The sequence below is a fragment of the Ciconia boyciana genome, chromosome 4 (genome assembly GCF_034638445.1).
Source record: "Ciconia boyciana chromosome 4, ASM3463844v1, whole genome shotgun sequence".
NCBI classification, from domain to species: Eukaryota; Metazoa; Chordata; class Aves; order Ciconiiformes; family Ciconiidae; genus Ciconia; species Ciconia boyciana.
In genome coordinates this window covers 92,298,059-92,370,147 of record NC_132937.1, presented here as the reverse complement: position 1 = coordinate 92,370,147, position 72,089 = coordinate 92,298,059, and the positions used below count along the sequence as shown (strand labels likewise).

The following is a 72,089-nucleotide window of genomic DNA, read 5'->3' as shown; positions in this document are numbered from 1 at the left end:
TGCCTTCAACCGAAAAAACCCAGAGTAGCGATCGCTCTGAGGTACACAGCTTGGATGTCATCCTGACCATGTTTGTGTCTCATACAAAATTCGTTGGTTTATTTATCTGTTTTAGATCTGATGAACAAGGTGGAGATAGGTCACAGAGCACAAAAAAATCCTCACTGAGGTCAGCTGGGGCACGGAAAAACAGTCCCTGTCCGCTTCTTGAACTCTGTGGTTCTTCCTGTCCTCAGGGATGAGTATTTCTCTCGTGGGTGGGTTGATGGAGCTGGAAGCCACCCATCCAGGCAGGGAAGCCCTGCAGAGCCCGGCTGCGTTTCCCTCTAAGACCCGTACAGGTTTCCTCTAGCTGCTGTCTGCAGAGCTGCTGTAGATGTGGTGTAAAGCCGAGCTGGTAATCCCTGCTGATGGATGGAGCCGCAGAAAATTCAGTGCTTTTTCAGGCTGTCTGAATGCATCTGGCACAAGTGGAGCCAGGCGAGCTCTATGCACTTGCTTTGGCTTTCCTTTCCCAAAAGCAGGGCAAGACGACCTCTTATCTTGGTCCAGGTGGGTGGGTGATCATTGTTTCGACAGGACACATGGGCCATGGTGAGCAGGTAATCCAGGCAGACCTTGGGGTGCAGGAAGCATTTTCAATCTCTTAATGTCACAACAAATCCCCGTTAAAGTGCTGTGGGTTATGTGACCTGTGCAGGTGGAGAGCCCAGATGGTGTCAGAGCAGCAAACTTGAGGTGCCAGTCCGTAGTCAGAGCAGGACGTTACAAAGTCTGCAGACTTCTGAGTGGGGGGGCAAAGGTCTCTGTGAAGCTGTGAAGCCTTCTCCATCCACTTGTCACAGACAGCTTCCGCTTTTCACGTCAAGGTAGAACAACCAGTCCCCAGCACTGAGGAACTGGCACAAGAGGGCCAGAGATGGCTGATGGCAGCCACCACAGAAAATTAAAATTCTGGTTAAAAATAGCAGCTTTGGTTGAGTTTCCAGCTGAAGAACTGGAAGTCATGCCTGATAGCAGCAGAGCCTCTCTGGAATTAAATGCAGAAAATAGGAACGGCTTTCATGACACCAGAGAAAAAATAAACCATACTAGGGTTTGCTAGTAACATCTCTGGTGAGGGTGATAGGGTCAGCTGGAGTCCTCTGGCCATTGCCATTGTCCCGTGGTGCTTGACACCAGCTGTCACATTTGGCCAAACCATGACCTGATGCAAGTCGGTGTTCATCCCTTCAGTGGAGATAAATGGCCTTGATCAGCAGATGGTCAGGGTCAGAGACGAAGAGCTTGTGCTTTTCCTGTAAATCAGAGGTTTGCCATGTGGTGTTGGACCAACTCCCAGAAAACAGGTGAGAAAGCCAAACCTGAACGCAACTTCCTTAAGGCCCTTTTCATGTTTCAGCCCTTGCACTGCTAGCTCTCTGGTCAGTACACTGCACGCACCGGTGCACGACGTGAACGCAGTGTGGACTTTGCCTGGCATGTTCCAGTGCACAGGTTTCTTTGGAAGAGGCAGATGACAGGATCACAGGGCAATTTAGGTTGGGAGATCCTTATAACACAGCTATACTGTTCCTCCTCTCCTAGCTGTCTGAGCATAAACAAATTTCAGTGTGGGCCTGGTGGGCTCTCGTTCCCAGAAGGACTGTAACCCCGCATCACACAAACACTTTTTGTGTAGTCTGGGCTAAAACAGAGCTGGATTGTGCACGGCCCTTGTTCACCGCAGGGAATTCCCTGCTCTGATGAATGCGCTTGTGCTCCAGAGACCTGCAAACAACAGCTCTTGTTCATGCTGTCTGAGTGGAGCTGAGTCTTCCACAGCCCTGTCCGCCCTCAGACGTCACTGGATGAGTTTCATGCCATGCTTACAATAGTGACACAGCAAAGGGGTGGCAGGAACCGGGTCCATGCCAGGCCTGTGCTCTGTGAGCAGCAGTCACCAGCCATCAGGACAGTGAGGTTAATTGTAGCTGTTTGCTCGCTTTCTCCGTGCTGGAAATTTTAGGAGCAGATGGACGATCTGGGCGGGCTTCCAGAGCTGTCCATGCTCTGACCCTCAGGCTCTCGCAAGTGCTACTGGAAACACGGGAAGTACAATGTGCATCTCAAAACCATCCAAAAGAAAAGAGGAGCCTCTCCAAGGCAGCTCACATCTGCCTGCAGAGCCCTACATGCCTATTGACCCAGCTCTTTGCACTTGTTTGTCTTACAGATTTCACCAGGAGGATGCTGCACAGAGCTGAGCAGTTTGGGTGCCAATGCAATACTGGGAGTGCTGGGTCTGTTCTCCCCAGGAAAACTGAGCTTGCTGCCTCCTTGGGTGACCTGCAATCGCTGCCCCATTGCAGCTACCTGTGTCTGTAGCCACATCCAGCAATGGTTTTCCCAGCCCAGTGGAGAGGACCTCAGGTGGAGCCCTGGCTTGCTCTGGGCTGGATGAGAAGCACTGATCTGGGGCTGACAGGGCCATTCCCAGTTCTCTGAGCTGTTCATTCCCCTCCCATCCTGTAATCACCCAGCTACAAACCTCCTCCTTGCAGTACAGCCCTGTGGGAGTAACAGGCATATGCTTTTGCCTTCCTCCCTTGCTATTTTTCAGCAATCAGCCCGCTGCAGATACGCTGGGAAAAAAAGACTTTTTGCCCACAGCACATTTGGTTTTATTTCTAAATTTTTTAATGCCAGCTTAAATTCAAGAGGATCACTAAGTTAATAGCATGTTAATGCAGCTGTCGTAAACACTTTTGTCCTTTGTAGGCTTCAAAACCTGAAACTTTGAAGTATTATGAGAAAAAGAAAATTAACTGCAACTATAATGTCTGAGGGCAGGAGTGTCCTCTGCTTGTTTATACTGTTCAGGCTTGCCAGTCAGTAAGATGAACTGAACCCATTGGTTGCATTCCTGACACTTCCACAAACACTCGCTGTATTTGGCAGGTCACTGTCGTTACCCTTCATCCCAAGGTGGCGCGGGAGAGAGCAGGCAGGATGCCTCCCCATTGTGCTCACTGTGCAGAAAGTCTGCGGAGAAACAGGAAAGTAGTAACAAAGCAATTAAAAGAAGCAGCCAAGTGAGCAAAGTCATTAGGGAGAAAACAAACGAGAGAAGCAAATCAGCAATCAGAAAACTGCAGCAAGCATGTGTTGGTCTTCACAGCGTCCCAGGCCAGGGTGCGTCTGTTGCAAATGTTGGCTTTCAGCCCCCAAAAAAGCAACGTTATTGGCAGATCTAGCAAAGTAACTGAGAGTTAAAGTCCCAAGACAATGAAACCTTGTTTACTGGCATGTTTAAATAAAAGACAGCTCATGGTAACGGCAGCTGGCTTAGCAGAGCAATTTATGGACTCAATGTTGAGCGTGTGGTCAGATGTTTTGCTGAACTGAGACCAGTGCTAACTTCTCTCCCTAAAAAGAGATGGCTGTTCCTCCTAATGAGGTCTCAGCCACAGCGGTGTAGGCAGTTTGGAGATGACTGTTTTGTCCCTTCCTGTGATATATTAGTTCTGTGGCTGAAGTCGGGACTTCCCTCTGCAGGACCAGCAGCTGCAATGCGTGGTAATACACAGATGTAACATGCATTAGCTGCTGTAAGCATGAAAGAGCACTTCAAAATAAATCGACATGACTGCCCATGAGGACCACAGATACTCCCAGTCCCTGCTCTGTTTCGCTCAGCTCAACATAATTTGGCATAAAGTATTTCAAAAGCCATGTAAGGTGACCTGCTTAGATAGGCAAGTTAAGGAAGGGCAGGATCTGGAGTTCCCATGGATTTGCATGCGGCAGACGAAAGCAGAAGTGAGTCCTGCTGAATTCCCATTGATTAAAATGGTTCAGCCAGAGAGGAAAGATTGAACTTTTTTTGTTGCTCAGCACTGATGATGGAAATTGATCTCTACTGTTTGCAGGGACTGGGTTTATTCAGCTGTTGCTAAAGCTGTTCAGAAAATGGTACCCTTTACATACAAAATGCCCTACCGCCCCAGGCAAAAGATGGGCTATGTGGAAGCCCATGGGGCATTTTTCACAGAGGTGGGATCCACCTGAAGTCAACAGCAGGTCTAACCAAATGTAAAGTCATTGCCCTTGACAGACCTTGGTCCCGGCCTGACCCCTGCATTGTAGGGCCATGCCCCGGCGTCTTGCCGGGGATGGGGAAAGGGTTTGCTCAGTGAGAAAGGTGGGTGCAGAGAAGGCAGAGGGGGGCTGCTGCTTTGCTGCAAGTAGGCATGGGCACGAAGGGTGTGTGCCAGGCAGGGGAAGGGGCTGTTTGGAAGAGCAAGCCTGTCCAGGGGCTGCACTGGGTGGGCACATGTTCCCCCACCCACGGGTACCTGTGCTTGATGGGCACCTCCTCGAGGGAGCAGCCGTGGGAGGGGGTTTCCAGCTGTATTTGTGCTCTTGGCTCACTGCAGGTCTTTCCTTACAGTCAAGAATGAGCAATGAGGATCCGTACCACATCGCTACCTGAGAGAGGGAAAGGTTTGCCAGAAAGCAGCCATGCCAGACAAGTGTCCGAGCTGAACAGGTGCTGGAGAGACGGAGAAACCCACTCCGGCCCTCCGCCCCAAAGGCAGCTATTCGTGGCTGTGCTGCGACTTACCGTTCCTGTCAGCCCCACGGGCTCTGGCTGTGTGCTGCAAAGAGCCTCTGGGGCCATCCTGGCAGTTCTGCCTGTGTCCAGCTTGCTCACCCGGTACTGCTGTCCTGTGCTAGTAGCCACCAAACGCTTGATGGAGATAACAGTGTTGGGCTCTGCATCCTTACTATCACTGTTTCACGCAGCAGAGCCTGGACTGGTATCCTCACAAGGAAAATAAAACTTTGCAGGCTAGTCCATCCATGCTCTGTGGCAGGGAGGGGATCCCGCCTCGCTGAGGACGGGGAGACATGTGTGCCCTGAGACGCTGCGTTCCTTCTTCCACCTCATTCACCTGCAAAACCATCCTCTCCATCGCCTTGGCCCCATGAGCGTCGGTGAGGGCATCGCTCGGGGCGGGGGTGCCGGGGGCCTGCTGTCTGCAGGTGGTGGCACAAGGGGACTCCAGGGAGCCGGCGTTGCTCCTGCCACCCCTTCCACCTTCCTCCTCCCCCCCAGTTTAGCAGTCCCTGCCACCCTCCCCAGGCCCCGCTCCATGCCCTGTCCATCAGGGAGAAGGTGCCACGGAGAGAAGAGCAGCAACAGGGAAGGGAGCCAGGGAGCTCCAAAAAGCACAGAAATACATACATGAAATAGCTCAAGTGAATCCAGAAATCCTGAAGATTTATTTCCCAGTTTCTCACAAGCCTTTTTGTTCTTTCAACCTCCCACCCTCATGGGGGTAAATCAGGTGCTTTATGTTTGTATTTATGAAGAAAAAGCCTGATCTTTCCCTCCTAACCGAGTTTTCCAACACAACATAATGAAAAAAAAAAAAATCTTGTGCTGATCCTGAGACACATGTTTGTGAAGGACATGTGTGTGTGAGACAAGAAAAGCAAATAAATACAAAAGGAGAAAGAAGAGGAGGCGGGGAAATGTGTCATAAACTGTTTCCTCTCGGTCCCCTCACAGCCCCTTTCTTTTGTCTTTTTCTGTCCCTTATAATTTGAAAAATCTCATCACAATAATGGATTGGGGCTTAGTCAAGAAAAGAGGCCTTGGAAAAAACAATAAGCAGTTTTAGAAATATCAGGTCTTTCCTGTTAACACAATAATTCACATTTCTTAGGCTAATAAACTCTCAACCTTTTGCCCTTAAAATGTGTTTTGTACTGCATGCCTTATGAAAAGGAAGTTAAAATTTGGCACATAACAATGCTGAAAAAAACCATATAGGTAAGAAAATCAGAAATATTACAGGCAGAAAGTTTTGCTTGTGAATCCAGGGTATAACTCAGCATAGTCTTCTAAATATTTAGCACTGTCTAGACTGGTTGTGATAGAAGTTGTGTGCTTTAAAGAATGAGAGGACATTCACTACCCCAAAAGTTTTCTGGTGAAATCAGAAACCTGGTGCAATCTAACCCCTGACCGAATAGCTATGGAAAATGGCACTGTTGCTAAGCTTGTAAGCCTCTCCCTCTTTTTGTCAGCGTTTATGTTTCCTTTGAGTCATACCCACAACTCTCAGTGAAGCATCTACCTGCTTGTGAATCACAGCAATAAAAATAAATAACCAGGAAGAAAAATTACCGATGCAGCACGGCCACCAGCACTGGCATGGAAAATGGTCTGTTCTCCTAAGGGTAAGCTAGCAGGGTGCTTTAAAATCCCTATAGAGGTATCAGAGCTGTTTGACCCCACCGCAAGAAATCCCTGTTCATTTGCTCGTGCCTGCCAAGCACTGTGCACGAAGGCGGTGTGGGGACAGGGTGGGCAGCAGGCAGGCACACACTGGTGGAGCAGAGTGAGTACACCCTGCCCAGCTCACCCAACACTCGCTGCTTGCCAGCTCCGAACCCCAAAATATTATCCTTCTGGGGTCTTCTTTTCCGTGGGCTTTCAAAACTCCAGTCACGGTCCCTCTGCAGCTCAAATGCTTAACTGGCAGACTGTGTTAGGTCAAAAAACTCGTGGGGACATGTTGTTGCCCCTTTGCATGTGTGAAACTGCTACTTTGCTGTTCGGCGTTGGCAAAGGCTGCCTGATAACCTCCCTGCAGATGTCCAGCCTCTTGGGATCTCCACGCATGGGAACACAGCTAATTTCCTCAAGCTGCCCAGGGCGGTGTTTACATATCCCATCAGAATGGTTTAAGCAAGCCTCCTTGTGTGTTTGAAAGTCAAGTAGCTTCATTTCATAACATCTGCCATTTTATATAAATAGAATTGATTACCAACTATTAATGTCTATTTTTTTCTCCCCCTCTTTGGATGCTTTTCAGCAAAGGCATGGACAACTTGGTGCCCACCCAGACAACTTAGCTGGCTGACGGACAGTGCTAGAAACAATTTTTCAGCAGCAATCTGGCAGATAAGGCCCATACTTAACTTTGGAAAGCTGACGTACACTGGACGTACACTGGACCCTAGGAAGCCAGTGCCTGGAAATGGTGAATGACAGGGATGTGCCCAGCACACATTGCAAATCTGGGGTGCCGGGGCCCAAGGCTGTGCTCCTTGGTGTGGAGTATGAAGTCCCCAGGTTTCTGGCAGCAGCAGGGGTGGAGCAGGTGCAGCAGACCATGTTGCAGAGCCATGCATACACATCTGTGTAAATAACCCCATGCAACCCCTTGCTGATACCATCAAGCCGGGCTGATGGTTTCGCCGTGCTCCTCCATGCTCCCCCTGGACCAGTCGTGCTCTCCATGTCAGGCAGCTTTGCCCCAGCTGGGGAAGCTCATCCTTCCTCTCTCCCCCTGAAAGGTTTCATCCTCTCAGGACACTGTCCTGGGGCACTTCTGCCCTGGTGCATGATCAAGCTTTCACTCCGGAGATCTGCCCATGCATCTCAGGCATGCTACCCCGAGCCAGGCAGCCAACAGCAGAGCTGGTCCGGTGGGAAGGTGTTCACTCTCTATATATCAGCTGCTCTGGTTTGCATTTCTTTTCCACAATTCTGAATACACATTGACTGAAATCCTTGCTGAAAACACCGTTTGCCAGTGGAAGACGTGCATGCCCATTTTGGTATCTTTTCTGATAAAACTCCTGATAAATGTGGGCAGGGAGAGGCTCAATTTTTCATACATGTGAATTGATTATGTTTCAGCCCACTCCTAAAAATGCTACAGGTGGCAGAGGGGGAAGAGGGGTAACTGAGCCCCCATGCCCACCTTTGCCAGCACCAGTGAACATGTGAGAACAAATGTAGTGGGCCTCAAGCTCAACACAGCTTATGCCGTGAAATTGCCAGGCGTGCAAGTGCTGCACGCTGTCATGGCATGCCAGCAAGCCTTGCCATTTCAGATCATCTGGGCAGTCATTTTCATTTTAACTGCTTCTTTAAGGTAAGTTTTAAACATCCTCATGTCTATTGTGTTCATACAGGAAGCAGCTCTGCAAAATCCTGGTGCTTCATAGAAGCAGCTAAAAGCTGGTGTTTCTGTGAAATGCCACAGAAGATAAACACGGGGCAGGCCCTAAGTTGTTTATTATTGTGATATTAATGAACTAAAACCACACTCAGAGACAGGGACTTTGGCCAACAGGAACTTCAGTGTTGGCTTTATGCATAAAGCAGTGCCAAGAACATAGTAAGTCTCAGCAGTTACCATTTAGAAAAATAAGTACTAGACTGTGCAATCTTGTTGTGGGAACACTTTGTGTTACTGTTGCTTCAAACCCGGGAACTTGAAATAAAACAGAAAGACAAACTTCTCCAGAGGAGTCAAGCCCATCTTTGATTCAGAAGGCCTGATGGTTCTCCTAAACTTTAGTTATCCTTTTGACATCTCCTATGTATGTGGCATTTGTGTATTTTTAAAAAATCAAGAGCAATGGGAAAAAAAAAGCTTTGCAAGTAATTGTTTTCTGAACACACTGCATAAGGATTCTCTAAATAACCATATTTGCAGTGAGCTGTCAGGGAGCACCCCCTCCCTGAATCTAAAAATCAGCTTACTACTGACATCAGAGAAGGAGGAGGGTGCAATGCTATAGTTCATAGGTTTTTAGGAATGACAAAGATTATTGAGCTTTTTTTCTTCCTCTGCCTCTCCCTCCTTCAATCTTCTCAACTTGCAGGAACCTACTAGGTGAAAACAACTAAAAATCTGAACCACTGCTGACAGGAACTTCTCCCAGTCTCCCTCACTGCCACTGTAGGCACCGAAGAGGTGGAAAGTATCCTTAGTGACTAATCAAAGGATTGACAGTACAAGCAATCACAAGTGGGAAGACCAGAAGCCAGGCTGGGATGGGTCCCTCCAGCTCAACAAATCTCCACCAAAACAAGAGAGTGCCCTGCTTGTTTTTTTTCTTTTTTTCTTTCTTTGTTTCTTTTTCCCCCCCCCAGCACTCTGAATCAAAGATGGGCTTGACTCCTCTGGAGAAGTTTGTCTTTCTGTTTTATTTCAAGTTCCCGGGTTTGAAGCAACAGTAACACAAAGTGTTCCCACAACAAGATTGCACAGTCTAGTACTTATTTTTCTAAATGGTAACTGCTGAGACTTACTATGTTCTTGGCACTGCTTTATGCATAAAGCCAACACTGAAGTTCCTGTTGGCCAAAGTCCCTGTCTCTGAGTGTGGTTTTAGTTCATTAATATCACAATGCTGAGCAAGGAGCCCAGCAGTCGGATTCTGTCATACATTCAAAAGACGCTTTGGGTTAAAAAAAGTTTCCAAAAAGTTTTTGAAGGAAGACAAGTGGAGGCCACCAGGACAACCCTTGGTGCCCTGGTGCTAGCAAAGAAGCAGTGGTGTGAGAGGAGGCACAGGGGTGCGGGGAGTACCTCCTTTTCTAGGATTTGCTGTATCAGAGCAAGCCCTGCCCACCCACCCAAAACTCCCCGTATCTCTCTTGGGAAAGAAGGGCAACACCTGGGAGCTGACTAATGGGAGCCAGGGCCAAAACCACCTGGTTTGCCAGAGCCTGGTCTGTTATACTACTCTCCTGTAATGTACAGAGACTGACCGAGCCCCGAGCCCCGACTTCCCAGCCTGATCACCAGCTGAGCACATGTTTGAAGGCTGGACTTCACAGTACTGAGGGGGCAGGCCAAGGGTTTTCTTACTAACACAGAAATATCGATGTAAGTGATGAAATCAGTGCTCACCTGATGCCATTCATGTGTAGTGGTTATTGCACAGCTCTGGCATGATGCTATCTGCCTGCAAAGATGCTGATTTTTCAGGATTACTTGGAAAGAGGCACCTTCGCTGTGGTACATCTTTGCTCTAGGAAACTGCTTCAAAACACCTGCCAATAGGGAAGATGACTTGGGATGAAGGGCCCACAAGGTAAGCACACCGTACTGTTGCTTGTGGCTTTGCTGGAAAATCAGTTAAGCCCACTTTAGGGAAGGGACAAAAGAGCAACATTTGTTCAGCCAGTGCAACAGGAAACATGGGCAAAGACTGTGACAGAAACAGTGAGGAAAACTCCCTTGCTTGGGCAAGAGTGTCAGTGCAATTACTCTTTCTTATTCCATCTACAAAATTATCCCTTTTTCTTATAATGTGCTTTTTTTCCTCTCTCTCCCCCTCCCTCTGACATATGATCTTCCTGCTTCAGCAGAATTGCTGTGATTTCAGCTGCTGTCTCTGAGCTGATTTGAATCATGAGGCCTTTAGCTGGTAGCCTGCCACAACCATTCTGCATCCTTCATCCTTTTGCGGACCACAAGGGGAACACCAGCTCAAAGCACAAGCTGGAGCAGCTCCGTGGTTGCTCCAGCTTGCAGTGGTGAAGGCATCCCACCGAAAAGCCACTGCACTGCTGGAGCACACAGCCCTGCCTGGCCCCAGAACACAAATAGCAGGACGGTCAGGGAGATGTGTCAGGAAGACAACCCACAGTGGTATCTCTGGAGCCATTGGGAATGCTGCAACACCAGCAAATTCCTGCCTTGCTACTTAAAACCACTTCCAGAGACTTTCCTCCTGCACCACACTTTCCTTAAGCCTCCAGTGCATAAATCCACAAAAGGGAAAGTCTAACCAAAAAAATCCCCCAAACCTGTAAAAAATCCACCACATTAACTTCAACATTTCCCAATAGATATTAAGAAATATTTGCCTGATGAAAGGAGTAAACAAAAGCATGGTGAGGCCTTCAGGACTGATTTAGGGAGCCTTTTTAATTAAGTGATTTTACTGACATCCCTGCACAGGCCTCCAGACCTGGGTCTGCATGCTTTTTCATAAGAACTGGCTGCAAGCCACAAGCCCAGGATGCTGCACTTGTGCAAGCAAGAGGTTTCTGTGCTGGCACGGCACCGAAGCCAGAGCTTACGGTTTGCCTGAGGCAGGGATCCATCCATTGAGCAGACCCAAAGCAAACGGGTGGGTGAGACTCCCAGGAGATTTAGAGCCGAAGGACAGGCACCGAGGCATCATGTTTTCATGGGGAAGCTTGCTCTTGTTACTGCTTCTCAAATGGTTGGTGTATTGGTAAGGATGGGAAAGGATGCATGGGTGTTGTTCCCCCAGCAGCAATGCTGGAGCACAGGTCGGGCACGCTGTGGGTTCAGTCCCTGCTGCAGAGGGGCTGCAGGGATGGGCACAGGAGGCTGCTGAGAGCCAGCAGACACCCACCTCCGCCACAGTCAGCTACCCCCCTGCAAACAGCCAAACCCCCCCTGTACCCTGTTGCTTTTCTCCCTTACCATCCTGCTTCCCTGCCTCCACATCACTGCAGTGACATGAGCTTCCTACGTGTGGCAAGGAGGTCGCTGGGCAAACCTATTCATGCACAAGGCCTAAAACCCAGACACGGTAAAAACGGTTGCTGACATCCCGGGTCAGGGAGGAAAGCACTGATGCATCGTAGAGCCAGGTGCCATATGCCTTCAAAGCGTGGGGCAGATGTTTCTTGATGCTTAGCCTCCTGCAGTCCAAAAACCAAAGGAAATCGTCTGAGCGCTAGTGGTCTTCCACAAGAGTTGAAACAAAAGCAACCTGGGACCTCAGCGTTACTGTTGGCTGATGAAGATTGGCAATGCTATATGAGCTGTGCTGCCAGTAACAGTCCTCTTTTCTTGGTGCTAAGAGAGACTCTGCTGACCTCCCGTCTCCCCCATCTATCTGATACACCAGGGCCCACCTGGAAATGTGCATAACATCATGGCTATCTCAGGAGATCTCAAAAGGTTCATTTTTGCTGCTGTTCCTGGAGAGATCTTCAAGCTGTCAGTCTTTCTTTGGCAGCCCAGTACTTGCAGCAAACTAGAGTATTTCTTGGGCTGCAGACACACCAATGACTGAAAATGGGTGGGAATACCTTTATTGCTCCTGCCAAGGCTGCATCGTGCCACCCCCGTGGTATCGAGCCATGGCATTGAGCCATGCTGGGGAGGTGTTAGGCCAGTACGGAAGTTGTGCCACCCATAATCTGTTCTTGTGAGAGAGGTGTCCAGAGACACATGCAAAATGCTGATGCTGACAAAAAATAAAGTGAGGAGGAAGGGATATTGTCAAAGTGCAGCAACTCTAATTTCCATTAAGTCAACTAGTCTGAGTCAGGTAAGTCCTTTTTCCAGGTAGGGCTTTCCTGCAGTGTGCCAAGAAGTAATTGCACATCTGCTGGGTTGCATCAGTTCAAGCAATGAGGACACAGGTGTCCATAAAGGATGCTACCAAAGTAATGGAAAAAAAGGCATTGTTGTTGTAATGAGTTGTAGGCAAACTCATTATTCATGGTGGGAAGTTAAGCGATGTTGTCCAGAGAGCAGAAATATGGGCTTTGTAAATCTTTTCAGACTGTTTTAAAACGTTTTGCCTGCTTAAAGTGATACTGAATTTCCTGTTTTCACCACTCTGGTGTGTGCTGACTGTCACAGGTTCCTCTATGTGGACTTGGCATTATCTGTTTCCACATTAAAGAAAGATATTTTTCTCACAGCCAGGTAAGATGCTGAGAGCCGTTGTTGTGGGAAAACTAAAGAGCAAAGCACTGTTTTGCCAGATTTCCTATTTCATGGCGTGTTGGAGTGATAGTTACAGAGAGGCAGCCTAGCCAAAAAACAAAACCCAAACACCTGTTTTTCACCTCACTGCCCATCTTCTACAACACACTTCCTAGGCACCCTGGGGTGGCACCTCACGTTGGATCTCATGTGGCATCACCTCGGGGTGGCATCTCATGTGGCATCTCACGTGGGGTGGCATCTTATGGTTGGACTCGATGATCTTAAAGGTCTTTTCCAACCTATACGATTCTGTGATTCTGTGTGATCACACGCAGAGCAAAGGGTTGCAAGGAGACGGGAGCGTGGTGGTCCTCGAACTCTGGTCCCAGAGGCCACAGCACAGCGTACCAACAAAAGGGTGGGAATGGGACTCGCTGGTGGTCAGGAGAGCTCACGCACAGGTCTGCCTGTCACAGCCCCGCTGTGTGAAGGCACCCGGATCGTGGTGAGCACGGGCGATGGTCTCAGGAGCTCCTGAGAGCACCAGGGAGAAGCCATGGAGGAGCAGGTGGTCGCCCAGACGTTGCCTCCTGTGCCAGCAAGTGCCAAGGTTCCAGGCAGGCTTGTGAGTGTCCTGCAGTGCCACAGAGCAGCCCCGCTGTGCCAGGCACCGCGGAGGCGGAAGCAGCCCACATCCCTCCCCAGAAAGGAAGGGAACAGGGAAGGTCATTCCAGGTGTCATTGTCATGCTTTTCAGGCTCCTGCAGTAATTATTTTATGCAAGGCTCTGTGTAAAACCTCCCAGCCGGCAGATTTGCTCTTCTGCCACCCCCATGGAGGGCCAAGGTTTTGGTACCATGCTTTCCCATACTGCCTGCACGTCCTTTCCCCTCCCTGCCCTGCTCTCCATGGATAGCCCTGAGTGCTGGGGTGGAGGGGGTCCTGACCAGGGATGGAGGGGCACGTTTTGCCTTTCCTTGCTTTTTGGTACACTTGACCTTTCAAGTGCACGCTTGGTGTGAGACTTTCCACTACGACCCTCAGATATGGGTGAACATGGGTCAGACAAGTAGCGGAAAGAGGAGCAGGTGCTCATGCAAATGTAAAGGCAGCATTAGGGTCCCACAGCACCCCCTCAAAGCAAAGCCATGTGAGTTTCAGAACCCCTGTTCATCTCACCAAGGCACTGCTGCTGTGTCTGCAGCTGGTTGGAAAACTGACATGGTGGCATCTGTCAGGGAGAGGGACAAGAGGAAATCAGTGGACGTTGCTCAGCCCTCTGGGTGCCCCAAGGCTCATGCAGAGGCTGGGCTTTGGCTGAGAGATTTGTTCATGGCCACACTCCTGTGCCACCAGGAGCCCAGTACTGCTAAGCACAAATGCTGGTACAAAAATCACTTGCATGACTTAGGGGGTAAGCATCACTCTCACAGCCCCTGCTACAGAGACCCAGCCCTGTTTCCCAATCACGATGCAGAGTCGGGTTGAGGAGGAAAAGGAGGTGGCATTAAGGGGAGGAAGTGGACAAGGGACTCCTGTGTGAGGTAGGAAAGGTGGAAAGAATTATGGTGTGTGAGAAGAGCAGGGGGATCGGTGACCCACAGCAGGGTCCTGTTTTGTATGGAGACTTGCAGAGGGAAGGTGAGGGTCCTGTGGCAGAGAGGAAGCAAGGCTGGGGTGGAGGTGGGGACAAGCCTGTCCTTTCTGTGGATGTGGTCACCCGAGCCTGTTGCTGCCACCCATCTTCCTCTGCCACAGACGCTGGGGCATGGGGCACTGCAACCCTTCCCTGAGTGCCACCAGCCTGGGGGTGCTCCTCTTCCACCAAGCTGCAGGCAGGTGCTTGAGCAGCTAAGCTGAAGTGGGTCCTTTGGCTACAAACACCTCGATCCAGGGATCTATTTTCCCTCCTGCTTTATTTCTACTGTTTATTTCCACTGCCTTACCATTTAGAAGGGAAGTTTTTGGTTCATTAAAAAAAAAAAAGGCAAAAAGAAAGAAAGAAAAAACCCTGCACTTCAAAAGTCCTCAGGTTGCTTCTGTATGCTGAAAAAGAAATCAGTAGGAAAAACTCATATTTACTCACTCAGTGGTCGCTTTTCTTCAGTTCCAAGGAGCTCCTTGTGCAAACAGGTACCCAATGTGAGAAAAGGAAGAACTGATGAGCTTCTGAATTGCGGAGATCTATCATCATTGCTGCTGAGAGGTATCATGAGCTGTGAATAACTCCTGGATGCTGTGAGCCCAGTTCTCATTTGCATTAAAGATACCTGAAACCATTTTGTCAACACATACATTTTTTCCTGTGGATATTCATCACATACATGCCCAGTTTACCATCTTCTTATGCTGTCAAAGTGGTGGAAATAGGCACATAAATCAGGCTTATAGGCTCCAAGATTCATTCACAGTGTTCACTGTGTCAGAAGCAATGTGGACTGACAAATGCTGTAACCCCCTGATTAAAAAAATAATAAAAAGAATAACCTAGTTTGTATTCACTTACCTCTGGAGTTTTCTCAGAGAGGAAAGAAAAGAGGGTGTCAGATTGCTCCAAAGATTAAATAAATAACCCGCACCTTACTTCCGTGGGCAAGTACTTATGTTTATTATACTGGGGGGCATAAACTTCTCACCCTAAACACGGTGACCCTGTTTCCAGTGGAGAAGGCTGATCCGTGATCGTTAGCTCAGAGGTGGTTTGGGGTGAGTGGTCTTTCTCCATTCATGGAGATACCTGGCTGTGCAAGAGAGCAGTCTTGGAAACAAAAATGAAAGACATTTTTCTCCAGATTTCCGCAGGTTGAGATCTTCTCCCAGACCCACATGAGCCCTAGCATAGTGAGATGTCAGGCCACTAAAGCAAATCTAAGAAATCAAAGGGCAGAAAATCAATACTGTAAAATACTGTTTACAGGTTCTCCTGCCTGCTAGGCAGAATAAGGCAGAAACTGATCTGAAACTGATTTTAATGTTGTACTATGAATACTCCTAATTTGAAAGCCCATTAAGCTGCTTGCAAGTAATGCCAGTAGTGCCAGGAGAGCACAATATGTTTGATACTTCCTACTGTAAGTCCAAGAAAAATCAGGTAGAGCCTGTGTGAAAGCTGCTCTCTGTCTCTAGAGAGCAGTTGTTTAGACTGAAGGCCAGATGGGATCACACTGCAGTGCAGTAGCAGTCTGTGTGCCTGCATTTAGCTGATGGAAATGTGAGATAATCTGTTATTAGCTTGGCCTGTAATAAAAGGACATTACACAATGTTGTTCTTATCACAGGCAGAGTGTGTTCTCTGACATTCACAGCAGCTTGGCTTATGCTCAGCAATTTCACACGAGTGTTGGCAATTAACTTCTTTTATTCTTGTGCTCAATCTCAGAAACAGCAAGAGAGCTTGAACAGTGTTGATGACTTGCGTGGGGTCCAGGTTCATGCTATCCAGGCTCCTAGCATGGCTGTTCTTAATAACAGTATTACCTTGGTAAGGAAAATACCATTAAATTAAGAACCAAATGCTCTGAAGTGTGCCACCTGCAATACAGCCATGAAGTAATAGATGTACCCTGCCTCCAAAATGCATCAGACTAAAAGGACAGCATGGAAATGCAACAGTGGAAGAGAGGATCAGCAGAATGAAGTATGCTTTGGTTTGTCTGAAAGTGAGAGAAATAAAGCAACAGGCACCAGGGGCTAGAGAGGCAGAGGAGAAAAGAACTATTTCTCCAGAAAAACACAAGGTTATGCCTGCTGCTAATACAGTAAGGTCTATCCAGCTAGAGTTTCTCTGAAGTCATGGAGCATCCTAGAAAAAACAGGGATTATTGCACAGGGAAGAAGAGTCTCAAACAAAACCCACAGAAGATCCCCGAGGTCCAGAGTAGCGTGACTGGACAGCCTCACATCATACACAGCCACTGCAGCAGTACGAGTCTCTCTCTCCCTTCTGGGTCTGGTCCATGTGCCCTTGTCCAGAGCTACCACAGCTGCAGACTTGGATGCATTTTCACAATGGCTCCCATCTAGTATTTGAGATTTTGTAAAAACAGCCAGTGGAAGGGTCAAGTTCATCTCAGGGACTGCCTCAGGTCAGATCTGGCTGGAGGTTGAGAAGTGGAAGTAGAGTTATGCAAAAACGCTATCTGAGCAAAAGGTGGTTTTGGAGCAAGACTGTCATTAGCCCAAAAGAGGGGGTATGTTTTCCCAGGTGTTGGAAATGCTCAGAGGATGGCGTTGGTCTGATATGGCAATAATTTCATTTTGTGCTGGTTTGATGTCACAACAGGTAAGGTAAAATTCTGCCTTGTTCAGGCTGATAATGGTCTCTTATAATTTCAATCAATAATTTATTCTAAATTAATACTAAGATAAATATTAGTTATTTTAGTCTCACTTCACCTCAGAAGAAATTTCTTCAGCTTTATGGAGCTTGGACTCATGACCCTTATTTGCTTCAGATGCATAGGGATTTTTTCGCTTTGCATTTTGCCCTCAACTAAAAAGCCCTTCCTCCCGAGACCACATAGGGTCATGAGCAAAGAGCAAACAAGTTCATGCAATATTTATCATGCCTGCATTGCTTCTGGTGTGCTCTAATGGTTTTGCCTGTTAGCTGTAACCGGACACTTCTGTCCCTCTGCGTGCAGACCGTAATCCCTGCCTGCTGGGAGAAATGCCCAGAGAAAGGCTACGGCACCCGAGCTGCTGGGACCGTTTAATTTCCAAGGCCAGTGCTAGCTAAATAATAAATGCAGGTGCCTGTTTCTGCAGGGGCTGAGGATCCTTCCTGGGGCCGTGGAAGCATCTTCATGGAAGCATCACCTTGCTTTTCCGTGCTCCTGGCAGCCTCTGCAAGGTGGGTGGTGGGAGCAGCAGAAAGCGGCCTTGCAGAAGGCACATGTTGGCAGCTGGCAAGATGTGGGGAGGATAAAGGCTATCCCATCTCATTGTAAACAGAGAAGAGGAAATGTACCCATAGCTAACACTATCTTCCCTGAAAAAAGGCTGCAGAGCACAGTTGTTAAAGGTCACACATCAGGCATTGGTATTTCATCATGACCAGAGGAGCTGGCAAACCCCAAAGCACAGAAGGGCAGGTGCTGAATGGGATGTTTATAAGGATATGATGGTAGGATTGGTTAATTGCTTCAGTAATGATAGCAAAGCCCACAGCCACATGAGGAGGGATCCTGAAGCATGCACTGACAGCTGCGTGTCCATCACCAGTCCCCACGCAGGACTGTGCTTGTCGTATGTGGGTAGCTCTCCCCTGCTGCTCACACCCATCCCCATGGTGATGGGGATGCAGTCAGCACTGTGACATGCAGCAAGGTTAGTCTCTCAAAGCTGGCACCGTACCGTGGGCAGAAGCTCCTGGAAGAAACAGAAGTGGGGTAAAGTAACTTGCAAAGCCAAAGCCCATGGCTTCATCTGTGTGAGACCCACCTCCTTTGCACATCCTGTTAAAACTGGTAAAGCAGCTCCACCATCAACCTGTCTTGCTGGGGGACTGCTCTCCAATGATGGATGTAATCCCAAAGCTCGCCCTGTGCCTGTCTCAGCTCCCCCTGCTTCGGCACACGCTTGCCTCCTGCACCCACCACGAGGTGCCAAATGATTCCCCTGCCCAGAAAACCAGGGGCTTAATTTCCCCAGTAAGCCTGGCCACCACACCTAGACTTCCATTAATTGACAGTAACTCATCAGTCATTGCAGAAAAATCTGTACAGGACTGTGATGAGAGTTCAAAAGTCCATGACATAAGCAGTGACTCATTATGGAGAGATCGAGATTACTTGGTGGAAATTAGACCCAAACTTTCCATTGATTGCCAGCTGGAAGAAAAAAACAGTGATTCTCCTCTGAACTGCAGCAATACCTAAACAGCAGACAGGGCAGTTAAGGCCTAAACCTTGCAACTACCTGTGAACAACATTAACCTTTGCCAGCTGTACATGAACCATATTAACCTTTGCCAGCTGTATGGAAAAGAGCTGCGCATACGACAGCGGTATGTGACAATGTTATCATCACTTACAGGGGAAAAAAGAAACTGACTGACTTATACTGAAAGTGTCTTGTTGAAATAAAAATGGCTTTTGACAGAAGATACAAGATTTCTATCATAAAGAGTACAACACCCAGTTTGAGCCTTAAGGTCACCAAGCCAATGCCTCTCTCTCCTGGAGCTGGGTCCCCAGAGAAGCGGCAGGCAAACATAAGCACCTGCAGGTGCTATTTTGGAGGGCTCCCTAATAAAAACAGCAGAGAACAAGGGAGCACAGGAACACCAGGGAGACCACAGCACAGGGGAGACAAAAGTCCCTGCCACCACAGAAGAAAAGCCTGCAGTGATATGAGCATCCACCATGCTGCAAAAGTCTCCAGTGACTGTCACTGCCTGGATCATGTCAAAGGTTAGAGGAGGCAGCTCTGGGAATAATAATTACTTGAGGGCAACTGCCATTGTTGCTCAATCACATCAGGGCCCATGATCTTAAAGGTGAAGATAAAGTTTAATTAAACTGCAAGGTGCATGAATGCAAATAGTTGTGCAATCTAACCAGATAATAAGGAAAGCTGTAGCCTGTGCAGACATGATATGACATTTCTATCATCTCTGCTATCCCAAGCACATAATGATTACAACATCCAGTTTGAGTCTTAAGGTCACCAAGCCAATGCATCTGGAGCAAAGTTATCTCTAGGGTAAGTTCTTCTTCTTGTACTAAAACACAGCCCCCCCCAGTTCCCTGGCTACTCAGCCAGTGAAGTTCAGCGACACTGACCATCACATCACAGCTTTTGGTTGCTCCACCTTTACCACCGAACCTTCCATCCCAGTCCATCTGTTTCAAAGTTTTTTCCCCTTTAGGTACCAACTTCCCTCCATTTACCCCTTTTAGATCCACTTTGCAACCCCCTTCAGCTTACTGTCCAGTGTTAATTCCCTCTGAGTAGTATCAGACCCAGCTATCACATGTTTCCTTGCAACTACAGGATAAATCATCTTGAAACTCTAACATACAGAAAAAAATAAAGGAAACCAGAACACTACTGAGCCATAAACTCAATACAGTCATCCAGAATATCAGTGGGCTGGATCCTAGCATCATCGGTGTTGTGTACAGCAGGGCTAAACCTAATACTGTGAAAGTGTCAGAGAACTGGAGTGGATAAAAGGAAGATCAGACCTCCTTTTATGCTCTTATGAGCAAATGCTCATTTTCCCATCCTTTGAGCTACCTCCCACCACGCAAACTGAATAAAAGAGAAGGTTGAATGCTCTTGCCTTTATCTGGCCAAGACTCAAGTAAACCCTCTAGATCAGATCCTTTAGCTGAGAGGAGGAATTCAGGGAATTGCTATGCTCGCTGAACTAAAATACACATATATGTGGGCATATACATACATATAAGTATGTATGTATGCTTCTCCGTGCTGGTGCAGGTCTAAGACCTGAAGATTATTTTTCGGGGTGTTTAATGTGACACATCAAGTGCCAAATTACATTGTTCTCAATCTGAAGTTTAAAACAGCTGTCATGAACTACCCTGGTGTAAATGGCACTGGAGCATTGCCACTCCAGAGCAGACAAGGCAGCCCATTGGCCTCCAGCAAATGCATTTAGACAAGCAAAATGCAGTGCAGCATGCAGCCCAAGCTGGCTTCATTGTCAGCCTCTCTTTTTTTTTTTTTTTGTGAAAGCTAATCCAGCACAAATGTGACATATTCTAAAGGAACATAATGAAAATGTGTAAATTCTGCTTAGACAAAACAGTGGTTCTTGAATCAGACAAAGGGCAGTCATTTAAACCATGGTTATGGCAGCCTGCAAATACCTTCCTGACGGCTTAAAGGCAAAATGTGAGGCACCGAAGGCAAGCACTTTTCTGAAATTAACCAAATGACATCTGTGGTCACAAAATTCTCAAATTCACTGCCACCCCGTGAATTTTGTGAGGCACATGTTAGACACTATGACCAGAAACAGAATTGCAAATTAAGACATCAGCTGCAAAAGATAGATTTTCCTGAGGTTTTTTCTTTTGTCCCCAAGGAGATTGCACTGTCCAGCCCTGCACGTTCTACGTTTCCAGATATCAGATGTAGCATTTTCAGTTTGCCCTTTGGCTTCTCATTACAGAAGATCTAAGCTCTTCTTTTATTCCAAGTCACTGCAGATTAAGAAAAGGTGTGATTTAAAAATCATGTAATTAAATCAGTGCAAAACTCCCAAACTGACACTGTGAAACAGAGGTAAAGCTTCCTTAAGCCCACAAAATCAAAATGAGCTGAAACCTTCATTTACCTTGAATTCAGAGCATTCGGCTTCTTAACCACTCTCAAGTACATTGGAGCTAGCTTGAGCAGACCAGGTCCAAGCCTGAAAGTGTGAGATTTAGCTTTTGACAGGAGGATATTTAATGTGCATCTCAGTAAGGTAGGCGAGCTGCTGTAGTGACAGCCAGCCTTGCTGCTCCTTGCAGCCCTGTTCTGGAGGACAGGTGACACTTCAAATAAAGTGAATTGAAATCAATCCCTTCAAGTACAAAACTGACTACACCTGTGCAGGTGTGTCCCAAGTTAGACTAGCTGTGATAACCTTCACAATTGGGTTATACTTGCAGCCAGGCTGGCAGCTGTGTCAATGCAGCTGCATCAGCTAATTGTAAAAGTAATGTTTGTTTCAGCTGCACATTTTACAGGAGCTCCTTGAAACTGAGGGGCTGCATTTGAGCAGAGTGTGCAGATGAAAGAAAATGCCTGTGTTTTGCCTCAGACACCCTTTTCTTCTGGATGTGCTCTGTGCCGAGCACTCAAAAGGCCTGATCCACAAATAGGGGTGCCTGCTGTGTGTGAGATAATACAACAAACCATAAGTCAAACTACTCCTTTCTCATAATAAGCCGCGACTTCCTCCAGCCCAAAAAACTTCTGCATTTCAGATGTGTCTCAGGATGTCAGACAACCAAATACCCCACGCATTTACATCTCTTCTTTAGTCTTATTCCCATCGCTATGGAAGAAAGACCAAGGCACAGCCCCTGTCCCAGCTGTGGGACACTGCTGGTGCCCCCCATAGTGCTCTGCCCAGGACAAAGTTCCTCACACCAGGACTGCCTCACTAGCAAAGGTGTTTCTTTGTTTTGCATTTTGGTGAGCACCTTCACCAAGGAGCACCATTACGGCTCGGAGCACAAGACTAGAGTGCAGATGCTTGGGTCTGGCAGTGTTGTATTGATTTGCAATTATGGTAGCTACATTACAGTAGTGGTTTTCAACTTGTTTTTCATTTCCAAATCTTCCAGGTTTTCTGACCTGTCAAAGCAAGTGAAAGCTTTTAGCAATAGGTTTCTTCCACCGATATATTTTCTGCTGGCCTAGCAGGCTGAAAACCACCAGGTCAGTGTAGAGTGGCACAGAAACCAGAACCTGAAATTTGCTGGGAAAGGGAAAGGTGAAAATGCACTGAGAGTGAAACTTTCTAAGTGTGCAAGATTTAACTGAGGTCAGTGGAGAAGCAGGTTGAAACTAAAACGAAAAACTCACACTGATGAATCCGCTTCACTGAACTGAAAGGAGAAAATAAAATACCACAGCTGCTGTCTCAGTTGGTTCATGCTTTTGGCGGTTTCCCATGCAGGTTTCTCTACCCTTCCTTTCTGCAATCCCAGTACAAGAGAGACATGGACATACTGGAGAGAGTCCAGCAAGATGATGAAGGGCCTGGAGTGTCTATCTATAAGGAAAGGCTGAGAGAGCTGGGACTGTTCATCCTGGAGAAGAGCAGGCTCAGAGGGGGAATCTTATCAATGTGTCCAAATACCTGTGGGGGGTGCAAAGAGGATGGAGCCCGGCTCTTTCCAGTGGAGTGGAAACACATGGACAAACTCCATAAGCTCCTGGTGTGGAAACACATGGACAACATACAGTGTCACACACCCTGGACCTCCGTATGAGCCGGGTGATGAGCCGAGGCTGCCAAAGCCAGCAGCCCTTCCTCCCTCTCCTGCAGCAGGGTCAGTACCTGCTGCCGTGCATCGTGCCCCGGTCCCTTGGGGCAGAGCCAGGGCCCTGGCCCCCACTGAGCAGAGTGACTTCCAGCCATCCTGGCCACCCGGCCCCACAGCACAGAGGCCTCTGAGCACCCTTAGAAAGCCTCATCCAGAAAAAAAATTATGTATTTTTTTTTCAGCATTTATCAGAAAGCATGATGACACCAAGGCAGGAGGTCTGGAAGTCAGTAGTTAAAGGGCCCAAAGGTCTTTGCATCCTGGGTTTGAGGGTTGCAGCCCGCTTCTCCCTCCTCCTTGGGAAAGCACGGTGCAGGGCTGCACTGCGAGCAGCGCTGCCTGTGCTGGTGCTCCCTCCCACCGGCTTTGCCCACCCTGCGAGATCGACCCTCTGCACATCACTCCTGCCTCTTGTACCGCTCATCCTCAGCTGCCAGCCAGCAGATCTCCATTATGTTTCTGGAGCTGCAATTTTCTCCACTTCATTAAGTCAAAATTCTGATTATATCTAACTCAATCTTTCCAGCTATGCTTTTTTAAACTCCTCAGGGCCAGAAAGTTATCCTAAGTGCTTTGCCTTTAGTTGGACCTTTGGAGTGAGGTGAGGGAAACAGGGAATTTCAAGACTTGGGGAAATCAGCAGCTTTACCAGCTCATCTCCAAAATAAGTATGCTTTTTTGTACTCTTTTTAAGTAAAACCATTTGTTAAATTACTCACAGCAGTGAATTTTAGGCATGCTCATTACCTCACAGGAAGAAATCCTGGGAAGAAAAACCACAAGGAAGCTAAGGTATTTCCTCTCTTACAAACCAGCAAGACCCCAACTGTGCTTCGACACACAGATAAAAATATTAATACTCCATTTTTATACTAAGCCATCTCAAGGCACCAACGTTATGGTGATTGCACCATTAGAAAATTGCACCACCTACAAATTTTTCCACAGCCATCGCACACAAGCAAACTATAACGTGTGGAAGTAATATATCTGAGTGGTTTGCAAAGATGTTCCAATGCAGTAAAGGGCAGGCTGCCTGCCTGTCCCTGTACAGCCCATCCGGTGCTGCAGAGGCCTTCCTGCAAACCAAAACTAGGCTGTTTGATGCAGCCTGGCTTCTGCCTGCCTGAAGTGATCTTGTCTGTGGTGGGATGTCAAGAGAAAATGACCCTCCATCACCATTTGCAGCACAAAATAAAGGGCCAGTTTTCACGTGGCTGATGTGGCAGCTAAGACTGTCAACAGTGTGATTATTTACAGTTCAGGAGAGATGGGAGCAAGAAGCCCCAGGACCTGCCTGCAGCGTGCCCAGGTATTCCTGGTAGTAAATGCTGAACAAAATCCAGTGCATCCACTGCCAGAGATATTTTGGGTCGACCCATGGCTTTTCTCAGGAATTTTTTTATGAAATGCCCCTCTACTACATGGAATTGTTAAGCATTGTTCCATAGGCTTGTCCCAGGTCATAGCCACGCTTCAGTATGCAAGAGTTTCCTTTTGGGCTGCAATCCAAAGGTTTTTGACAGATCTGATTTTGTGTGGAAGTTCCAGGATTCTGCAGCTTTTTGTGCTTTTTTTGTGCATTAGTAGAAACATTTCTTTGAAGCAATTTCCTTTTAAGATTATCTCAGCTTGAGGAATCATGCTGCAGGTAGCGTCCATGCCTGTATATCCCACATACTTCCTACTTTCATCCCTTGCACAAAGCTGTCATTTATGCCTCACCACACTGTAAAACGGCAGTAGGAGGAGGCCAAGGAGGGTTTCAAGACAAATGGCACTAAAGATACAGACATGCAGGCAGCTTCCTTTCTCAGGCAGACTGTGTTGTTGTTTTTCTCTTTGCCTTTTCTTTTCCCTTCTACTCTATTCAGCAAGGCGAAATCAACCAGTGCTGCCAGAAAAACAGAAATCCAGCAGGCGACAGCGATGACCAGCCATGGACTTGCATCGGTTTACATCGGCCAGGCTCGCTGCTCAGAGAGCTATTTTACTTTATACTGGAGACTCAGATCTGAGCTCCCTCTCCTTTCTCAGGCATTTGCAATGGAGGGGATCTGAGCTTAGCCGTTTTGCATTTCTGTGCAGCTAACGCAGGAGAGCAGCTCTGTGACAGTAAAAAGCCTGTAGAAAGCTCTGATAGTGAGCAGATATTGGCCTGTTTGTCCTGGCTGACCGTCATGAGGGTTGGAAAACTTATTATTGTGTTCCTAGTCCTCTTTGCTAGTGTTCAGAAGGTAATATCAGTGATGGGCCAGCAACCCATTTGCCCACTGACAGAAGGGCTGTTCCACGACATTGCTCCCAGGGCAGTACTCAGCCAGTGAGCGCAGCTGGATGCGGGACACTGCTCACATGCCTGTGAGTTTGCTGGGCTTTGACTCTCTCCTGGTAATCGGCAGGTTCCTGGGATGGGACGTGCTGCCCTGCAGGTGCCAGCCCAATAGACAGCCTGGGAAATCACACCTGGAAGACGTTTGCTTCACACAGGCTGCGGTCAGGTGCTGTCTCTCTTAGTGCTGATAACATCCTATTTCTTCTGGCATCTGCAAACAGTTTTCATGCTCCAAAATGCAAGTCTATAATGTCTGAGAAATCTTGCAAGCTGATCAGCAGCTCCGGAGAGGTGTAAACCTTCTCCCTAGCTGTGGGGATTAAAGGCTCTTGGCACTTCTCTGGAGACAGGCAGAGCTTTAGAGGAACTGGGCTTGAACAAAACAGCTGTGCTATCTAGCAGTGGGTTGGATGAACTCTGCTGAGCATTGCTATTTCCTATCCAGACTGCAAGGAGGAGATCCATAATGTTTACACAACAAAAGCAGCTGGGCAGAGGATGTAGAATATTGTTGATGCACTTTCCCTAAATGTTAGCATTTGCAGGTCTTGCATTACTGCCACAAACCTCACTTTCTTCAGTGTGCTTCGGAAAGCCCCATTTTCTGGAAATGGCATCGCCTTCTTCCTTTTTGAAAAACAAGACAAAGCAAAACAGACCTTTGTGGTATTCAGCATGGGCCAACTGAATATCTAGCATTGCTGCGATTTCTCTGAAACGAAACAGTTGTGGCAAAGGCTGTGCAATGTCACAATGTCATTTTCTGCGAGGAGAGGTCACTTGTTTCCCCTGCCTGGCCTCACAGGAGAGATGTCCAAGAGCATGAAAAAGTCAAGAGCACTTTGATGAGGGTGACTAACAAATGGACTTACTCCCCTCGGTAGGAGGTTGCTCATTCGCCAAGACCCCCAGAGAGTGGGCAGCGGGTTTTGGGAGCGTGCTGCACCACAAAGGGAGCCCCAGGCAGTGCAGCACTGCTGGCGGCTACAAAGGCTGCAGAGGTCCCTGTTTCACATGCCCAGATGATCAGAGCTAGCAATAGGGTAGCTGTGGGCACAGAAGGAACAGGGTACCCTCTGATACAGGGGTACAGGTTGCTTCCAACATTTAGCCCAGGATCCTGCCCCCTGCATGAGTACAAGGCAGCTGCCTCTGTCCGCAGCCCAGATTTAGCAAAATTTTTAGGCAACAGCTTATCTTGCAAGTGTTGCCTGCACCTCCTGCAGGCTGATCCACACCTCCCGAAGGTGACGCCTGTCCCTGATGGGGACAAGCGTGACCTCCTAAGGCATCTCAAAGGGTCGGTGCTGTGGGGAGGCTGGTGCTGTGGGGAGCTGGTGCTGCACCGGCACCTCTTGGGTGGGAAAGAGACTCCCATGGCAGCAGCTTCTTGGAGAAATGGAAACCTAACTAAACTATCCTGCCCTGGGGTCCCGAGGGCACAGAGGGGCCAGCAGCACCTCTTGCACAGGCAGCACCAGGGCACAGGGAGACTGTGCCAACTCTGCTGCTTACTTCTGCCTTTTTGTACTCTCTCCTCCAGTGTGAGAGCCCAGCAGCAAAATCCACACCATGGGCCACAGCAGAGGCTCCACCTGTGCAGCACCGCAAGGGAAAATGGGCTATGCTGACTGCTGCTTCCAGTTGCATCGCTGATATAGAGGAATGATTTGGGGAGCCACTCACCTCCGTTTCCCCGTGCAGCGATAACTCAGGGTTGAGTGAGGACTCGTCGGGATATGCTTCCAAATCACTTTCTCTCAGCCCCAGAAAGGGGAAGAGGCACATGTGCTTTTACGGGTGAGAAAATGGCTTTCCCAGCTCCATCCACCCTCACTGCCCTTCTCTGAATTTGCCATAAAGCCCTTTCCCCCCAGGTTCTGCCTGCAGATGCTACCTGGCTGTCACAGTAGGACATTTGCAGCTTGCTGTGCGTATGATGTTGTGTCATCTGTCCTGGCTCGCTTTGAAGTGGGCCGAATAGTTGCACCACCTCTAAGCAAAGGAGTTATTTCCCCAGCAGAGGCTTAATCCCAGCACCCAGCCAAGCCCATCCATTAGCAGCGGTGGGAGCTGCGCTCATGGACAGCAGTCTCCTTTGCTCCAAAATCGGGCAAGATGAATAACTTACAACAGCAGAAGGCATCCTCAGACCTACGCCTGGCCCAGTCTAACTGGCACTGTTGACAGGTTTGCACAACCTGTCCCCGTGATTTCTCACTTTCCAGGTTGCACAAGGCTTACATTACAGTTAAATGTCAAAGTGGCACACCTTGAGGAATGGCTGTTTGCCTTGGGCTGCCGAAGCCACGCACCCCGCCACCTGGTCAGCAGCTCCCACGTCCCCAGCACCGCGCCGGCCATGGCACTGTGTCACCCACAGACTCCGCTCCCCTGGGTCAGCTTGTGCCCACCCAAACTCGGCTCTTAGCAAAACCGCAGACCCAAGGACAGGGTTGTGTACTCGCCTGAACAGGAAAAGGGTTGGTAATGAGAAAAACAACGGTATGCAGTGTTACTAGAGTGGGCTTTCAGAGAACCTTCCTGTATTAAATAGCTGTTCAGCTATCAAAGAAACAATGCCAGCAACAGGCAAGGGAACAGTGCTATCTGCAAAGCTCATCAAAGTGCAAAAGCTAATTCAAAATCCTTTTACGGGGATTACCAGTAAATACCCAGAATAAAGATAATATTAAAGACAGCCTAGAAGAAAAACAACGTGGTATGTGGCACTGGTTAAAAGTGCTCAGTTTCAGTCTGCCTCTGCTCAGGTCATAGCTCTGAGGTTGTTAGGAGCAAGTTACACCACATGGGTCGCAATGATGCGCAGTGGAGGCTCTGGGTCTTCATGGCATTTACTTACGTGTCGATGAAGCCTGAAGGTCCTGAGCCTGGTCCCTGCTCCTGCACAGTGCAGCCGCTTCCATGGGCACACAGCAAATACCACAGCTCGGTATTGTCACAGTCCCTTGTCCCAGGCATGAGTGCAGTGCCGCGGTAGGTACGCAGGCATTTGTCACATGTGTTTCCAAGGAAAAAAAATGTTAACCTTCCCCTGTGGCAGTGCCCAGGGGCTTCGTCTGACTTTATCAGCATATGGCACTTTCTGTGCATCGTTTTGGCGGGAGGGCAGCCACAAAACTTTGTGCTCTTTCCTGAGCAGGCAACGTGGCCTTGAAAGAATAAGTCCAAGGCACACACACAATGGAGGAGACATTTGCAAACACAGAGACCTGAAGAATGCTAGTCTCAATAAAGGCATTGGTTAGGAAACAGCAATTATAGCTAAAAAAGACTAATTTCAAATAACACGGCTGGCAAATACCACTATAACCATTCAAATGAGACACAGGGAGGACACATCCACTGCCTTATGCATCATTGTGTCAGTCAAACCAGAATAAAGAGGGTGGAAGATACCAGATTTCAAACTGGCAGCATTTTATACTTTTCCCCTCTTTTGCACTGGAGCAAACGAAGAAGGTGAGGAATCCAGCCCTGTGGCTGCTAGATAAATAATAAAGCTTCTCAGGAATAGGATGTACCACCTTGTGGAAAAATTCCAGACTAAGATTTCGGTTTGCTTGTATTTCTGTAGTATCTGGTACCCTACTGAAAGAGTACTGTGTTTGAACAAAAGGTCTTTCTAGCAAGTAGGAATGCAAACCTCCAGACAGCAGACAGGCAAGCATGCAAATAAAAAACTTTTTTCATTTACTAGAATAGAAAAGTTTTATATTTAATAGAAAATAAAGGGGAAGAGGTTTATTAACATCACATTTTCTGTTTTTTTCTATTTACATGCACAGACAAGCATGCCTTATGTTTATTTAAAATTACATAAAATACATCCTCCTAAAGAAAAAGAATTAGGAGCTAATACAAAAGTCAACATATTTAGTTTGAAAGTGAATATATTGCATATAAATATAATATGCACATGCTTAATGTTGCTTAGCTGGCTTAAAGCTAAACCTAATCCAATATGCAACTCAAATTCCCACAGCTTAATACATTTTATGACTAAGCTGCATGCTTTAATGGCCATTCATAAAACCTAAATCACTTAGCCCAACATCCAGAAACCAGCATGTGCACTGAAACCTGGGCTAAGCCATTATAGGCATCACTGTCTCAGGGTGTGAGCCCACTGCAGTTTGTACCAGTGTTGGTGCTGGCTGCTGCGGTTCCCCTCCTCCTACCAGCCACCAGACCCTTCACTGAGCTCTTCCACCCCTAAAGCAAGAAAAAAAAACCTCCCCCAAAATCCCCCCAGACCCAACCCTGACTATGTCCCCTTCTTTGCGAGCAGATTTAGTTTGCTGAAACAGCTTTGCAAAGGGTTTAGCAATCACTGCAGCCGCACAAAGGAGGGTTGGGGTAAGAGAGTAATAGAATGCTTTTTACCCTATTTATACTGAAGTAAAATAATTTCAGATTCATAATCTGAATGCTTGGAGAGAGGCTTGGGTGCTGCTCCCTGGCTGAATACACCTATTTGTTCATTAACATGTAAAGCAGACATGAAGATTTGGCAGCCCTGACTGCCTGCGTTGCACTCCTGAAGCAAATATATTCTTTACTTGAAGCCTGGGTGTAGGCAGGAGAGCCTTATTAGGGCAGCCTAGTGATGCCTAGAGTACTTTCAGTTCCAGTTCTCACCAAGAGAAGTTGAAAGTCTTCAAAAACCCAACTCCAGTCAGACTCTCAAACAATACACAGTAGCCAGAAACTAAGTGTGTGAAATCCAGACTTGGTGTTCTGTTGTTTGGTTTTTGGGGTTTTTTTTAATCTGGTGCAAAAATGAGAGGTTGCATAGTCATTGATTCCTGCTGGTAGGAAGTATCAGAAAACACTCAGCTTCTCCTGCAGCCAACTTTACCTACAGTTATTAATTAGTTAATTAAGTAACATGGCAAAAGCAAGAGACCAAATATTCAGATGCTTTAAATAGCTACTTGGGATATCTTGCTAGTTAGGCAGATATAGGGCACAAAAATTAAAGAAACGTAACTTGAGAGACCAGTTACACACCTCATCTGTATGAAGGAAAATTGTGGGGACTTAGAAGGAGCCAATAAAATAATTTTATTTATATGGTTAAGACTTGCAATCAAGTGGACTCAAATACACTTGCTACAAAGGGTTTTTGTCAGAGATCCGGAATATATTAGGTTATGCATTACTCTGGCATACATGCTCTCTTTTTACAGGGTGCTGATGCACATATGACAGCCAGGAGGTCCTGCTGTGATCCAGAGGGACCTGGTCTGGCTGGAGAAATGGGCCAACAGGAACTTCATGAAGTTCAACAGAAGAAGTTCAAAGTCCTGCACCTGGGGGGGGAACAACACCAGGCACCAGTATTTGCTGGGAGCCAATCGTCTGGAAAAGAGCTTGGCAGAAAAGGATCTGGAGGTGCTGATGGACACCTAGTTGAATATGAGCCAGCAGTGTGCTCTTGCTGCAAAGGCAGCTAATGGTGTCCTGGACCGCACAGGGAGGAGTGATGCCAGAAGGTCAAGGGAAGTGGTCCTTCCCCTCTGCTCAGCACTGGTGAGGCCACCCCTCAAGTGAGTCCATGGAAATGCCACAAAGATGATGAAGGAACGGGAGAATCTGACATATGAGGAGAAGCTGAGAGGTGGGACTGCTCAGCCTGGAGAAGAGAAAGCTCAAGGGGATCTTACCCATGTGTATAAATACCTGATGAGGGTGGAGTAAAGGAGATGGAGCCAGACTTTTCTCAGTGGTGCCCAGTGACAGGACCAGAGGTAATGGGCACAAACTGAACACAGGAGGTTGCCTCTGAACATCATGAAGCACTTTTGCTATGAGAGTGACCAAACAGGTTGCCCAGAGAGTTCGCAGAGTCTCCATCCTTGGAGATGCTCAAAATCCAACTGGACACAGTCCTGAGCAACCTGTTCTAGCTGACCCTCCTTTGAGCAGGGAGGCTGGCCTAGGTCTCCAGAGATCCCTTCCAACCTCAGCTACTCTGTGAGTCTGAGATTCATGCCTAATTCTTTGTGGGGAGAACTGCACTGCAGCTCCCTGACAGCAGCACATACATCTACTCTTGGATGGACAAGGGAGCAAGAAGGTCCTGTGCTACAAGGATGCTCATGGTGGGCTATTTGGTGCTGTTTGCAGCAGCAGTGATATCTATCTTCCACTGACAAACACAATTCTCAGTTTTACCGAGAGGATTCCCAAGGCAGCACAGACCGTCTCTGGTAGGGAGTAGAAATTTCTTTGTCACACAAAGTTTTCTTAGACTGGTGTCTTCTGATTCATTGGCTATGGACTTGTGGACATCTGTAGAGTACTTCTAAAGGACACACGGAAGTAACTAAGCAAAGTAAGCCTGTCACAAAAAGCCTTCAACAGACTACCCAGGGAAAAAAGTTTAAGGATATCTCAATTGGGTGGACAGAGGAAAAAGGATGGCTGTGATTTAGTCAATCTGATCAAACTCAAGTGGGCAGTGATGCACTTTTCTCCCCCCAAAACAATGGGTTTCAGCTAACTATGGAGAAAAGTCCAGGAGAGATCTCCTCACCCTTGCTGAGGAGATGGGTGGCAAGGACTGCTGTCTTTCACAGGAATACTACAGTGAGACTCTCCAAACAACCTATTTATCTCTGAATAAATGCTAAGCAAAAGCTTACCTTTTTTTTCTTTTTCTATTGCCACCTTGGCAGGAACCCGTTCCCAGCAAGGGAGTGCCAAGCATCAGCTGTGTCAGACTTACACCGTTTGCACACTGTGGAACATGGAGATAAGATTCACCAACCAGGACTTGAGTGTGTCCTTTAGTGTCCTCTGATTTTCATCCGTTACTAACAGCAGGGAGGAGGTGGTAATTTTCCTTTGCTTAGGTGAAACACATTAATCCACTGATCGCAGTGTTGCAATGGGAGCAAATGGTGTCATAGATGCAGCAGACATCAGAAGTGGCTGCAGTGCAAACCAGGTGAAGGCACACAGCGAAGTTCTGGTGCGGAGCAATGAAACAGCCAAGCTTCAGTCCCTTCAGACACCTTGCTACTTCTGGCAGCCCAAAAAAAGGAGGAAAAATGTGTCCATCCTATTTACGATGACAACAGCAACTTCCTGGGGAGTGAGAAGCTCAAAACAGTTCGCAGCCAAAAGCGGGGATAAACAACGTGCTGCTGGGAGTAATAAATTGACTAATTCCACAATGTTTTTTTAGAGGGGAAAGGTACTGGGTTTTGGAGGTGGAGGAAAGGTGGAGATGGAGGAAAGTTAAAAGGGCCGCCTTTAGTCTGTAAGATACTTTTCTTTAGGATATGATCTGTGGTTAGACTTAAAGCAACAGCAGGAAATGCTACTCATGCAGTGCAAAATGGCATAATTTTGTGGCCAGCAAACTGGCCTCTGTGGTCCTGCAAAACAGCGATCACCACCCATACCATCTATTTGAAGGGTGATTTCGCCTGGGATAGCTGTAGCGCTTTTGCTTTGAACAGCTCGATGTTTACGTGGCCTCTGGGCATAACTGCCTCTGGGCTTAGGCTACTTCACTGAGACTCTGCAAAAACCAGCTTCGAGACAGACCCTGTGCTCAAGTACAGTCTTTCCTGCTCTACGGACTTGGTTTTATAACTTTATATGTTGATAAAGAATGGGTCCACTGTTCAACAGGAACAGACTGCCTGAGGCAGAAATGCACTGGCTTCTCTGTTAATCATAGAACAGAGGGCTGGAAATGCCAAATTTCACTTCTGGTGCTCATTTCAGCTACGGCTTTAAGCAAAATGAAATCATCTCTTTAGCCATCACCTGCTGCATACAAAAGCAATCTGTCTGACAGGCAAAAATATTATGCAGTTGTATTATGGCTGCACAAAGACTGGCTTTATGAAAGTACCACTGGATGTCAAATATGACTGTTCACTCCTAGCAGAGTTAGCATATCGCTGATGCATTATGATGAGATCATTATTTGCGTCAGTCCGCATACAGACGAGATACACTTTATATTCACATGCAGTCATCACTGACCACATGCTATGCCACTCTGCTTAATTATCATTGCAATTGCAGGAGGATGCCTGAAACACACCAACGTTTTAAGCCTGTGCTATTCTAGTATCTGAAGGTAGGAGGGTTTCTAGTCCATACTACCAGGGTTACACAGGTTGTACTCACAGGACAACACTCCTTCTAACATCTGCCAGCTCCCTCCTCCCTCCCTGATACACTGTCTGCTTTAGACAAATGGACTCCCCAGGTCCCAAAGCATCGGCAGGGACCCTTCACGGCAGGGAAATCAGCAGCAATTTCAAGAGTAAACATTGTCATCTCAAAGCCCATGGCCGCAGACACTCCCAAGCTTGGGGAAGGTCCAGATCTGTCTACTCCAGCTGTAGCTCCCTCCCTGCTCAGCCAACAGGCCAACAGTGACAAGCCATCCTTATCCTACAAGTCATCTGCAGGAGTTCGCATGCAACTGAATGTTCCAAGACATGGGGAGCCAAAATGAGAAGGTCTGAGAGGTCTGTAACCAGGGGACAATGGCTGCAAGTTCTCACATCTTGCTACTCAGCTGCAGGGTGGGCGGCAAGCCCTGCTGGCTTGCTTTCCTCCTTTGCCAGCTACAGACCTCCAGCCACACAACATAACCCTAAAGCAGATCTTGCTGAAAGCCTCATATAATTCAAGGGAAACAGGCTTATTCTAGAGAACTAGCCTTGAGGAACATCTCAGAGGTCTCAGCCTCTCTCTAAGCAAGAACCCTTAAAAACATTTCTAAGGTTTCACCTCCATGATATTCTTCCTTATTACCCAGCATGTTGCAAAAGTGCCCAGATTTGCCCGTACTCCTTCACTCTGGAGCATTAGTCACAGACAAATTTAACACTGCATTCACTACATTCCCTCCCTCTTTCTGTTCTTTCTACTTCCTGCAGGTTTCTGTCCTAGGGCAAAACTCTTTTTACAAAGACCTTCAGGGACAAAACTGTTGTCCCAAGAGAGAAGAGCAGAAGCCAGTGAAACTGAACAGAAAGGAGGCAAGTGACAAAAGGGTGTGCCTTGCCCTGCTCAGTTTTTGGGGGGGACTGCCAGCTAAGGAAGCAGAGTCTCCAAATTCTCCCTCAGTGGGGAGTTACTGAGATGACCCAAAAGGCTAGCCAGATAAAACATTGTTCAAGCTTATAAGAGTCCAGAAAAAAAGCTCTGACTTTTTTTGAGCCTTCCTCTATCTGCTTACTGAGAGATGAAATGAAACTGGATACTAGCCTCAATGGCTCATGATTTATTTAACTCTGAGCTGCTGGCTTTTTATATTAGAAAAACATTATTTTACCTGTCTGGTCCACCTACAGAAAAGAACAGGCTTGTCAAATTCAAGGCTTCTTGCAGGGTTTTATTTTGGTATTAGTACATATATAATTATATATGGAGTTCATATATAAAAATGTATGCACATATAAATTTATATATATAATTGTATGTATGTGCAAGTAGAAAAATAAACTTAATTATATATACTGACAGAATCCCCCCAGGCTTCATAATTTCTCCATATTTTCTCATTTCCACAGGGTTAGGGGGTCACTTTTGAATGTGTTACTGCATTTTACATGTGCACTGTACAGGTCTTCTGTTGTCTCAGCACCTCCTCCAGTATTGTGGTATCAGAGAAAGGAAGGAGCCATTGCCACCAAAAATAAGTTACTGTTGAATATGTAAAAATACACTCTCTTCCAGGCAACAGGCAAACCTTAAAAGAGGAAAAGCTACTCATCATACAGTAAGGGCAGGGGGGAAGACTAGCAGAGCTTTAGATTCATGAGCTCACTGCAACCGTGTGAGCAGACCTAAGTTTAACACGGGCCCAGAGGATGCAAAGCCCAAGTCAAGAACAATAACTCACTTCATGTCAAAGCCCAGTGAAGAGATTTCTTTTGACAGCTCCTGTTTCATGCTCCCAGTGAGCTTACTGGCTTCCTGCACAGGCACACGAGCCTGACCTCTCCCATTCACCCACAAGTTGGCCACATATAAAATGGCCATTAATTCCAGCTGGCACATAGGTTTGGCTGAGGCCCTTCCTTCCTGTCAGCAACAGGGAAAGAGCTGGGGGGGATGTGTGGAGGGATGAGACAGAAACAAGCAGCAACCCACAAACTTCCATTGCGAGCTGTCTGGTTTGCTCCTCTTAACTGATCATCTACAGTCACACCAACGTTCAGGCAAAAATACTTAGAGCTGATTTAAGATCAAGAAGAGGAAGCATATTCTCCCCAGAAGCATGAACCACACATAAGCAGCAGCCCACTCTTGATCCAATGAGAATTTAAGAAATAAAGCATTCCAAAAGCTGTGTTGGAGAGTATTAGACATACCACTTTTTTTTACAGTCTCAGTTCACAAAAATAAGCTGATTAGCTATTTTAACATAAGCTAAGCCTGAAGACAAGCATCACAAGCATCTTCCACTGAAAAGGCTAGACACACACACTTCTTTCCATATACAGACTGCAGGGCTTCAGCACAGCTAGTAGAACATTTACAAGACACTAACCTAAAACCGCTTTTGAAAAGGAAATGCACTGGACATGGCCTTGCAAGGTTATAGCTGAACACTGACAAAGCGTTAGGATCCACAAGACTGGCTGGTTTGCTTGTAATTAAACAAGATGGATTTGAAGGGAGAACTGGACGCTGATCTGCATGTAGGACTTATAACTGAAAACAGCCAGCTGTCAGTAGAAACTGCTACAAAAAAGAAAGATTTTCAGCAAAGATTTGCAATATAGTCAACAGCAACTTTCTACATGAAACAGGAAACCAGACTTCAACACAAACATGGCAGTGGCTAAACTGGCCTGAAGTGCTGCATTAAACTTTGCTTCCTTACTGAGAGGTTCAAACTCTAAGGACCAAACAAATAAGCTGTGAAAGCAGAACGTGGGGAATTTAACCATAAGAATTATCACTTGTTCTCAATTGTCTGATGGCTGGCAATGGAAATTTGTTTGTGCAATGCAGAAGAGGTAACCACCTTTAAAGCAGTCTGACTTCAAACACTCAGGATCTATAAGACACACGGCCAGTGGGGTTTGGTTCTGTGGGGTTTTCGGGGTTGTGTATTGTTGTGGGGTTGTTTTGGGGTTTTTTTGTTTGTTTTTGTTAAAAGCACATCCCAAATCACTGATTTGAGTTACAGTGCAGTTCTACAACACTAAGGTAGGAATCATACAAGCCTTCTCCAAAGCCAACATGAAAGCAGAAATTACTTTCCTGGGTGAAGTTCTCTTCTGCCCAGATATGCAGCACTTACTGTTGTGGGGCAGTTCTGTCATGAAATTTAATTTATAAGCTAAGAAAACACCTTTAAATAAACTTGTGCTTTCACTCTGAATATCCAAGTTATAGACCCATGCAGTATAATCTGCCAATTAGTTAGAAACTCCAGTTTATGCATTCTCAGGCCCAAAAACTGGATTAAGTTTGAAATTATTGACATTCTATACACTGCCATCCTCTCTTCCAAGTGTTATTATTTAGACAAGCCTAGAGAGTATTTAAGCTGAAGTCACTTTGTATAACTGTAAAAAGTTTATCTATTGCCATACAAAACTTCACATTTCCTTAGCCTCAATAGCCAGAATTAGTGTCACAGCTGCTGGGGGACCAGTTCAACCCAAGAATGGCTGGAACTCAAACCCACCTTAAAATTAAATGAGAAATTAGGTGTGAGGATTAAAAGAAGCCTTTAAGATGAATGAAATAGCTTTCAGAAGTGATATATGAAAGCAGGTGGTTAGAAGGAGACAAACTTTTCCAGCTGACAAAACAGATTGAGAGAAAACACAGGTAATCAGCAGTCAGTATCAGGAGACAGAAGAGTGGCAACGAAAGGAATTCAGGTGGGAAAGATTTCATTTGAAAGCACAGAATAAAATCACAACATTATTTAATAGTAGGCAGGAAAATAATAAAAGGACTCAGGAAAGGGGGTTTAGGTATTCTGCTGTGTGGCTGCAACTGTATCAAGCACAAAATACACTCAGGAATATTTGAGTTTCTATAGTTTTCACGCGATTCCAGTGGTGTTTCTGCCATGCTTCCCAGATTCCAACAACTACGATACACACAGTCTCTTACGAAGTTTCACATGAAAGTCTTAATAGAAGTGTTAGCAAAGAGATAAGAAAAAGCCAAGTCAGATGACAGAGCAAGCACAGTGTGCTTTCTTGGTAGAGTACCTCAAAGCAAAGTATGAACACTATTCCTCAATTTCAACATGTTTTGTGGCAAATATATCCATATCTAAAATCTGAATCTAAGCTGTCTAGTTACAATAGGTAGGGAACTTTCTGTTCAGTTTTGAAGTTTTTATACACTGAAGTTATTCTAAAAAATTAAGGATAACCCAAAGTCAGATTTAGGCACATGTGAGTTAATTTCATCAAAATATAAAATCCAAAACAGATGGTCCAGGTGTAAAAAACTCAAAAGAAAGGCACATCCATTTATTGCTGTGAAGATTAATTAGAAGTCAAATCTATCAAAACTGCCATAAATACTTAAAACTATCATGTTACAGCATCATTGAACAAAGGGAAGAAAAACCCTGTATTCCAAACAGATCGTATTCAAAATTTATTTTTAAATAAAAGAAAAAACAAGACAATGATTTTAAATAAACATGGTATATTCTACACATCTGTAGATCAACACAACTTTACATTAGCCATTTTTAACTTTTAGAAGTTCTGTTGCAGCATCTTCTACAACATTTGACAGTGTTTGTTTCCATTTCATAATAAACCAAACAATACCCAAATGAAACTATTTGCTTAAGTGAAGCTTTATTTTTTGTGACCAAAGATGGCTCTACTAATACAAAAGCACCTGTTAAACAATTATCCCCACCTAATTTTTTTAAATGAAGTCTGTTCAGCCTTTTTTGGTTCTGTTCCATTGCCTGCATAGAAATCAGCATAAAGCTAAATTGCAAGCTAAGCTTCACTTTAGCAGTGCAATGAATGGCATCAAACTTCATGAAACAAATGAAGATACAAACATTGTCAGCAAAATTCAACTATGTAAAAAACAACACTAAAACCAGGATGTTTGTGGGTCACAACTAGACTAGCTTTCAGTGTGCAACTTTCCTCAGGAAAAGTGCTTCTTCCTGATTCATATGAAAAGAATGAAGCATGCATCAAAAGCCTTTGTTCATACAGAAATGCCCATTAAGAGAGTTCCATGGTACCGTAAGGCAAAAGAAATATTAAGGTGAATGAAGCAGTTTGGCCCAGAGTATGTTTTACGACACATACATCCACATTACACTTGTGTAGCATATGACAGGTAAGGGATTGGCTCAGTAAGGTAAAAATGTCCATTTTTATAAATACATGTCATTATTGCTAATATGCTACACGTTATCATCCAACTTTTAAAGCTGCTTTGTTGGCATTAATCTTGTAATTAGCAGCTCACATTCATAGTGACAATATGCTATTCCATCTGAAGAAAAGCAACAAAAACAATTATGAAAACAAAAGGCTTATGCAACATCCCTCTCTAGCTTTGTGTTTTTTTTAATTAAAAAGTGTTCAAAGAAAACAAGTCCAGTTCACCACAAATTAGGAAGTCTCACAATGAGGTTGGAAACCAAGCCACAGGGAGCAGAGGGGAAAAAACACAGCATGCATTATAATCTAGTCCTTTTAGTCATACCACTGGAATACAAAAGTCCAATTTAAAGGCTAGACTAACAGTAGAAGGCAAAAAGCCAAGAGTAGACTTAGTTTGATATTTAAATTAAGATTACAACTTTAAATCAGTAACAGCAAACTCACCCGGCCTTTTAATATATTCACAATATCTACTGCAATTGAATACTTAATTATTACTAGTATAGGTATGCATGTTCACTTTAAAAAGATATTAAATACTTGCATCATGAAATTACATTCTTAAGACATTGTGTAAGAAAATAGCTCATGTGTGAAATGTTTCTGAAATGTATTTCTGCTCCCTTCTACCACCTACTATGTCCCACCCCCCCCACGCACACACTCCCGCCCCCCCAGTCAAAGCATTCACTCACAGGGAAAAACAAACACCCCTTAAAAAGGATGGAAATATTGAAGGGGACCAGCTTGGCTAGTTACAGCACAGTGCTTAACAAGGTTCAAGACAGAACCAGATCAGAGTTGGCCAAAAGATGCATACAATACGTGCCTGACCAGTAATTCCTTTCAACTAATTCTATCAAACTTAGTCCACTTTTGGTTCATTGCAATGACTAAAGTATTTCATATATACATATAAACACAAGACTCCAGCTTTACTTTAGTTTGTTTTTGCAAAGCGTTTTTACCTTTCCATTCATTTTGTTCTGCAGCAACTACAAGAGGTAGGCATAAAGCATTTAAGAGCTTCTTTCCCAAGGTTCTGTTACTAGCTCAATTTAGTGGGATAAAACAGAAGTCAGCTGTACTTCTGTGATTTTACTAGGTACAGCCTTGTACAATCCAGCTGGAAAATAGCTATGTGAACCCTGGATTTGCTAGGCTAGCACACCATGGAGTAAGAAGCTGTTCATATCCAGGAGGATATATATATATATATTTTTTTTTAAGAGTTTACTGCAGAGCATTCCTATAGAAAGTAGATGTCAGGACCAATTCTCTCCACTTCTATTTGTACATAGGAGCAAGGTATCATTTGGCCAATACTACAGATGTATTTTCACAGATGCAAATGCCATGCAAAAATAAATTAAAGAACAGATACCAAAACATCCAAGTAATAAAACTACTGAAGGTAGATTTTCTTAAAAGTATTTATATAAACAATTTATAATACTTTTCTCCCCCCCCCCCCCTTCTCTTTTTGACATTCACAGTTACAAAGCTGTGGCTATACATCAAGAATTTCTTCTGCAGTGCCTCCACAACGTAATCTGTAGCGTCCTGTCCTCCAGCTAATAGTGGGGTCCCACAAAGCAGATAGGAAAATATAAATTGTCATGGATTCTCTGATGAACCAAGCTACTGCATAATCAAGTTTTGAAAAACACAGAGCACCACCCTAGGAATATAAAAAAACCAAGTATTTCAACATACTGATTATTCAAAAGAAATTTTAAAGTAATTTAAAACATTTGTGTTACAGATAAATCTATTCTAAAGCTTATTATACAAATTCACATACCAATAGCATATTTTTTTATAAGCCAAGAACATTTTCCTGTTCAAGATATGAATACCCATATTGAACATGAGGAGCTTGGCAGAATGACCCAGAAGGTCTGAAAAGAGATTTGTATGTAGAGCAAAAGGCAAGGAGAAGTGTGATGATTTCACTTTTTTCTTTTTGAAGCTTCATAAAACTGTGTTCAAGCAGACACTGTTTTTTTGCCACAGACCCCAGAATAACAGTATCTAAACAGAACACTCCTGCACATTTCCAGAGGAGTGAAATTCAAATAAATAAGCCTTTGGCCTATTGCATAGGAAAAGCAAGACTAAGAAAAAAAGCTTATAGCCTCTCTATTTTCTGCTCCTTTAAGAATTTCCAGCTACATGCAGAGCTGGAAATCGAAGAGGCTTCAGAAAAGGAAGAGTAGGCAGAAAGCTCTTTTACATACTGTGCATAGTGAGAAGAGTAATCAGACAGGTGACTGTTAAACTGACCTTCTAGAGTCCTACAGGATCAAAACAAAGCCTAACTCTTTTTATTATTTCCAGTATGTGTTAACACTACCAAAAGCATATTCTTCAGCATTATGAGAACTATTTGATAAGTTTGAATATGAAAGTAATTATGGATCAGATTTGGATGGAATATGGCCACAGCAGAAAGTAGTCTAAATAGTTCCTACAGCATTAGAAGAACAAATGCTGTTCTGATTTGTGACATCTTTCTATATTAAGTTTTTTGAGGCCTCACTTCTAGTGATGGGAAGACTCATTTTAGAAGTAGGCTACAGCTGTCCTCTAAGTCCATTATTACCAAAATAGAGTGAAAAATGTACTTAAGAGTACATATACACCTCAATAAGTACAAGACAAAGTGACAACTAAGAAAAAAAAAAACCCACAAAGCTGCTGTTCTTGTACTGTTAAAGTTTAAGATTTCTGGATATGCCTAGGCAGAGCAGACTGGAAACATGAAGATTAAGGGGACAGCTATGCAAACTTCCAGAGCCTAGGTAGAGGCAGGTGCATACAGAAAACAAAATTAAAACCAAGCATACTTATTCTTTTTCGTGCTACTATAACTGAAGCTAGAAGACTGAGAAGTAACAGGATTTGACCTGTTATTTCCTTGATGTCAAGAGAATTATTTTGTTGTTACAATTAGGCTTAGCTTTTTGCTGAAGTAGATGGCACTAGTAACTTTAATAACCTCCATAGAAAATGAAGCTACATACCTGAACACCTTTCAGTTGAATGTAGTCAAATATAAACCATGCCAAGCAGTGACACATGAAAAATACCATTATATCCCATCTAAACACATGGTGAGCTGCCCATCCAATAACTAGACTGGCAACAAAGCACTCTGAGATTGGCTCACAAATTATTGTAGCAGGCAACATATTAATTCGCAGTTTGGCCCACCTAGAAAAAGACAAACAAATCAGTTCTGACTATGCATTATTCTTTACGTCCTCTTCCCCCACCTCATCAAATGATGAGCCATCATGGTCTTTTCTGACAATGTTAGTTTAAATCTCATTTAATTTACACCTCCAAATAAAATATTGCAAAAATTCTCCCTTTCAAAGACACTGCACGTAGCACTTAAGAGGTACTAAGCAGGGGATTTTTTAGGGTTTTTTTAATGCTTGTATCAGTCATACTTCTGTGGAAAGTCAGTGCCTCTCTCCCAACACTATCAAGAACTGTGCATCAAGCTGTGCATTGGAACTTCAGCATTCTGAACATTAGATCAAATTAGCTTGGAAAATGTATTCCCTCTCATTATCAGGTTATCCACATCAGAAGCAGGTGACAGGGGTGGGTTGGCGAGGAAGTAAGGATTAAAATTTTACCTGATCATTCTGGACTGAAACTGAGAAATAGAATATGAACCAGAGTTTTGCATTGCAACTTGTGTGGCCATCGCAAATTTCCACCCCCTGAAAAATTAATGTATTATTATCAAAAACATGCAAATAAGAGATGCAAAAAACAATTAGAGAACAAACACCCAAGAATTTTATTAGTCTTGAAAATTTTATTTGGCATATGTGCCATATTATTACAATGGGTATGAGCAAAAAAATTGTGTATTTTATCAAGTCTCTTCATTGGAAGAGAGCAAATACCACTTGAATAATACTCAAACCAAGTTCTCAAACTTTTTTCTGAAGGAATTAACAATGATACGGCTTAGTTATTTCTAAAAGACTATATTGATAGGACAAAGCACGTGTCATAAGCATGTTTGCTGTATACATGTGAAGCTGACCTGAACGCCTATACTTATAGTACGTACCATGTGTTTAAAAAGATGTAAACTGCACTTAAAGCAGTAAGCTTACTTCAGAGTCATCTTACCGGTCAGCTATAGCTTTGGCCATAAAGTAATCTTCAGCAATATATTGTGCAAAAGCTATCAGTCCTCCAGCCTGGTCCAAGACATCCTTCCTCATCAAGCACGACATTCCTGTTACACACTTAAAGCCAGTTAAGTTGGCTGAAATATATGACCTTGGATGTGAAGTTCCAAAATAAACCTGCCAAAACAAGGTAAGGCTTTTAAAACTCTACATGTATTTATGCAAGTACTACTCACTGACAACTTTTTACCCTCCAAACATTTTTGGAGGGTAAAAAGTGCTCGACGTGGCCAATTATGTCTGTGTATTTGGAAAGATCTTTACCACCAATCTAAGAAATCTAGTCTACCACCAAATCTGAGAAATCTAGTAGTGATATTGGCTGTGGTTTTTACAAATCTATAAGAGGGTTTTAAATCCACATATTAAACTATCATAATTCATTTGGTATTTAATTTCTAATTTATTGAGGTTGTTCCCAGTGAATACATATATTAAAAATCCATTAAGTAACTTACTAATCACTAGGATTAATATATTATTTGGTGATAGCTGACAGACATGCTGTCTCCTTCCTCTTATAAAGATTAACTGCATTACTGCATACATGTTCTTAGTAACTTACTATACAGTTGTACAGAAGCAGGGGAATTTTGTTTACTTAAGGTACTTGCAAACAGAAATAGCAAAGAAAAAATAAAGATTGTGAGTGAGCCTTTTTACAAGTTTCAATAACTTAAAACTAGGAGTGTCCTATGAAGAGACAGTGGGAACAAGTGCTAGCACCTCTGACTACTATTCCTCCTATAGATGGCCTTCACACTGGTCTTACTAATACAGTAACTCATTCAAGAACAGGCATGCTCATCTTGCCATATACTGGATCTGGAAACAAAAAGCTCTTCCAGGGATATAGAGGCAGGAGTTGTAATTCTTGCTACTTTAGCATGTAGCAGTACCAAGAGCTTTGTGCTATAGCTCCTTGCTCTTTTCTAAGAGGAAATTCAGACTTTGTGTCACAAAAATCGCACAAGCTGCCCTCTCTCCATGCGACGAAGGATTACTGAATTTCATTGCGCTTTCGTCTCTCACATTTCTGCCTTTGACACACATTAGTTAGCCTTGGAGCCAAAATGCCTTATACATGCCAGCTTAGAATAAAGGATAGTTTATTAAATTACATGCCTTGAGACACAAGGAACAAACAAGAAAACTCAACCTCTTCATTCTACAAAAGAGAACTTGCTGAAAAAGAAGAGGAGAGAATAAGACAGAATGAGTGATATGAAGATGGTGGATAGGAATCAACTGTTCACTTTCTCTTCCAAAACAAGTATTAGGAGACATGAAATAGCACTATAGAAGAACAAGGGTCAGAGTGACCAAAGTGGTGGTTCCTGTAACAGATAGTAGATCTATGGAACTTCCTGGTAAAGACAGTTATAGACATTCAAAATCTATATGGACGCAAAGAAAGAATGGAAAAGTTCATGTAAGAAATCTGTTCTTACTAATACACTAGTATATTGAGGATTAGTAAATATACAAGTCTACTTCTTGCTCAGGAAGTCTCTCAGCTCAAAATTGCAGAAAGTTGAGACAGTATTACAGGAAAACAGGATATAAGCCTTGTATTCTACTCTCCTCAAAGGCTCTGCTGCTTATAACCCCTGCTGGAAATAAGCTACTGTGTGAGCTGGACTTCGCTCTGACTTGTCATGGCCATTTCTGTGTTTCTTTTCAGACATCAAAATAGAAATAATGGCCCTTTCTGACTAAGCACTAGAAAGAGTCCTTCAGTTTTAATACATTTTTAAATAAAATCCATCATTTTCATCCTGTAATCTTTATTGTTTGTATTGTAAACTTAAATATTGAATCAACTTTCAGAGCACCACAGTAAAATTTTGGAGCATTTAAAAGTTATCCTAGATAGTTTGAAGTGTGACTATAGCTGAAAACAAACATTTCTTCCCTCAAAAGGTGCAAGATGCACTACACAACTTTTAGTCAGCAAGGTCTTGCAAAAAAAGACAACATTGCACTCACCTGTTCCAGGGTAGCAGCAAAACCCTGTCTGTCTGCAACATAGGGAAGCCCATGGACCAAGCCTACTTTTTCAGTCATTTGATTGGCCATATCTGTCAGAGTGTCTGGCGTTACTAAGTGACAAAAAAGACAGTTCATTAAGCAATTCTGTCATTAGTAGGCTACTGTATAGACACGCTAATTCTCATTCTACTACCAATATCAAGAGCACATATACTTTGATGCACAGTATTTTGGAGCAACAAAGTTTCAGAAAAATAATAAAAGTGATTAACATCATTATTATGATCAACAACAAATACAATGGAAACAGTTTGAACAGTATTTTCTTAATGGCATTTTCACCTTTAATTAGAGATTAAACATTTTTATACCACAAAAATATTTTTTCCAGATTTCTAACTTTCATTTCTATTTGTATCCTCAGTCAAAATAGTCTCCAACAACTGCTTGCCTACAGGGACTAAGAGCAACATTAACAGTCAGCACATTACAACACACACCTACCTCTGATTCCACTATCACAAATCCATATGAGATCATATTTGGCAACTTCATAGCCAGGCATTAAGTTGTTAATCTTGGGGTTGATGCCAACCTTCTTGCCACCTAAAAAATACAAACATCATACACAAATAATGTATGGGGTTTTTTTTTTTTTTAGAATTCTGACTCAGTACCCAAAATATTTAGGTATATTAACTGAAGAACAGTAAATGTTTACCCATCAATTCTTAAAGTCCACTTTTATAAAAAGGATTTAAATTATGTATTCCTTCACTTCTATATTTTAGATCTCACTACAATTATGCAGAGAATTAAAAAGGAAAAAATACTTAAAAGCTTCCTCAAAATGGCAAGGTAACAAGGTTAATGTAGTTAAAGGACAGTAGAACTACAAAGTTTCTTGTAGTTTCTTCTTTGACATTCTGTAAGGTAAATATTCTCTACCTCTTATGTCTTAGGACTACTGATTATGACCATTATACTCTACAGTAATTTCAGCAGAAAAATAAAAAAAGAGCAGAATAGTGAGACACACTCTTTTGCTCCTAACTGACAGAATGGTTCAGTTTGTTTCACATCAGAGAAAAAAAATTACATTCTACTACCTCGTTCTAATATCCCTTCCCTCCTCTAATTCAAATGTAAAGTGAAGAGAGCCCTACAGTCTAAGCTGATGAAAAAGGATTGTTGCAGGACCTCAAGCTCAAATACAGTCACAACTCCAAGTCACTTCCTGCACATTTAGTTCAGTACAAAGACAAGATTTAAACTGCTGTATTTCAGATTTAGAAGGAAAAAGTCACAGGGGTTGCATAAGTCATTCTTCCTGGAGTTTTTTTGGACTGATGTCACAGATTGTGACTACATACTTACTTCTTTACGCCAAACAGATGACTAAGCTATAGAACCAACACAGGCTGAACAAGATGACTGTTTATCTTAGAATACTGTATACGGAGTTGAAGACCTAAAAACATTTATACAATTAAGAGTCCCACCTTTGAGTTGCACTGCTTACCTATGAACAGTCTAGCATCCACATTCGGGTATTTGCCAAGGAGCTTTTTGCACACATCAATAGCTGGATCATCATGATCTTGTACACAGAGTAGTACTTCATACTAGTAAAAACAAAAATGTATATACACACATATATATTTACACACACACTTAATATCAATATGGTCTAGGGAATAAAGCTTAACAGTGTACTGAACTGAAGAAAGAGCACTGTTATAGAATTAACAATAAAACCAAGGGAGTGGTTTTACAGCTAAGTAAGAATATTTTTTAATGCACAACCAAGTACTTGTGAAAGAAGAACCAAGCCTGTATCCCAATAAACTCTTGCACTGATGAACATTAATTTTCCTGTTATCAGAAGGGTTTCTATTAGGCATGAAGCAAGACATCCTGGTACACAAGGTAAAATTTTTATTTCCACTTCCATTTGGGTTCACATATGAATCTTAAATCCAATCTTATATTCAATTAAATTACAGCACACAATATTAAAGGAATGATGTTATGATACACTTGACTGCATACCTCTGAACTACACCTTCCTTTCCTTTACTTTGTAGATGCATATGCAGAACAGTTGGAAGACAACCCACAGAGACCAGTATATGTATGCTTAGTTGTATAATAAAGCTAAGCTCAGGAACATGTATATGCATATATAATGTGTATGTATTTTCCTCATTAATAGAATAGTGGTTAAAAAATCAAGAAAAGGTAAGGGAAACCTGTAGCTCTTTCAGCAATCAAGCTACATGCTTGTTACACATGACTGTGGGTGAGGAAACAGCATTTTAAGAATCACCCAATGTTTTGAGATGGCTTTACAAGCTTTGATGGAGGTATTTCTGTTTCTGCATTAACAGCAAATTCCTTGAATAGTCCGTACTTAACATAACCTTCCTCTCTCCCTGTTAAGATTACTGAACTATTACAAAAAGTTATCAGAGCTCAAATCCAAAGAATAAAATTCAGAAAATGCAAATTCTGATCAAGATACCTAGAAGCCATTTTTACAGTCCAAGATTTAAAAATTCAATCTCATTAAAAACAATTTCCTTGGACCTCATGTGATATAGCAGTTGTAAATAAGAGTCCCAGCTAGTGATCAAAACAGTTCTTATTCTCCCTTATACTATTCTATCACCTCACTGAACTTTACTTTCAGTAAACTACTTAAGCAAAAAGTAATCTGAACCTCAAATGCTACCTGTGGGCTCAGTGATGACAATCTCTGATGTTCTTGTTCAGTAAGAAGTATTTCATACAACAGAAGATGTTAAGTTAAATAAATACATTCTTTCAAGAAAAAAAAATGGTATTGTTAAACACAAAAAACCTCAACAACTCTAACTGCATTCAGAATACTGTGGAAACTTAAAGTCATTAATCACTAAATGGGAGTTGGTAAGACTTGGTCTAGCGCTACAAACTATCAGACAAACACATCTCTACCTCTCAGAATGCACTCTCAAAGCCAATTTGCCTAAGGAGTGAGCAGTATTTGATTCCTATCATTTTACCAGCACAGAAAATAGAATTTAAGGGGTAAAAGACCTGTCTCATTAAGCAGACAGGTCTTTCCACCACAACAGAACAATCCTGACAGCATGAACACCATAGAAATTACAAACTGAAGAAATTAGTTCTTTATTGCTCATCCAATTGAATATGTAAAAGAACAACCATTTTGGCTAGCAATTAAATAATGAATCTTCAATCCACAGTTGCAGTGACACTTCTATATCTCTATTCTCCAAGAAATTCAACAAGAAATAGCAAAAAACTTTGACATTGCAATGACTGAAAACTGACAAATTCACAGTAAATGGCCTTTGTATGCAGTAACAAAGTAAAGAACAACAAAATTATGACTAAAGCAGAAGAAATACAAAGATGCTGATCTACATAAACATTACAATCAGGTTCATTTGGACATAACATGAATAGAAAGATTTCTGCAAAAATTACAATATGCACCGCAGGTAATAACTGTTCACTGATAAAAGTATTAAGTCTAAGTCTTGCAGTTTAGAAGCTGCATAACTGGCTTCTGTGCAAGACAAGATTATTTCATGCATGGGGTATCACAGAAGAGTTTCAGAGAATCAGTATCACTGCAGGGTGAACTCAGCTTCACTGGAACAAGTTTAAGATTATTCTTTCCTAATAATTTTTCCCTGGACAGCTGAACTTTGAATACCAAGCAATACTGTCCTTCTAATTTTTGTGGTGTAATATCAATCTCTTAAATGAAGTATTTTGGTAGTTATTCTACAGAAGTGTTTTCAAACAGTTTGGGGATCTTGCTTGTACTGCACGATCTGTGCCCCAGTAAACTGAAGCATTCATACTTCCCATTTTCACTCTCCTTGGGAAAAATAATTGTTATCTGAAGTTCAGATTTGTGTGCAGTAGCAATATTTTAAAATTGCCACCCATATATAAGTTATCAGAAATAAGGGTCAAGACTCTGTCCCAAAGCAAGATCCAGCATAGCTGTTTTCCCAAATTCTCAAACAAATTGTATTTGTAGGCAAATGTTTCAGCTGCATAATGTTTTGATGCTCACTATAGTCATAAAATAGCTTAAGATATTGTTGCAGCTTCTTTGCACTGTCTGCAATATTGGCATACACGGCATGCCTCAAGTATGCGTTAAACTTATCTTGGCCACACTTAATCTTTATTGCACTTTTGTTGAGTCGAAAGGATTCAAATGTTCATGCCAGAAGCTTTTCAAAAGGCCCCAAGCTTCCTTACAGAAAAACTACCCAGCTTTTAATAAGTTTCAAATGGTGGGGGTTTTTGTTTGTTTTATCCTGCCTACTTAGGAGTAAGTTTAAAGCTCTCTGTCAGAATACACAAAGGAAACTCGCTGTACAGCTTACACATACCTTTGACCTTTTACAACCAAAGCCGCAGTGTCAGAAGCAGTTTCAAGAAGAATTGAGAAAAGAGAGTTTTTATTAAGAGTAAATGACAAGTTTTAGAATTCAGGAGATACACAGTAGAAAATGTAGTCCTTTTTCCATCCGCAAGAGCATACACCAAGTAGTGAATGACGCAGCAAGCGTTTGCAGATTTCTCCTTTAAGTTGTAAGCTCCTTAGAGCAAGGACAGCATCTGACACACTTATCACTTATATTACTTATCTCTTATATTACAAAGTCAAACAGTGTTCAAGAGCAAATGTAAGCTTTTATTAACTATGTGTTTCCCAACACCAATAAAAAGGCTATCCTACCTACCAGCAGCTGGTGAGGTACACCACCTCATCATTGAGCAATTCTTCATTAGATGAGCCATCAGTAAGAAGCACCAGAAAGTTTCAGGCTATCGGTCAAGAGAATCTTTTAGATTCTCTTTTATTCCCTTTTAGAGAATCTGTTACAGAGAAGTAGTTAATTGGCGAGGGTGTCTGGCCTCTCAAATGATCTTTTATAGATTGAAGGGTTTCATACTGCTATAAACACCACAATACTGGAATAATGATTAAACAAATCTTAGTGAAGGGTGGAGTATGTTTTGTCCCAAAGGCTTGGTCACATTCGTTTATAGACAGCTTTTTAAAAAGCAGTAATTTTTCTTTGCAACATGTAAAATGTGTAATCATGCATTTCCTGTGGAAGGAAGAACAATCCAACACATAATCAAGTTGCATAGTTCTAGCCCAAGCTACTGATATGACTTTTGGAGACATGGGAAGAAGAAAAAAGACACTAAATAGTATACATACTTTTGGATAATCCAGTTCAAAGAAGGTTTCTAAGTTGTTGATTAGGTTAGGATCCACACCTTTTAACGGCTTGAGAAGTGAAACACCAGGAAGCTTGCTATATGGCTGTTTGTCTGTGGTTTTCTTATTGAGGTGGAGGCGTCTGTAAGGAGAAATAACAGACCACCACATATGCTAGAGAATTCCATTCAAAATACAGTCAGAACTAAGAAAGATTGGGAGTTAAAATTGCTGCAAAAAAATTAGTTTTGGTTGTAGGAACAACAGCTATTTTTATATCTGACAGTTGATGCATCAGAGACAATGCCTAAAAAAGCCTTAGCATTGTATGTAGGTTAAATTCAACCTTACTCATTTTACACATTTCAGATTAATGTATTTTGCACTATGCTTTTTGAACAATAAGAGTATAACTTTTTTCAAACTACACAGGAGACAAGATTTTTCTGCCTTTCTCCATGGCATTAAAACTCATAGTATTATAATCAGAAATCAGGGTAATCAGGAAAACCAATTTACTGTACACAAGGCAAAAAGAGAAGGGTAAGGTGTTTTTTCCTGCGTTAAGTTATGCAAAACTTAAAGCAAACTGAAAGCACGGGGGAAACAGTTAATCCTACTGATCAATTTGTTAACAAACACCTGCAAGAAAAGGATAAGTATCAATCAACTGTAGTATAAAAATGCTAGAAACTGGACATCAGGCTGGGTCAGAAGCATAGCTAAACTGAGAACACAATTCCAAACAGTCACTAGTATTTCAGCAATGAATATACAAGTAAATTGATGATCATGTCACAACTCACTAACATGAATGTTTAATCCTACACTCCTGTGTGAATAAATGTAAAATTAAATTCTGAAAGCTTGATGGGCCAGTATACAGTCACATTTGCATCAAGTAAATATATATATATAATTTAAATAACTGGAAAAAAGTATTTGCTGAAACTTACAATTTGCTAATTAGTGTATATACTGCATATCATAGTTCTCTAACATGCATAGTAGCCAGATTGAAAGAATATTTTATTGCAGCATGTACCCAATGGTATCAATTCTTAACTTAAACTTTCACACTTTAAAATTCACAAGATGCTGCCTCAAAAAAAAAAAAGGGAACAGGGTTGCTCCATGGAGTGCTTCATCCTGGTTAAATGGTAAAAAAAAGTCAAGTTCCTAGGCAGCATGCCCCTGAAGAATGTGCCTGACCACGTGAATTTACTGAACTACGAAGGAGCTCTACTAAGAAGAGATTCCAGTAGTTCTCTAGAGTTATTTTCTCCTGGAATGGGATAGTGACATCCCCCCGCCATGCTCCTGTCAGGCAGGTTTGCAGCTGGACACCAGGGGCATAATGCTGTTACAGAGAATAAACAATGGGCTCACTAAAGAGACAGAAGGACAAAGCAGTGATGTCCTTGTACTGTTATTGAGTCCAAGCCTGGGCACTGCAAGGTAAACTGAAATAGTCTTGCTGAGCAATTAACAGCCAAGTGACAGTCAGACCAAAGTAAGAAAAACAACAGTTCATATAGCCACTACAGATAAAGAAAGGATCTCCTTACCAATTTTCAAACATTACAGCAAACAAGCGCTTTAGTACCAATGAGAAGGGAGAGTCTCAAGAATGCAGCTTTGACCAGGAGGGACAAAAGGTAGATAAGGCAAGGGAGGGGAAAAAAAAAAAAAAAAAAAAGAGTACTCCATTTAAAACAGACTGTAGCAATGCACACAGCTTTGTACAGAGGCAAAAGCCTTGATGAAGAGGAAATAAGAAGGAAGCAGCAGAGTAAACACAAAAAGGTAAGGAGAGAAAGGATGAAGACAGAGTCGAGGCAGGACTGTGATAAGGAATAAGCACCAAGTGATAAAACTGCAGAACCTTGCAAGGCATCATATTACAAATGACACTGACACACAGGATTATGCAGGTGATTGAATTACATAAGGAAAAGCCTACACATGGTGTACGAGAGGGAAACCTTGGAAAACATGCAAATGAGGCACACAGCATTGTCAGGATCTATTCAGCTATGAAACACCGTGCACTGAGACTTCTGACAGAGCATGGCTCAGTATGGTAAGACTGTCTGCAACATGCTGTCTTAAAAATAAGACTCCAGTTCATGTTCTATTCATAACACTGCACAAAAGCGGCAGCCTGCCATCCTGAAAGCACTGTGGTATTGTGACACTAAGGTAAAGCAGTTTCCATGCCCGTAATTGCAATGCTCTGTTAGACTCTATAGAGCAAGAGGCAAACTAACAGTAAACCAGATCATTTGTGGACTGGTTTATTGTGAGAACTATTTGTGAAGTGGCATATTCTGAAGAAAAATTAAGAAGTTACAATTAAAAACCTACCATCACCAAAGAAACAGACCAACCATCATTAAAAAAAGTTACAATATTCAAATTAAGGCTAACATTTAACTTGGGAGTCAAAATAAGACTAAATTTAAACAACATTAAAATTGTTGATGCAGGCATGTTCTAAATGAAGTTGTGTGTTACAGAACATGCACCAAAGTCTGCAAAGTAGTGGTAAGATGAAGCGGCAAGTTGGTATTTTTGAGCACTAACTTGTCCTTATGGTGGTTTTCTTAGACAGGTGTTGTGATCAGAGGTCTTCATTATCATGGAGCATGTATGACACATACAGTTCAAAATTATAAAGGAAAGCAATCCTTTCAAAAAGTTTGTGTCACATACAGGAAATAATATATTATTTTGCATTGAATTTAGATCAAAGCAGTCAAAACCACTAACTATACAGATGTACTTGTTTAATGCATTTTTTTCTACCTCTGCCTAATGCAGTAAGCTGCAGAAAAACACCTCACCAAGGAATGTATAACAACTTTGAGCTCTGAAACAGATGCTGGCAGAGCACTATTTAAAGGCATTTTCAGACCGTGTGTGTGAAAGACCAGTACCCAGGTTATCTATAAGTACTTTTACACCTACATAAATTAAATGGATCAGCCTGCAATCCCTAGGTAGTGAAACAAATTCCTTTGAGCAGTCTGGTGCTGGTGCACATAGGTGGGGAAAGAAAAAAGCAGCAGGATGCATAATGGTGTCAAGAGCTACAGTTCAACTATCATATATCATATAAGAGGCATCTGCAAAATTTCCTTAAACTTGGTTCTTTAACACAGTAACAATTAACCCACAGAAGCAACTGTAATCTACAGCTTGTCTCTCAGCTGAGAAAAAAAAAGTATTTCTGAAGACAAAGTCCAGGCTACTGAGTTATCACTGCCCAGTATACAATACAATAAATTCTTGCTAACCTGTATCAAATTAAGCAACAAAACTTTTTTTTTCTAGGCCAAGACTACACTTCCTCCCCCCACCTTATGAAGGGCAGGAGAGTATTCTAGCAAAAACAAGAAGCTTGCTACAGTAGACAGACTGCTGGGTGTCTCAGCTGAGAAAGTAACATACGCCTTTTAAAAGCAAGTGAAAAAACCTGAACACACTTTATTCAGGCATTTCAGCCTTCCCTCAGCAGCTACTTTAAAGAACTATCCTATTAGGGGGAGGCAAGTAATTCTTGGTCAGAAATTTGTAACAGATACTTAAATATTGCAAGACAGCACTAACAAGATGCAGGAAGCACCGACAACATCCCTTGGAGGCTATGGTTCCGCAGGCAATCAAGATAGGCTAGCAGATCATTACTTCTGAAAGGGGCTGTTTTCCTGCTTCTACTTCTGAATACACACTCCCCCCTTCCCCAGTTCGTCTTCATGTTACTGAGCTGAACCATTTCACACAGGTGTTTGTGGAGTGTTGGTCTGCTATGGAGTAACAGACAGGAGACCTCAGCTTGAACAGGAGAAATAAAACGTAAGATTATCCTGCTTCTTTTGGCAACAGAAAGGTAAAAAGGAGGAGCTTCCCATATCTTCCTCATTTTTTATACATGCCTTGTGTTAAAACATTTCCAAAAGTAGGTACCTTTATGCACAGAATTAAAAATTAAATTTGCTACGGATACACCATGCTGGTTAGTGCATTAAATACAACTGAAAGAAAGATTGGAGGAGTTCAAAAAGTATTACAGACAACCCCTAAATTCATAAAAAGGTTAACATCACCCTTGCTTCACAAACAATAATATTAGCCATTTAAAATCCTACCACATTAAATGTAATGGTATAAAGATAATTCCACATAAGAAGGCATAGATAACTACCAAATAAGTTTCAATATCTCACAGCAGTAACTTTTTATACAGTCATCTGACCATTTTGCAATTAAGTAACCAAGAACACTTTTTATATAGAGATTGTACTTCTATATAAAAAATATATGCATAATTATATATTCATAGACAGAATAAGATTTTATTTACATATGCCAGAGTCATGAATTCGAGACAGCCTTTGGGTTGGGAGCTACAGTGCAAGTTTCTGCCTGTCTGTGAAGGCGGGAGGGAAGGGGTCTGCCCAAGCAGCCTTTACCATAGCTCTGGTCCACCCGACCAGGAAGCAAAACAAGACACTTGGGCATGGAGGCAGAGAGAAGCACAAGAGGACTCTGCAATGACACAACTAAACCTGAATAACACACTATTATCAAGTACTTATTTCTCATACTGCTCTACCCAGATTTAAGCACAAAGGCATACTACTGTGTATTAAGAGGCCTACTACACTATTACCCCTTTTTAGGGACGTCCTAGACTTCAGACAGATTTGAAAATTGCAAAACAGATCAAACAAAAAACATCAGCACCCATGGTCGCAGGTTTCCTAGCAGATGGAGAGAATTATTCTTAAAGCAAGAACTAAACACCTTGATCTTGTTTTCAACATTTTTCCCCCTAGAGTGGAGTCTTATAACATAGCTGAACCAGTTTAACTATAGGCTACTGCTCAGAGGCACTCCTTTCCTCCTTTCCCCTCTTTCTGGGATGTGCTGTGCTTCCCAGCGGTGCTGATACTTGTCTGATCCCACAGTGACCTAGCTGAGATACTTAAACCACCGCAGAACTATTACCCCATTTGTAATGTCAACATTTTGTCAGTTTAACTTAGCAAGTATACAGTTTGAAAGGATGCGGCGAGATGATCATGCAGCTTCACTAGCAGCAGAGATCACCCAGCATTCCTTCTCTTCTGTGCTGCCATACACACCAGCCAAACAAGACATCATGCCAGTACCCATACCCGTACAATCCTGCTTCAACTCCCTCACTTAACAGAAAGTTAGGTCTGGCTTTTTTCCTTCCAATTCAGGTTGTCTTCTGCCAAATTAGAGTTAGGGCACCTTAGGGAAGGCTGCAAGAACCTCCAGAGCATGTTCAAGAAGGTGGCTGTGAATGTGCTGCCAAGATCATGGGAGGAGGAATGATCTTGGAGAACTCCTTCCTCCTCAGGCTTCAGTGGGCTTCCAGAAGAGCTGAGCTGCCCATGGATGAGCAGCATAAGCCCACTTACCATGGAGTCAGAGGAGAACCAGTGTCAGCACAGAGGAAGCATCAAGGGGCACACCACCTTCCTCTAGAAACATACACAAGGATTAGGGTCAGTCCGCTGAAAACTCTTCCACAACCAACTCTGCATCACGGTTTTCCTTTACAGCATTCACACCCTTAGAGCTTGCTCCCTGCCCTTATTTGTCCACCAGAAACAGCTAACCAGATTACTGGCAGCAAATACTGACAGTGTTCACAAGTGACTCTTGACATAATACTCAAGGCATGCCACCCTTCTACCTCTCTTGGCTAAAGAGAGCCCCACAGACATGTGCTGGTGCCAGTTCAGGACACCTTTGCTCGGCTGCTGACTGGGGTCAACCCATCCCACCAGCGTGTTCAGGTAGGCAGTCTTCCCCATCCTCCACTCTTGCCCCTTGCTTACATCTGATTCAACAGCCATATGGACACATGGCAAGTAGTCAATCCACCTACCCACTGACCTAACAGTTACACAAGTGTCAGATCCAACAACAGGGAGGAGCAGAAATGCACAGCTGGAGGACAAGTGGAAAGGACTTAAGAGGAAACCCTAATGTCACTTTTAGTATGACAGCAATTGCAATTAAAAACAATCAACATATCACTTGGCCTTGATAAAATGCTCAGAGATAGAAGCAAGTAGACAAGTCTGAAAGAAGGAAATAGTGGGTAAGATTCAGGTGCCCACTTTGTAGTACAGACTTCTTGTGGCTGTCTGCCAGCAGAGAAACAGTCATAGGTATGTGCACGCCTGCAAAAAAACTGAAAACAAAAAATGTAATCCTACTGTTTGCATACTAGAAGTTTATGTTGAAAAGCATGCTGCAATTGGTTAGTGCTTCATCAGATGCCAGCTGAGGGTAGAAGGCAGACCAAACATTTCATTCACTTTCAATGCATACTTTCTCCTGTACTACACATACCCCACAGACAAAAAACAGAAAAGGACCTTAGAATGTAATGCACTGAAGTCACAATGGGTAGTGGAGAGGAAGGGGAATGATTTAAAAAGAAAAAAAACCACCTTAAAACAAGCTCCAAAATAGCAAGTCAAAGCTCTTCCACCAAAAAAAAAAAGTTGAATTAAAGGCCTTGAGATGGAATTCAGTGAGAAAGAACCTAGATTGTGAAGACTAATTTTTCAGAAGGCAAATGTTCTCAAAAACCAAACAATTCGCTCTTCCAATTTTGGGAAGTAGTAGTTCGATCAGTGGCTAGTAATAAAGACAAATAAAACCATACAATGAGGAACACTAGAAATCCTATCTAGTGCTATTTGACATTTTGAACTTGAAATCTTCATACACAGCTGAAATTCTTTAAGACACATCTTCTAAATGTTATCACAAAAGTCACATTCAGTAGATGCAATCCATAATGTGATACAGGCTTTTTTTAAAAGGCAGGAGGAAGAGGAAGGAGTTTAGACTTTTCAAACATGTTTTGGAGTTTCAAGTAGGAAAAAACCTTATCTTTCAGGAAGAAAAAAGAGTAAACACTACAGACCTCAACTGAAAACCAGTAAACACTGCTTTTTAATCTAGAAATCCCTCTCCTACTTCCCTCTCTGCCCCCACACCTGCACGACAGAAGAGAAACAAACAGGCTCCCATACAATAGATTGTAGTTAAACCTGAAGTAATGGGAACCCTTTTACTGTCTGAATCCTAGTTTACAGTTCAGCAAGCTGAAATGAAACATGGTTGACAAAAAACACAGTAAGTTGTCTACAACACAGCCATTACTGGATCATACTAAGCATTAAAATGAACACACAGCTTTCCTTGTAGTCTATCTGCAGGCTGCCATCAAAATAGCAATTCTTTCCCTGTTTCTGCTTTCCCACACCCTCAGCCTACTGGTGGCTATAAAGCAGTCAGCACCACAAGATAAATTGGATCAGCCTGCTGATCAAACAGAGCACTATCCCACAGAAAGAACTAGCTTGCTTATCTGAGTCACCACATAGCCACATGCTCACTAAAGGCAGATTAGAATGGCAGAAATGTTTAGAAAGGTGTAGGGGTAGGAGGGGATTTGGATTATCCCTTTGAGCATCAAATCAAGAGCCACTGAGACATAGAAATAGAAATGCTTTTTGATACAGACTCCTTGCAATAAATGTTACACAACTTCAGAGAACTACATCCAGCATGATTTGTGTTTTATTTATGAAAGCATCTCCAGTGGATGGCAGTAACTCTGGGCCAGATAAAGCAATCACAGCAGAGAGCTTTTAGTACAGGATAAACTCCTCAGTGTTAAGTATGGGGTCTTTTAAAACACAAAGCTTTAGAACATTTGTACTGTGAAGACTATTCAATCTGTTTTTCTGACTTTTATTTTGCAAATCTATAGAATTAAAATAGCTCAGCCCTATTAATTTCATAAGGCACAAGTTTAAATGACATCATTTGCTAAACATTAGATAGTGTGCTTCCTACAGACCCTAGGTTGCTCCTTACTGCCAAAGATCCCTAGCACCCATCAAGATTTTCCAGTTTCTTCTCCATGAAAGCTTCCAAAGCAGTCAACTGCCAATAACAGAATTGTGTTAATGACTAAACAGAAACTACATTAACAAATCATAAAGCAGATACCATGCCAATATTTTTTCTTTATTTTCAGTGGACGACAGGCCATTTTTTATTTAATTAACTCAGCTGCAAGTGTTTCGAGAGTACAAAACAGCATACCACTGAAGCAGAAGCCTTACTCAAACAGCAATTCACACAAGTTTGAACACACAGTCCCAGGCCCTATTACCCCCAGTTACAGTAATAAAAAAAGCTGTAAACCTTGTCTGGACTACACAATTGTCAGCAGGACAGTGTCACTGCCCTTGTGCTGCAAATGCCTTGGAGAGCGTGAATAAGTCTCCTATAAGGAACATCAGAAACTGAAGAAAGCAATTATAAAAAACCTTCCAAAGAAAAATGTTAAGTTAAAGTAACACTTCTACACTCAACACCATATTTGACAGCATTTCAGAAGAGTATTTGTTTTATGTTTCCAACAGATACAACCAGAAAAACTAACTTGGTAAATTTCACCTGTCTTCTCTATGTAAAAACAAAAAACCCACAACACAACACTTGGTTCACAGACCCTCAAAAAAAATTTACCTCCCTCACCACTACACAATCTGCATAAAACAATCTGCTTGGAAATGCTGTTATGAAACATATATATCACCTCCCTTAAAAATGCTTAAAAGAAAGTGTGGAGTATTTTAATTTTGAAACATCTGATTAGTATTTCAAAAGGTTAACAGGTACATCCCTGCACGGCCTCATACTGCACAGTCAGTATAGCAGGCAGGGGAAAAAGCAGCAGAAACACCCCCAGGTGCCTGAAGCCTGAAAATCCTGTCTACTCCCCCCTAGCCCACCATAGAGATCTGTGAGCATGAAGGCAGGAAGAATTTCTCGCTTTCTAGTTGCTATTTTTAACATTCAACAGTTCAAAACATAGGTTCTCATGAAGGACATGAGTATGAAAGTCTTCTACCTCTTTTTAACACAGAATCTTACTTTAGCAAGGCTTGCAAGAAAAACGCATGTTGATTTAAGCTAAAAAAGTATTTCAGTAGAAAGTGCTTAAGATATCTCCTCAATAACAGCTCAGTCCATTGATCAAAATCTAATTTTCAGCAGCTTGATTATTCTATGTGTAACAAGGTGTGCATATGACTAGATAAATATTTTTTCTGCTTCACAATGAAGTGTAGTACACTACCCATTATCAAACCAAAGCAACAGTCACCTGGGAAGTCATTACTATACAGGCATATTGAACCAAGACCTCAAGACAAGCACTTGATAAAAATAGGACACTTGCAAACGACAAAAATGAATGTTTAACTTCATTTACAGATTCTTCCTCATGGACTGTACTGCTGACAAAGCTGAGATGAGCCCTACCAAGGGAAAAAAACAAAACAAAACAGTCTTTGGTCTACAAAGAGGTGTTTCTAAAGAGGGGGCCAATAATTCAAGTGGTCTAAACCAGACTAAACGAACTACCAGCATAAATTGGCAATGAAGATATTAGTTACCCCATTGTTTTAATGAAAAAAAGATTGGTCCACTGGAAGCACCTATCAAGTATTCAAAAATTGCTTTAAGAAATACAACAAGTCCAAAGCAAAAAGTTACAATTAGCAGTGCCAAGATAGTCCTAATCTTTCACTTAGTACAATGCTTCACTTTGGCTTTCTGTCTTTGTCTACACTTGTAAACATATTTTTACCTTACTTGTCCAACGCACAGTGTAAGACTTCCTTTAGGCATGCTACAACTTCAATAATCTGACTCAAGGTATGAATTTGCCCAGGCAAATTATGAGAAGGTATAGTCTAGCCTACATTCTCATCTACTATTATTAAAAGCAACATATCTATGTGCTGGTTTTGGCTGGGACAGAGTTAATTTTCTTCATAGTAGCTAGGATGGGGCTATGTTTTGCATTTGTGCTGGAAACAGTGTTGATAATGCAGGGATGTTTTAGTAACAGCTGAGCAGTGCTTACACAGAGCCAAGGCCTTTTCTGCTCCTCACCCCACCCCACCAGCGAGGAGGCTGGGGGTGCACAAGAAGATGGGAGGGGACACAGCTGGGACAGCTGACCCCAGCTGACCAAAGGGCTATTCCATGCCATATGGCATCATGCTCAGCATATAAAGCTGGGGGAAGAGGAAGGAAGGGGGGATGTTTGGAGTGATGGCATTTGTCTTCCCAAGTACCATTACACATGATGGAGCCCTGCTTTCCTGGAGATGGCTGAACACCTGCCTGCCGATGGGAAGGAGTGAATTAATTCCTTGCTTTGCTTGCATGTGCAGCTTTTGCTTTACCTATTCAGCTGTCTGTATCTCAACCCACAAGTTCTCACTTTTACTCTTGTGATTCTCTCCCCCATTCCACCGGGTGAAAGCAAGCAAGCAGCTGTGTGGGGCTTAGTTGCTGGCTGGGGTTAAACCACAACACTTAAGAAAATGCAAAACTATTCACCTTGCGATTAGCAAAATGAAAAGCTTTTTTGATCTATAGCAAAACATTTCTCACAATAAAGTAATTCCTTTTAAACCATAGTCTTCAGTAAAATGCAGAACCAATATTAAGTGTGTCAAAACCACATAACCTCGTTTCAGATAAAATAACAGGGAAAAATCCCAATGAACTCTGACACCATTATTTGGCATTATGCAATTCCCCAGGGAGTGATGGACACAAATACTGAAGGGTGCTCTAGTAAACCAGTAAAACTAGTTACATATTTAGCATGCCAGAGAGCAGTTCTAACAGAAACTTCACAAATTAATTTTTAAAGTCACTTATCATCTACCACTCTACTCACCCACCTTAACCAAAAGTTATGCCTTTATGGAAACATGGTTCCTGTAAAGCCTCAACGTCTTCAAACTTCTTTGAAATCTTCATATTCTGACAAAAGCTGACAAAAAGGTTATATTCTTCCTCATTCCAGTGCTCAGCTTCTTCCACTCCAGCTGACATAAAAGGCTGGGTGCTTTTTTGCCCTCCAAGAGCTCCACTTGCTCCAGTAACCCAACCCATTTAATTTCCATCTTACATATTCTAAATCTTGCAGTGTTCTATCTTCCCCTTCCATGCAAATCACTCAGATGTGGTTTGTTTTTAAAGCCCACTTGTCACATCTATTGCACCATCTTACCTCCTCTCAACACAAGCATACCATCCAGTCTGCCCCAATTCTTCTCTAAATCTACTCTAGTCAGTCTTTAATCTAGGGTTTGGTTCTTCGCATTCTGTTAAACTATTCATGTTCAGAGCTGCTACTACCATACTGTCACCCCAAAGTTTATAGTCTGTATCTTATCCTCCTGACTCACACTATTAAAAAATTTGCCTTCCCTAACTGCCTCCAAAATTACGGGGTTTCTCCCACATTATTATCACTCTCAGGTTTCTGGTTCTGCACTGTTTTGTTTTCCCTAATTATTAATCTTGTAATACAGAAACTCATTCAACCACAATCTTAGTATAAATAACTTAAAAATTAATTCCTGCTTTCTCCAGTTCTGTCTTCCCCTAAGGATTACCTAAATTTAAGTCTTGTGACTACATAGTGTCAGGTAAATTTCAACTTGTTTAAATAAGCAACATACACAACTTGCATCCTCCACACAACCTCCTTCTCAGTCGATCACTCTGTTATAGTCCAGGCAGCAGCCTGGGTGTCATCTTTCACAAAATCACAGAACAGAGTTTGGAAGGCACCTCTGAGATCAGCTACTCCAACTCTGGCTCAAAGTGGGGTTAACTAGAGCAGGTTGCTCAGGAGCATCCAGTCAGCCTTTCCTGTCTCCAAGGATGGAGCCTCCACAACCCGTCTGGAGCATCTGTTCCAGTGTTCGACCATGAAAGTCTTCTTTTGTTTAAAATGAAAGTCTTTCATTTGAATTTGTGCTTGTTGCCTCTCATCCTGTCACTGGGCACCACTGAAAAGAGTCATGCCCCATCTTCCTCACACTTCTCCACCCTCCAAAAAAATCAGGTATTTACACACATTTATTAGATGCCCCCAAGCCTTCTCCAGGCTGAACAGTCCCAGTTCTCAGCCCCTCCTTGTACAGGGCTGCAGTCCCATCGTCATCTCCGTAGCCCTAAGCTTACTCCATATAAGCCCTCTACTTGCTGCAGTATATCCATGTGTCTCATACTGGGGAGCCCAAAACTGTGCACTGTGCCCCAGACATAGCCTTACTGGCGCTGCGTAGAGGGAAAGGACCACCTCTCTCAACCTGCCAGCAATGCAGCCCAGGATGCTGTTGGCTTTCTTTGCCGCCACAGGCACACTGCTGTTTGTAGTCAAATTGGCATCCACCAGCACCCCCAGGTCCTCTTCTGCCAAGCTGTTTTCTAGCCAGTCAGCCCCCAGCCTGTGCTGATGCATGGAGTTATTCCTGCAGGTACAGGACTTGGCATTTTCCTTGGTTGAGCTTCATGAGGTTCCTGTCAGACCATTTCTCCAGCCTGTCCGGGTCCCTCTGGCTGGCAGCACACCAACCTGGTATATCAGCCACTCCTCCCAGTTCTGTACCGCCAGCAAACTTGCTGATACGTCCCATCCTTCAGGTCATTAATGACGATGCCAAACACTATTGGCCCCAGCACTGACACCTGATGATTTTGTGCATCTCAAACTTAGCATCCCTTCAGCGGTTTCCATCTTCTATCACAAGCTATCATTATCCTATCTATGCACTGTGCATAGAGCAAACTGCTGCAATTTAGTCCAGCTTTGAGCAGTGGATTGGAACTGAACCTTCCACAGACATTCCAGCCTGAAGCACTCCAATTTCCTTCACAGTTCTGAAAAACCGACTCTCACCTCTGCCTGTAAGTTGCTAGAGAAAAGTCTCAGCCACTTGTGTGTTCCCATACCCTGTCATTTCCCTGTGTTCCTCCCCAGTAACTGTACTTGACTTCATATCTTTGCATTGCTATCCTTCAGATTTGCCTCTGCTACAATGCTGTCATTCACTTGCTGAGTAAAAGCAACCCATCAAGTTGTACAGATGTAACACTCGCAGCAAGTACCTTAAGGTTTCTGCATAAAGTAGGGTCCATCTTCAATGCACAGATTATTGGAGAAAGGGTTACTGAGAGAAAGAGCAGGAAGATGAAAATGTTATGCAAGATCAAACAGAAGCTTTAGATATCTTTCAAACTTTTCATGCTTCTCCAGTGTCCCAGTTTGTGGTCAAACATCCAAGTCCTTTTTTGCTTGCTTTTAACCCTCTAAGAATATTTACAGAAAGAGATTGGCAATACAGACCATGAACTTGCTCCATTCCCTGTTCCACATATACAAGATCACAGACCACAATCTATTGTTAAAGTTACCAACATTTTACATCAAGCTTGTCATCAGCTACATAACTGGAAAAACCATTTACTCTGAGGTAGGTGACCTGCATGGAAAATTTCTGCATAAGTGGTTCAAGTTCAATAAAGATTGAACTAAGGAATGAAGACAAACCCAAGAACAGACGCAGCACTCTGCACGTGCTAGACATCTTCCAGCCACTTCCTGGAGAAGCTCCAGTACAATCACACTTCTTAGTTTTCTATTTCAGTTTGATTATCAACAAGAGGGAAGGGTACCTCTAATCTCAGAAACAAGTATTTGCATTACCTCCAAAGTCTATCAAAATGTTAGCTCACTTATGCCTAGTAACACTTGATGGTAACAGGCAAGCTCTCTAAAGATCACCTTTTAAATTAGCTCTACACTACATCCCCTCCTGGCTCCTATCTGTGACAAGACTGCCTCTGAAACACTTCCACAAACCAAAAAAATGCAACCCTATGATGGCAAAGTGAATAACTACTACTGCTCTTAATAGCTACTTTAGCCAATCTATTGCCAGACACTGACAGTGGAAAATACAAGATAGCCCAAAGGAAGAGATAGCCCCACCAACAAGCAAAAAGGTCAAAAGGAGGTGACAGAAGACAAGCAGAGAGGTCAGAGAACAGAGCAGGGTAAGCCTGGACACAAGTCATGGACTGAGCAGCAAGAGAGGGACAAAGAGAAAAACAGGGTGACAAGACAACCGAACAGGGCCAAGAGAAATAGAATTGTTATTTTTTCAAGAATGAAAGGTCACAATTACTATATGGTAATAGTTTATTAACCAAAAGATCAAAATTACTTCACATAAACAGAAGTCAAACATCAGCTGTATGGGGTTTTTTCTTTAGGTTTGGAAGACATGTTTACAAAGCTCTTCAACATTGCAGAAGTACTTCAGGAAACTTGAGTTTTATGCATCTGTGCAAACTGAATTTCCTCCTTGGGTGCATATGCATTACACTAAGGCTATTAATTACTTTTATTTACATTCAGGTGTTTTATTACATTTATATGTTTCTGAAAGTCTTGTGTTTCACTCAGCAGACAAGGCACAATGGGCCCAATTACATCCAAATGCCACATGAATACAGAATTCATTATTTCTTCATTGACTACTGTAACTTATAGACAATTAAATTATTTTAAAAAGCTAAAACCAGCAATATGTTTATCAATTAAGTGACATGCACTACCCTTCCTACTCATACCTGGGAACCAAGACAATGAACAACCTCAGTATCAACTGTCTGTGGATGCCTTCAAGAAAGAAAGCGATTTACATTAAGTGATACAATTAGAATTGCCACTGACAACTGTTACAAGAAAAATGGAGACTCAAAACCAGAACCTGACTCCATGAGTCCAATTTTATGGACCAGGCAAATAGAGCAGCAAGATATAAACAGCTTAAGAGATTTACCAAACATTTCCTAGGAAATCTGTGGCAGAGGCAATGTTGAGTGCAAGTCAAAGATTGAATTCAATTTCCTTAACTTAAAAGCCATTCTATTGCCTCTCCTCAGTCCCAGAATAAATTTACAGTACACACCTCTACTTGGTGTTCAAGTTGAAATAATCGTCAACAACAAAAAGTGAGAGAGTTATTCAGGGAAAAAATATAAAACCTTTAATTTTTAAACTAAAGTCTGAAGACATAGCAGGGAAACAGAGATCAGATTGATTATGCTTAAATACGGCATTTTCTAGGTTTTGGAGGCTTTGCTTGCCAGCTTTATTTTAAGAAGAGGCACACCATGTTCAGAAAGTTCCTATCATTATTAAACTAGAACCATCTATTTTGAAATACAGTTAGAACAGCAAATCCACTGCCACAAATCTTGCTAGCCAGTGATTCAGAATTACAAGATGTGTTAGAGTGCCATAAACCCCAAGAAAACAGCTTTAATTGTGGTTTGGGTTTGTTGTTTTTTTTTTTTTTTTGGGGGGGGGGGGGGATGGGGGGGTTTGTTGTTTTTGTTTTGTTTTTTTAACTTTTTCCCTGATTTCATAAGACTTTTGTGACTTCTGTTCCACTCTTTGCATGTCCTTAGAATGGAAGCTAGTAAGAATTAAATAACTATTTCAATAGACCGCTAAAATATCAAAATTTACTCCTCAGTTTCCTGAGTAACACAGCCACTACTGTAAATTTTTCCCTTATTAGCGCATCATACACACAGTCTTCCATTTCAGATATAGCTATACATTTGATTTTCATTCTCAAAGTTCATTTTAGTTGTCCATACAACTATACAACTTCAGATTGTTTCAGAGTCGGTACATCAGATAATCTCCAACACTGAACTCTTCCTACTGGATCAGTTGGCAGCTCAACTCCAACTGAAGAGCCTATATGCAAGCAAGGAAGGGTCTTAGTCAAGGTTCTGAATTGGGTATAAAGGATAGCAACTCAGGTCAAATATCACAGCCTTACTATGCAGAGTAATATTTGCAAACTGCACTTTATCTAATTACTAGCTATAAACACCTGCTATTTGGTCTATGTTTATTGCTTTTACTTCACTGACTCAGTATTACTAAGAGAGCACCAAACCAAGACCCATTTCATAATGACATACATTAGACAATTTATGAAGATTGGCCTTCTGACTTAACAGTGTGGCTATTTGCATTTCATTGCTTCAGCCCACCTGTTTATTTTAAAGGAATAGGAAATCAACCCATCCTACTATATTTCTTTATAAATCAAAACCATTCAAAGTGGGGAAGGGCAGTAGGGGAAAGAGGTGGCAAGAACTAGATTTTGCAAATGCAGTATGGAAGAAAGAACATTCTTTCTCAACTGAAACCTTGTACAGTACCTTAGATACCCAAAACCTACATCTTTTAAAGCAATTACAGCACAAACCAACACAGCTGAAGTGCTGTCATGACCTTAACCTGCACAACTGCTGACAGCACTTCAAGACAAAAAAGCTTACTTTCTTGAATAATCCCATTTATATACTTAATTCACATATGTTTGAAGTATTTTGCTAAATCAAACATCTAAAGTGCCAATGGGAAACCACAGGAGGAGGAGTGCCTAGGCCACAACAGCTTTGCTGACATGTTTCAACATTATTTTAGTACTCCAGTGGCACAGATCAGCCCTTCCAACTCACCAGTTCAGCATTGCTAGATGCAGTGTAGATCAAGGACAAACAGCCCCTACCCCAATGACTTTAAAAATGTTAAACCAACAATACTGTCCATAAAGAGAAGACAGGAAGACTAATTAATTTAATCTTTCTTCTTCACTTCCTGTAACAGGTACAGTGTAAGTAGTTTTCAGTATATGACAAGTATCACATAATTCTATTCTAATACTACATCCTCCCACTGACATCAAAAGGAGTTTCCATCTGTAAGTGAAGACTCCTTCATACCTCAGTGGTCTAGGAAAGGGTGCAGTGTGCTCTGCCTGCTGTCCAGGACAAAACAGTCTCTATGAGATGACAGGCACCAGTACCAGTGTCCAGCCACCAGAGCTTTCAGGCCATGGCATTAACAATCACCATCTATCTGGGGTCCTGTCCCCAGCAGCCAAAGCAAACACAACTGATTACCTCCTTCTGCTAATTCCCTTCACAGGGGTATCTTGCTTGCAGGACCAGGCCTGTCTTCCACATATCATTCCAACAGACAACCCCACAGCCCTCCTCCCTTGCACAGGGCAGTGCTTAGAAGTAGCACAGGCTCCAAACTCTCTAGAGCAGTGCTTTTTCCAGCCATCAGCTATATCCCACCAGCTCCAGTTTCCCAGCACCACCACAGCCACTGCAAGAACATCTCCCTGGGATGCCTGCTGTAGGTGTCCACTATTTCTTTAATTTCACTACAAGCAAAGGACAGCTGCATGGTCACACTATGGGGAGCAGCGGTCCTGTTTCCACAGATCTGCCAAATCACTGTAACTGGGGCAGCTCCTCCACAACAGCGTGCCAACCCAGCACAGCTTACAATTTGGTCACTTCAGTGCTACCAGCTGCTCATCTCCAAGGGCCACCTTTTCACACTGAACACTAAATACCCCTGTTACCACCAGCCCATTACTCTGACAAAGACAGTCAGCTCCTGGCTCTGGACCTGCTGAGATGGTATCCCAAGAGCCCTACTGAAAGCACACTTTTCTCCAGGGGTCTCAGAGGTTGGGACAAAACTGCCTCAATTCTTACCCATCCCCTTTGCAGCTGGCAAGTCTTCCACCTGTTAACACATTGTCTGCATTAACTCCCCATACACAATACATACACTTGCAACACAAATTCCTAATAACAAAAACCACAACTCCTTCCAAGTTTCACACCACTGCAAATACCCCAGCCCCAGGCCACACCAGGTCCAGCTGCTACCTGCATTCCCCACCAATTACTGTCACAGACAAAACAGTCTCAACTCAGGGAATTCTACTTACTTTAAATTATTGCCAATTAACAGACAATTACTGATTTGGGTATTGAGGAAAAAAAAAAAAGACAACCAACCAGACTTTTAGGGAAGCACCTTTTGCCCTCCTTCCCCAGGCTCAGCTTCAGTCAGAGACCTTTCCTCCCCATCTTTCTGTCTGAACTGCTCTCATTTTCACTGCTCCTTACACTCAGTCCCTCCCAAGCCCTTCAGCGAGGCAACGCAGAAGGCGAGGGTCAGTGCATAATGGTTTTTCTGCCACGCCTTGCTTCTTACTCATTTTCTTCCACTGCTGGTTGCTTCTTAACTGTTACTCTGCTCCAGCAGGTGTACCTGCTCTGGAGTGACTTACCTACAGGTTGCAGTCCCTTTGGCAGAGTCTCTGCCCCAGTACAGGTCTGCCTCAGGGGTGGGTCACCCACAGGCTGCAGTCCCTCACAGTGTCCCCGCCCCAGCATGGGTTGCCTGCAGGTCGCAGTCCCTTCACGGGTATGTATACTTGCTCTGGCATGGCTTACCTGCAGCCCATGGTCCATTCAGGAGTATCCCTGCTCCAGTGTGCAGCCTCCACAGGAGGCAGTCCCTTTGAGGGTGTAGCTCCTGCGGCACGGACTGCCTGGCAACATCCCCTTCCTCAGTTCTCCTCTGTTCTCTCCTCTTATGTCTCTTAGTGTATTTCATCCTTTTTCCTCCTGTTTATCCTCTCACATGTCTTCCCCCATATCTCCATTTGTGTCTCCTGCCCCTTGCAGCTGCCACTCTTTCTTAAAGATTTATGAGCAGCAGTACACACACTCATCTGATAGGTTGAGGTCTTAGCATGCAATGGGCTGTTTTCACCAGCTTCAAAGCTGTCCAGAATCAGCTGTGTCCACAGTAGTTCATGGTGTCTTCCCCCACCAGGTACCCTTGCAGCTCTCCAGTACTGAAATCCTGCCATTTGTGCCCAAGACAACCCATACAGCTAGTTTTCAAGAAATAAGTTAATTATCTGAGTAAACATAAGACCTAAAGGCAACTGAACTACACTACAGAAAAATGATTAGAGCTTATAAGTGATTTCACATAAAAAAGAACAAGGCAACCATGACCAAGGGCAGCAGAAGCAAATCTCTAGCATCCATGAATTCAAGAGGAGCTTTGCCTTCAACAAGGGCTAGGGTTTATCACAGATAGATACCTATCAGATGCACGTGGAATAGCAAGAAAGGAGAACAGATAAGCACAAGCAAACAGAAATTCAGGTATTTTCTAATCCCTGTAGTGATGCAACAGTGACCTTTTATTTAAGAGAGTAAAAACATGGTCTTCTACAGAAAGAGAGGTGCGTTCTTACTCCTTTCCCCACATACCCACAGACAATTCCCCTGCCAAGCTCAAGCAGGAATCCACTTTGTTGGCCACTGAAATGCAAACACTCCTCACAAACTCTTAAAGCATTTTTCCTTAGAATCATCCAAGAAGGGTCTGGACCACTATATATACTTCTTTTTACAAGTACTGCCATTGTTTCTCAAAAAAAAAGCATACTTATGGCTAAAATCCTGTTTGGTCAGCCCAGGATACTGCACTACTTTGGATGTTCTGCTGTACATGCGTTGCACAATCAAAAGGCACACATTTTATAACTGCTGTGCACGTTGGCCTCCCACCATCAGCGAAAAAGCCTCACTTTACAGGTGTACCAGCAAACAACAAAACCCAAGCCTTCCCTAGCAGTGCTAAAGGCAAAGGATTAAAGATCACGGTGCAAAAGCAGCCGGCAGAAGCCTACAGAGAACGGGTTTTACCCGGAGACCGATGGCAGGGTACTGGCTATGCCCTCACAGCAGCCGACCCGCTCCCCGGGATGCGCGCCGGGCCTCACACCGGGGGCCGCAGGACACAGGCGGCGGGCGCTGCCAACACGCCGGCCCGCAGGTGTGCCCCTCCGGCCCCACGCAGGGGAAGGCAGGCGGGAGGCTCCCCGTGCCTGACACCCGGGGGGAGAGGGGGAAGAGGTGCCGCCAGCCCGCGGGGCAGGCGGTGCGGTGGCGGGGGACGAGGCCCGCTGCCCGGCTCCTCAGCGGCGGGGCCGCTCTCGGCGCGATGGCGGGTGGGTGGGGCGGAGGGGGGTGAGGGAACAACGCCGGCGCCATCCCCGTCCCGCGCTTACGTGTAGATGATGGACATGAAGTGCATGAGCCAGAGCACGACGAAGAGGATGAGCCCGAAAATGGCGAGTCCCTCCAGGGCCAGGGCCAGCACCGCCATCCCCGGGGCGCGGCGGCCCGAGCAGGAGCCGGCAGCGGAGCGGGAGCGAAGCGAGGGAGGGTGGCTCGGAGGCCTGCCGGCGCGCGGGGGGCGGCGGCGGCGGCGGCGGCGGCTGCTGCTGCGGCGGCGGCGGCTGCTGCGGCGGCTGCTGCGGGCAGGCTCTCGAGCTGCCTGCTGCTGCTGCTGCTGCTCCACCGGCCCGGCGGCCTCCGCGCCGCCAGCCACTCGCGCACTGCCGACCGAGCAGCCCCGCCTGCCTCCGGCCTGCCTGCCGCCGCCCGCCCCCGCCTTTCTGACAGGCGCAGGCCCCGCCCGCCCCCGCCGGCGGCTGGCTCCGGAGGGGCGGGGCGGGAGTCACGGGGCTGGCGGTGGCGGCGGGGCGGGCGGTTAAATCCGTTACCGCGCCTGCCCTACCTGGGGCGCAGGGCTGGGCCCGGCCCGGCGTCTCGCTCCGCCGCCGGCTGCGTGACCTTGGGGCTGTCTCCCTCGGGCCGGGCCGGCGGTACCGGGCGGGCGGGAGCGATCGGCGCGGCGGCAGGCAGGCGAGGGGCGGGCGGGCGGGTCGCGGCCGCCGGCGAGGAGGGGGGCGGGTCCGGGAGCGGCAGAGGCGCTCGGTCCTTGTCCTCAAACTTTGCTGGGGGCTTTTGAAAACCCTCTCTGCCCCGCAAAGGCCTTGTCGCCGCAGCTGAGGAGACCGCAGCCCTTGATCCACAGGAGCAGGGCTCGGGGCAGCCGGTCGCTGCCGGGCTGATCGAGCACAGATGGGCTGGTAGGGCTGTGTAGCCTTTATTATTTTTTATTTATCGTTTTTGAGTCTGAAAGCTTTCTCGGTGACCTTGAATGCTGCAGGATAGGATTGCTATTTCCAGCATAGGTGTGCACCTGGAAGTCAGTGGCGGTGCTGATCCTCCCTGAGCCAGACCAGCCGCCGAGAGGACTGGGGTGATGCCAGCAGTCACGCTGCGGTACCGTCAGCCGGGCCCATGCAGTGATAAAGCAACCTGGTGACTACCAGCCTTGGCTAGGTTTGGGTTAGTGCCCAGTTAATGAAAGAGTGTGTTGCTCGTTACTAATCATCTAAGCCATCTCATCTTGCCTTTATTTCGTTACAGTATTTATAGCAATTCCTATTACTGTGATGTTGCCCCACTTTTTGAGGTGGGTTGTATGAAGACGCTTCCCAGCACTTCTGTTCAGCTTTTACAGTTTATGCTACCGTTTTAGATCTGGGGTCAGAATACATCCATTTATCTCTTCTGCCGATTGTGTAATCGGCAAACATGCATTGCATACCTTTAAATTTAACTCCATTAATCTGGTGTATGCTGTGGAAAGATAAAATTACTTGAGTGCCTGTGCCTGCATACTGAGCTTGCCAGATACACGTTGGTTCTAATCTGGAAGAAGCATAGCCATACATAAGAGATTATGGTCACCTGTACATGAGAAGGTAGACTTTTTCCTCAGGACTCTTGACCAGTAGCACAAGCTGAACATTGTAGTATATGCACACTCTCTACTAGATTTGTTTCTTCCACAGCTCTCAATTATTAATGCAGATGAAGGAGCATTCATAAACTCTGCTTAAGAACTCAGTCATGGTTTTTTAAAACATTCTGGTCACCATAATGCTTTGAAACTGTAGAAGAATTAGATTTCAAGGTAGCTCTAGTTGTGTATGAGAAGTTAGGATGTAGAGATTTAAAGGCAACTTACGGTCACTAAAGCTAGGATCTTACATGATGTGGCAGGAAATTGACTAAATTAAAAGCACAGTTTAAAACTGAAAGTGAAAAGCTACTGATAACTCTGGTAAGATACCTCAGATGAGGTATCAGTCCGTCCGAGAGCCAACACTGCCTGTGTAGTCTGGTAGTTCCTGCTTAACATTAGTTCCCACATAAATCATGGTGGCCAGCAAAATACCTTTACACTGGCTTGAGTGTTTTCTTAGTAAAACTTCCTTAAATTTTCAAGTGAAACAAATGACCTTACTTTTCAAATTCCTCTATCACAGATTGTGTCCGTATGTCATTTGTAACTGAAAGTGGCAGTCAGTTTTTCATTTTTCTACTTGTTCCTGCAGTTAGAGTCTAACGATCACATTTATATTGACTTAAGATCGCCTCAATGAGCTTTATGTACATTTTTTACCCATGATTTGAGTTGTCATGCTCAATTTTGGCACTGTCACAAGACTAGTCTAGCCAGAGAATTACGAGCTGATATGTATCAATGGTTAGAATATAGCTGATATAACCCTTATCTGGTTGGATTGCATCTCTCTTCCAAGGCAGAAACAGCCTATGCAAAACAGAGTCTTGC

The 72,089-nt window shown here is 43.7% G+C and overlaps 1 protein-coding gene across 1 annotated transcript; it reads right to left on the bottom strand.

Annotated features, from left to right (window-relative positions):
* Window positions 1-37,474: 37,474 nt before the first annotated feature.
* UGCG (UDP-glucose ceramide glucosyltransferase) lies at window positions 37,475-69,907 on the bottom strand. Its single transcript, XM_072860612.1, has 9 exons — window positions 69,667-69,907; window positions 49,727-49,868; window positions 45,986-46,088; window positions 44,968-45,069; window positions 44,461-44,573; window positions 42,410-42,588; window positions 41,902-41,988; window positions 41,278-41,467; window positions 37,475-39,932 (listed from the first exon to the last, which is right to left on the bottom strand). The coding sequence occupies exons 1-9, from the start codon at window positions 69,762-69,764 to the stop codon at window positions 39,762-39,764; spliced, it is 1,185 nt and encodes a 394-aa protein (XP_072716713.1). The 5' UTR covers window positions 69,765-69,907; the 3' UTR covers window positions 37,475-39,761.
* Between the last annotated feature and the right edge of the window lie 2,182 nt (window positions 69,908-72,089).

Bases quoted from the DNA above. Each gene is read 5' to 3' on its own strand.
- UGCG (XM_072860612.1), bottom strand. From the start codon at position 69,764: ATGGCGGTGCTGGCCCTGGCCCTGGAGGGACTCGCCATTTTCGGGCTC. The intron at 44,574-44,967 runs GTAGGTGTGTGT...TTTGTCACTTAG, and splicing joins TTGTGATAGTGGAATCAGAG to TAACGCCAGACACTCTGACA. The intron at 42,589-44,460 runs GTGAGTGCAATG...TTGTTTTGGCAG, and splicing joins TTGCTGCTACCCTGGAACAG to GTTTATTTTGGAACTTCACA.